Source organism: Zingiber officinale, chromosome 6A (genome assembly GCF_018446385.1).
Source record: "Zingiber officinale cultivar Zhangliang chromosome 6A, Zo_v1.1, whole genome shotgun sequence".
Lineage (NCBI taxonomy): Eukaryota > Viridiplantae > Streptophyta > Magnoliopsida > Zingiberales > Zingiberaceae > Zingiber > Zingiber officinale.
Window position 1 is genome coordinate 9381287 of NC_055997.1, and position 72089 is coordinate 9453375.

At 35.0% G+C, this 72089-nt stretch overlaps 2 protein-coding genes across 2 annotated transcripts; both read right to left on the minus strand.

The window, feature by feature from the left end:
* Positions 1-24888: 24888 nt before the first annotated feature.
* LOC121993704 (aquaporin NIP1-3-like) lies at positions 24889-26217 on the minus strand. Its single transcript, XM_042548050.1, has 5 exons — positions 26034-26217; positions 25722-25946; positions 25436-25636; positions 25302-25363; positions 24889-25220 (listed from the first exon to the last, which is right to left on the minus strand). Exons 1-5 carry the CDS (start codon positions 26184-26186, stop codon positions 25043-25045), a joined length of 819 nt encoding a protein of 272 aa, XP_042403984.1. The 5' UTR covers positions 26187-26217; the 3' UTR covers positions 24889-25042.
* A 585-nt stretch (positions 26218-26802) lies between these two features.
* On the minus strand, positions 26803-50249 carry LOC121995748. The gene is made up of 9 exons (XM_042549514.1): positions 49928-50249; positions 48272-49693; positions 47816-48182; positions 46078-46162; positions 36475-36531; positions 29593-29652; positions 29283-29501; positions 27654-29174; positions 26803-27357 (listed from the first exon to the last, which is right to left on the minus strand). The coding sequence occupies exons 2-9, from the start codon at positions 49659-49661 to the stop codon at positions 27010-27012; spliced, it is 4047 nt and encodes a 1348-aa protein (XP_042405448.1). The 5' UTR covers positions 49662-49693; positions 49928-50249; the 3' UTR covers positions 26803-27009.
* Between the last annotated feature and the right edge of the window lie 21840 nt (positions 50250-72089).

Sequence of the window (72089 nt, forward strand, 5' to 3'; positions counted from 1 at the left end):
CCTATGCTTATCACTCTTCCATAGTTATGACTTTACCTCCTAAAGTAAACACAAAACCCCGTGGTTGACTTATTATTGTCCCTATCCGATTGGAAGTCAAAATCCTTGCAACCCACAAGGACTAAATTAACTGCCTTGTAAGCTAGCATATAATCTCTAGTGCCTCTAAGGTACTACAATATATGCTTTACTGCAGTCCACTGTCCTTGTCCAGGGTTACTTTGATATCTGCTAACTATGCCCTTGGCAAAATAGATTTCTGATCTCGTGCATAGCATACATTAGGCTTCCAACAGCCGTAGCATAAAGAACTGCCTTTATTTCCTTTATCTCCTTTGATGTCTACAGAGTCATATCTTTAGATAAAGTTACTCCATCCTGAAAAAGTAAGAAACCTTTCTTGGAGTTTTGTATGCTTAAAACGAGCAAGGATTTTTCCGATGTATGAAGCTTGGGATAAGTAAAATATTCTTTTCTTGCGATCCCTTATTACTTTGATCTCAAGAATATATACATTCTCCCAAGTCCTTTATATCGAATTGTTTGGACAACCATACCCTTACTTCTGACAACATTTTGATATTGTTTCCAACTACCAAAAATGTTATCTAAGTATAGTACAAGAAATACCACCACGTTTCCATCACATCTTTTGTATACACAAGACTTATCCGGTTACTAAATCCATAGATCTGGATTACTTTGATAAATCAGATGTTCCAAGACCTTGAAGCTTTGCTTCAGTCCATAGACTGATTGAGCTTACACACAAGATGCTCTTAGCCCTTTGCAATGAACCCTTCTGGTTGCTTTATATGGACGTTTTCTTCAAGACTTCCATTAAGGAATGCTGTCTTGACATCCACTTGCCAAATAGATAAAAGAATCCGGATAAACTTAAGCATGACTACCAGTGAAAAAGTTTCCTTTTTCATCAAGCCTTGCTTTGAAAGTTACTACCTTCCTGTCTATCCCTCTTTTCCTATTATAGACCTTTTATACCCAACGGCTTTTACACCATTTGGTGATTCTACAAGCTTCCAGATTTTATTAGAATACATATATTCTAATTCTTTTATTCATTACTCTTTGCCAAGATGCTGCATCTTTATCTTGGAGTGCTTCATCATATGACCGGAGATCAGGTTCATGCCCTCCAGAGATCGAGTCCAAAAACTCTCCCAAAACATGAACCTATTTAGGTTGCATAACAACCCTCCCACTACAATAAGACACTTTCGGTAATTGTGTATCAATTTGTGATACGAGTTGCAGTTTTCTTGTGGTATCTCATCTTGTACAGTTGGTACTAGGTTAGACATGTCCTTTATTATTTCCTTAAGAACAAATTTACTTATGAGCACGTGGTTCATTATATAGTCCTTTTCTAAAAATCAGTCATTTATGCTAACAATGACCTTCTGATTTTAAGACTATAAACCTACTTTTGTTTATCTAGGATATCTTACAAACAAGTGAACTCCTATCCAACTTATCATTATCTCTCTTTAACATATGTGCTGGATTACCCGAATCCGAATATGCTTCAAAATAGGCTTACACCTATTCAGCAATTCTATATGAGCAGAGAGTTATGACTTTGGAAAGTTCACTTCCGTTTCCAGAGCATATCCTTAAAACAAATTTGGTAATTTTCTGAATAACTCATCATCTATCTAATTATTCCATAAGAGTCCTATACCTTCTTTCTACTACACCATTCTGTTGGGGTGTTCCAGATGCAGTTAGTTGGGATTGAAATCCAACTTCTGATAAGTGACTCCTAAAATATCTCTCAAGAGGTACTTGCCACTACGATTTTTCATAGTGACTTTTTACTTTAACATTTCTCCGCATCAGCCTTATACTCTTTGAACTAATCAAAGCACTTAGTCTTGCGGTTCATTAAGTAAATGTATTTGTATCTTGAATAGTTGTCTATAAAATAGACGAAATATTCGATACTACCTCTTGTCTGGATTGTCATAGGATCACACAAATCAGAATGAACCAATTCCAATATATCTTTGACTCCATTCCCCTTAGACTTAAAAGCTTCTTGGTTATTTTTCCTTTCAAGTAAGACTTGTAGGTTGGAAAGATTTCCACTACTAATGAACACAAAAGTTCATCAGCTACCAATGAATCCTACTTAAGTTAATATAACCTAGCTTTAGATGCCAAAGATATAATTGGTTCATTTCCGAAGGTTGCTTTCTCTTAAATTAGAAGATGTGTGACTAATTTCCATTTGTTGCATCGTGGGAGTTATTGGATTATAAATTGTCAACCATCATACCAGAATAGATAACTTTCCTATTTTTCTTGATAACAACTTTGTTATCAAAATAGACACAATATCTGTAATAGTTTAGAAACTGAAATCAGGTTCTTTCTAAACTTGGTATGTAAAGACAATTACTTAAAATCCATATTTTATTCTTATCAAAGGATAAACATCTCCCACTGCAACAGCTACCACTTTTACAGTAGTGCCCATGTGGACGGTGATTTACCTTTCATTTAGTTGTTGGGTTTCCTGGAACCCTGCAATGAATTACAGACATGATTAATGGCATCTTGTATCTACACACCAGGTATCGGTAGATAACTCCACTAAACATGTATCAACTAATGAATACCTATATTGTTCTTAGTTCTAAGAGAACAGTCTACCTTAATGTCCAAATTCTATTTCCAATCAATTATAATTGGGACCACTAAGTCTATCCTAAAGTATATCAGCTAGGGTTTGACCATCTTCCTAAGAATCACAAAAATATTTGGTTAAGACCAACTCCTTAAAAAATCCCCATGAATTTTGTATGCCACGTTAGTGTGGACGTATACAAATTCAAAGAGGAAATTTTATCATTTAATTTTATTATCTCGTCAACCTTACTTTATGACGAATAAAATTAATAGTTGGTCTATCTTTAATCAAATATTTGGTCAAGACTCTAAATTTAAAATAATATTGATTCCTCTAACAATACTATTTAAATTTACCAACACCTCAAAACACCGTGAATTTTGAATGCCACGTTAGTGTGGACGTATACAAAATCAACATTTGTAAGAGGAGGGTTTTACCCATTAACTATCTTGTCAACGTAACTTTATGACAAATAAAATTATCTCAAACACCGTTAATTTTGTATGCCACGTTAGTGTGAACGTATACAAAATCAATCATTTGTAAGAGGGGTTTTAACCCTTTAATTTTATTATCTTGTCAACCTAGTTTTATGACAAATTAATAGTTGGTTTCATTTGGTCACACAAATAATAGCAGTGACTCCGATGGGGAGGATACTATTAGATGTGTCTAAGTGTATACCATTACTTGACACTAAGTCCATTAATAAGATTATGCCCCTTCCGTTGGGGAAGATCACACGCTCTTAATTAACTTCCTATAGTCATCCAAAAATGGAAGTCTGTTCTAGTGATCCGCAAATAAGCTCATCCGTTATGGAGGAAGGCACTCAGAGCCAACGCGCAAGCTTGTTTGCATCACTTACAAACCAGTAATGGAGACCATGGGATTTACTTAAAAATCCCTCTCCCACTTAGTTATTTATTAATGAGGAATTTTAACTATGCTAGCCTACTAAACTTGTAAACTAACATGCACACAAGACAATATAAAAGCAATAAATAGAAAATCTAATTTTCAACTATTATGGCTTTTATCTCTAGTTGTCCTCCGTGTGTTGTCATCCCAAGCTGCTGCCATATTTGGCCACCGCCACCGGGTCTAGCTGTCGCATCCATCTTGCTCCTTGTTCCGCTGCGCCTCTGGTCCTTAGAAGGTTCCACGCTTTGCAAGATTCGATCCACGACATAAATAGAATTTTACAATTTTGATCCTATATTCCATAAAAGGAATGTACATGTATCTAGATCAAAATAAAATCCTAATAAAACTAAATACAGCTCCAGCTGTATTTTATAATATAATCATGCACACATATAAATGCCCTTGACATGTCCAAGGGTCCAATCACACATAAAACTATAAGCCATAATAGTTGGATCCTGCATCCACAAAGTTAGCACATCCTACTATTATCCTGCCTAAATTATGTATGACATGTGCATAATTAAACTAATACCAAATACACAGAGGCAAAACCCTAGCTCTGATACCAATTGTTGGTTGCTACTCGGAAAACCTAGAGGTTCCACTGTATAAAAATTTTGTACAAAGGTCTGAACCTTTTCCTAGCTACCATGTGTTCTTTTAAATTAAATTTTGGATCGCCTGCGGAACTTAACACGTTTGATCCAAAACTTAATCTATTTATTCTTTAAGGTTTAGACTTGGATCTCCTGCGGAACTTAACACGTTTGATCCAAATCACCTAAGTTATTAATTCCATTAAATATTAATTTCCATAATTGGTTCCCAGTACTGACGTGGCGAGGCACATGGCCTTCTTGGATATGGGAACAACCACCACCGACTAGACAAAACCTTTTATGGAAAGTTAATATTTAATTTCCTAAAATAACTTTAGGTCAACCAAAAGGAACAATCAAATCACAAGGAAAAGAAAAATAAAAGAACACAACTTCGAAAAACGTATTCGAAATACTAGAATCGTAAGCCTCTTGTATTTGGTATTATTTCCATAAATAACTAGTATGATGCGGAAAGAAAAATTACTAGTTATACCTTATAGAAAAACCTCTTGATCTTCTACCGTATTCCTCTTCTAACCTCGGACGTTGTGTGGGCAACGATCTTCCGAGATGAGAAACCACCAAAGCACCTTCTTCTCCTTTCTTCAAGTTTCGGCCATGCACTATGCTTCCAAGAGATGAAGATCTTTTTCCATCAATCAAGCTCCAAGGGATGTAAGCTTTCTCTCCTTCTTCTCCAAGCTAAAATCCGGCCACCACTTGATCTTCAAGGAGGAAGAGAGGTCTGGCCACAAGATGGAGAGAAGAGAAAGGAAGGAGGCCGGCCACACCAAGGAAAGAAAAGAGGGAAAAAATAATAGAGGTTGTTCAACCTTGAAGGCTCCTCTACCTCCTCTTTTATAATCCTTGGTCTTGGCAAATAAGGAAATTTTAATAAAAACTTCCTTAATTCTTTTGCCATGAAAAGGAAAATTTTATTTTAATTAAAATAATTTTTCTTCTCACTAAAACATGGCCGGCCACTTACTTCCTCAAATCAAGGAGAGTTTTAATTAAACAAGAATTAAAACTTCCTAATTTGTTTCCGGAAATTTATAAAAATTTCTCCAATAATTTTATCCCTTCATGATTGGTTTATAAAAAGGAAATTTAATAAATTAAAATCTTTCTTTTAAACATGTGGATAAAAAGAAAGTTATCTCTAAAAATTAAAATCTCTTTCAATCTACAAATAAGGAAAGATATCAAATCTTTTCTTAATCTTTTGTAGAAACTTATAAAAGAGAATATTTAATTTTTAAACTCTCTTTTAAATCATGAACATGTTTAAAAAGGAAAGTTTTCTTAAAATTTAAAATCCTCCTTTAATCAACAAATAAGGAAAGATTTCAAATTTTAAACTCTCTTTTAATCATGTAGATGATTTACAAATAAGGAAAGTTTTTACCAAAAATTAAAACCATCCTTTCAAACTACAAATAAGGAAAGAGATTAATCTCTTCTCTTAATCTTTTGTAGAAAGTTATAAAAGGAAATTTTTAATTTTTAATTCTCTTTTAAAAACATGATATCCACATAAGAAATAATTTTAATAAAAATCCTTTTTAATATTCTAGTGGCCGGCCACCTAAGCTTGGGACCCAAGCTTTGGCCGGCCACCTTCATGGCTCATCCACTTGGTCTTGGCCGGCCCTAGCTTGGGTTCCAAGCTAGCTTGGCCGGCCCCATTGGATGGGTAAGAAGGTGGGTATGCGGTGGGTATAAATCTCTATATACTAGAGGCTACGATAGGGACCGAGAGGAGGAATTGGTTTTGGTCTCCCGATAAAATTAAGCATCCCATGTTCGCCCCGAACACACAACTTAATTTTATCAATAATAATTCATTCCACTAGAGAACTATTATTGAACTACCGCACCAATCCCAAATTACATTTTGGGCTCCTTATTATGAGTGCGTTAGTCTCCCTGTGTTTAAGATAACAAATGTCCACTAATTAAGTAAGTTACTGACAACTCACTTAATTAATATCTTAGTCCAAGAGTAGTACCACTCAACCTTATCATCATGTCGGACTAGGTCCACCTGCAGGGTTTAACATGACAATCCTTATGAGCTCCTCTTAAGGACATTATCAACCTAGTATCTCTAGGACACAGTTTCCTTCTATAATCAACAACACACACTATAAGTGATACCATTTCCCAACTTATCGGGCTTATTGATTCATCGAACTAAATCTCACCCATTGATAAATTAAAGAAATAAATATCAAATATATGTGCTTGTTATTATATTAGGATTAAGAGCACACACTTCCATAATAACCGAGGTCTTTGTTTCTTTATAAAATCAGTATAAAAGAAACGACCTCAAATGGTCCTACTCAATACACTCTAAGTGTACTAGTGTAATTATACAGTCAAGATAAACTGATACCTAATTACACTACAACCTTCTAATGGTTTGTTCCTTTCCATTTTGGTCGTGAGCTACTGTTTATAATTTATAAGGTACTGATAACATGATCCTCTGTGTGTGACACCACACACCATGTTATCTACAATATAAATTAATTGAACAACTACATTTATCACAAATGTAGACATTTGACCAATGTGATTCTTATTTCTAGATAAATGTTTATACCAAAAGCTAGGCTTTTAGTATACACTCTAACATATAATTGTGTGGTTGTGTATGTTCCAGCCGTGTAGGCTGTTGATTATAGCTTGTGAGTAACCTTATGGCATTGTATATATATTTTATTTGTCATTGTTACAAGAAAGATGTTGTCTGTTTGTCGGGTAGGAACTCTTTTGGGGCTTGACAAGGCACCTGGACCATGTCCAGGTGCCCAGAGTTCGGCCGCCTGGACCACTTTGGTACTAAACATGCCCTCAACGAAGCCCATTGCTGAGGATCAACTCTAGGCCCACATCAGCAGTACTTCGGGCACCCAGAGTTGGCCCAGGCGCCCAGACCATGATAAAACGTTATCTTCACACTGTTACATGTCTGTTGCGAGCAGATAAAGTGCACAGCTGGGGGCGCCAGGAGTGGGTCCAGGCACCCAAAGTCGCAACGTCAATAAACAGCTATTTTTGACCAATGAACTATAAATAGAACTTTGGTCTTCTTCATTTGAACACAATACTTGTACTCGAATTATTCTTTTCTGTCTTCATTATTCTATGCTTTCAATGCTTGTAAGAGGCTTCTCCGCCTACGACGAAAGAAGATTTTTAGTACACTTTATTTGTCTTGGATTAACAACCTCTGCAGATGTAACCAAGTAAAATTCAGTAGCCTCTTTTATTTCTATGCAATTTAGTTTTATTTTTCTAACAAGTGTTTCTAATTAAAGTCTAAAGAATCAAGAATGGTGCATTTGTAATTTCAAGCAATTCCCCCCCCCCCCCCTCTTGCCAGTCGCACGGGACCAACACGAGGGACCTAGGTTTTGGAGTAGGAGTCATCGAAGGCTCTAAAGCAAGTAATTCACATTTTATTTCAGTTTTAAGTTTTTCGATTCTATCTAAATTGGTATAATTACCTCCTCAAATAAATTTTTTGTTGCAATTTTTTTGAATTGCTAGAAGTTGGTGGAACATCACTCAAGCTTTATTATTTTCTCTCCTCCCACACCACTAATCCAAGACCTAGTCTTAGAACTTGTATTTTTTTTATATCAGCCTTGCAAGATCTTCTCATATAAATGGCTCAAAGTGAAGGATGAAACATTCACGAACCTCCACCATATGAGATGGATTACTTCAGAATATGGAAGCATCAAATGGAATGTTTTATTATGATGGGCGACTTCGATTGTGATATAGCATTGAAGAAATCTACCCTAAATTCGAAAGCAAACTAAAAGGTAATTAATTTAATTTTAAAATTATTACCTAATAAAATTATATGCAGAATTGGAGAGTTCAAATGTGCTCATAATTTTTGGACCCGGCTAAATGAACTTCATGAGGATCTATCACAACTGGAAGATCAAGTCATACTCAATCTCGAATCTGAGTTTGAATCCCCGGAGTCATCTTCAGAATCAGACTCAAAAGAACTAGACCAGACTAGATTCATGGCACTCATAGCCATGGAGGAGGTAGTCAAATCTGAATCTTAATCAGAGCAAAATTCAGAGTCCAAATTTAAGATGACAATGGACAAGGGGGGAAATCCTAATGAGGATTCAAAAGGTAAATTAGTAAATTCAAAAGTTAAAAATCATATAATATCTTTTAAATATAGTGAAAGAGGGCAATACAAAAGTAAATGTCCCACTTATATGACTCGAACCACACAATCGGAGGCAAAAAAGAAATTGATACCAAAAGTCCAGAAAGGGAAGGTGCACATCTAATGCTTCAAGTGTGAATAGATGGGTTACTACAAATATCAATGTCCAGGAAAAAGACCTAAGGATTCAAGAGAAACAATTAAGGTTAGTAAATTTATAGTACATGAAAATTCAATTTTTTTTTCTACACATGATAGTAACTTAACTAATCATTATTGCTCAAATTTAGACTTTCCCCAACAATTAGATATACATGCTCAACCAAATAAATTAACTAATAAAAACTGAAATAATAATTTAGAAAATAATTCTTTAATCTTTAAAAATTCATATTCAAGGTTTAGAAAATTAGAAAAATAAAATTTATAACTTAGTAAAAATTAATTAATAATCTTACCAACTCACTAAATCTAGACTTGGATTACAAGTCTAAGCCAAATCTAAATCAAAACCAAGATATAATCAGGTATCTTTTGATTATGAAATTAACAAATAGTAACAAACTTAATCACATAAATTAAAATTCATTAAATCTAGATTTAACTCATTTAAAATACTTAAAACTTAAACACTTAAATAAACCTAATTAAAACTTAAAACAAAACCCAAGATCAATAATTTAGGGGGAGATACTAAACTAGTTGACACCTCCAAAATAATCATCTATCCAGTTGGATAATTAGGACTAGATTAAATAGATAACTTGATTCTTGTCCAACCTAGTACTAGGGTGGGGCGAGATGATAGTACGTTAGGGAAGATAAGTCTAAGGAGTCAAGATAAGGTGTACCCTTCTTGGTCTACTTAACTAAGTGAGACTAACTGAAGCTACCTCGCCACATCCTAAACTAGTTACACCAAGATTTATCAATAGAAAAATTAAATATCTAATTTCTTAAAAAGACTTTGTCTAAAAGTGGTTGTTGTTCCAATACCCAAGAAAGCTCACGTGCCTAGCCACAGCATGGAATCTGATTTTTGAAATGTGCATTTAATTGACTGATGGTTAAATCAAAAACTAACATAAAGTCAAACTATCTTCTAGAATAATAAGTAAAACCTATCTTACAAGACTATAGGAATACCTTGATTGAATAACCAGACAGATGAGAAAAATAAAACCAAAACTAAAACTAAAATTTAAATTTAAATCAAAACTTAAATTAAATTTAAATTAAAATTAAAATCAAATTAAAACTAAAATTAAAATTAAAATTAAAATTAAAATTAAAATTAAAATTAAAATTAAAATTAAAATTAAATTAAATTAAATTAAATTAAATTAAATTAAAATTAAAATTAAAATTAAATTAAATTAAAAGTAAAACTAAAATTAAATTAAAACTAAATTAAAACAAAAGTAAATTAAAATCAAATTAATATTAAATTAAAATTAATTAAAAGGTTAACTAAACATTAAACATAATTAAAATTAATAATTTAATTATAACATTAAATAAAACTTACATTAAAACATAAATTAAATCCAAAATTTAATAATTATTAATCTTAATTATTTCAAAATGTACCTTAATTGATACCAATTAAATTAATTAATTCAATTCAAGTAATAATTCAAAATCAATTAACTTAAATTGTAATTTAATTTAGTAACTAATTAATTAATTTACTCATACGAATTTAATCATTCTGAAATTAATAATTATGTAATCAAATCAATACTAGAGTAAATTAATCAACTGAATAAAGTTAATATTAATTAATTAATTTCAATTCTTAATTCAATGATTATTTTACTCCAAAAATTAATTTAAGTTTAGTATTAATCCAAAAATAATTGTAACTTATTAATCCAAATTTAATTATATTCACTTAATTCAAATCTAAGTTTAAACCCTAATTAAATCAGAACTTAATACTTTACTTAAAAACACAAAACTTTAATTAGAAAGTTTAATTAAAACTCTAATTAAATCTTAAATTAGAAAGTTTAATTAAAACTCTAATTAAATCTTAAATTAGAAACTTTAATTAAAACACAAATTAAAGTTTAATTACTTTTCAATTAAACTTAAAATTGATTCAAATTAAAATTAAATTAAATTACAGTTAATCCTAATTAATAAATTAATTATAAATTCAATAATTAACTCAATCTTAACCTAATACATTAATAACTAATCAATTCTTTTAATCTAAAATTAATTTAACTAGATCAATTAATATGAAAATAATCTTAAACTAAACTCAAGATTAATTTGAAATTTTACTTCAAATTTCAGGAATAATTAATTAATGTTTATTTAAACAATATACGTATCAAACTTAATTAAAAACTTATGGTTAATTTTGGATTATTTAAATTAGAATTTCAACTAAAAAAATTATGACTACCTTAGATAATATATGTTAAGCATATCTCTAAACACATAAGATTATCATGTTTCAAAATCTAGAATAGTTGAGATGCTAGAAAAAGAGAATTAAATCATGACTGTAATTACTTGTATAGTTTTCAAAAGTATACACTTTTGAAAATGATCGTTGACCGTACTTATTGTCTAGAGCCTTTAGGTAAACCATAAACTGCTAGAACTCTAGACACATAGGTTTGTAATCCTTGTGGTTAATGAGGATTTCCTAAAGAAAGTGTTAAGTTAAGGAGAAGACTATTTGAAAGATAAATTTAATCATAAAAACTATAAAATATTCTGAAAATTCATCTTCAAACTTTTGATGAAATAGTTTCAACATAATTTTTCAAAATCCTTGTGAAAAATTATTTTTAAAAATTACTATCAAAATACATATATTATTTAACACAAATATTTTGAAAATTCTTTAACAACAATGTTTGAAAAATACTTTTGAAAAACTTTTGGAATTATTTTAAAATATTTTGAAAAATAGTTTAGGTATTCTTTTGATTGGGACCAACCCCTAAGATACATAGGAACCTTTCCTTGTGATTAACAAGAATTCCTGAGGTGTGTCAAGTTGAGGGGGAGTCCGGATTGAAAGATTAAACATAAGTTTTAAAATTCTTTTAAAATTAGTTTTGTAAATCTTTAAAACTGTATTTGAAAACTCTTTAAAAAATCTTGCAAAACATTTGAAAAATCACCTTGCCAAAATTTTGAAATACTTTTTTCAAAATCCCTTCATAAATGTTGGTAGAAAATTGCTAAAATACATATGTTTTGAAAAATCTTTGAAAATTCCTTGAAAACTTTTGAAAAAATATTTTAGAATTTTTTTTATTAAAACTATTTCATGTACTTAACAAATTTTTTTTCTTCTAAAATACTTAGCAAATTTTTCTCAAGTACTCAATATCTTTGTTAAATCCTTAAAGTACTTTAAAGATTTTCAAAAATAATACTTTATCTCAAATACTCTAAATGTTTTCAAAAATTAATATGTGTTATTGTTGCCGCAAAACGTAATAAAGAGTGACTTTAAGTTTATAATTTTTTGATGTGTGTTAAAGGGGGAGAGTGACCTTAAGTTAGAAATATTATTTCAAATCTTGAAATTTTTCGATAAATTTTTTGATTCTCCCAAACTTTGGTATAAAGCCTTTAGACCCAAACCTAACTTAAGGAATTGTCAAACATCAAAAAAGGGGAGACTGTTTGTCACGTCCCAGAGGAGTTCTTACCCAACAAACGGACATCATCTTCCCTGTAACAGTGACAAATGAAATCTGGATGCATAGTCACATGGCTGTACAATAATAATATCTATAGCCCACACAGCTTGAACATACACAACCATGTAAATATATACACAGCCCACACGGCTGAAACATACACAACCACGTAGTTATATACACGGCCCACATGGCTTGAATAAAAATAACATAACCACGTAGTTGTATAATAAATAACTCACACGACTGTACTAAAAACACAACGGAAGACAAACGAGTAGGTCACCAAACCAAAACAACAAACTGTGAGCCAGCTCGTCTTAAATATGACAAACACCATAAACAAAAGAAGTCGTCACAAGGCTAAATATAAGTCCAAGCCAAAATAATTACAACACCAAAAATATAAGGAAAACCAAGTAATGCGAGTAAAGCATAATAACAAAAGAAAACCACCCTCTGATATGATGTGGGACCGACATATAGGATACTACAAGCAACTCTACAATCATCTACCTACTACCTGAGGAAAAGACAATACACAAATGAGGTGGTGAGTGCGGGTGACTCAACGGGTAATAGACAATATGGTGAATGGTTTATATAAAATATGGAGATCAAAGTATATAATCTCTGTAGGGAAATAAGAACATGATCATATGTGATACAATAAATGCACATAATCATAACTGATATAATGAATACACATACTTAATCTGGAACTAACACATATGGTATAGTGACCAGTAAACTCACTTGGGATCAGCAACAGATTTTCTCGTAACACTTAAGCAATATAACCGACAGCATATATATGTATGATAAATAAACATGTATGAAGCATGTAAACCATATACAACAATCATATCTCAAACAAATACAATAATCACAAGCAAATGCAGATATATCTCCAAAAGATGCATTGCGTAGCATATAGATATGCACGTGCATGCAACATGATTACTCCCACCCACCCCTCAAGACACCATGACCCCTATGTGGCTGAGAGGTCGGGACAATAACAACTATACTACTTACCCTCCAAATACCACTATAGAGTGGTTGAGGCGAACAGTTCGCTAAGTAGCTACCTTACTACATCACAACGGGGTCCCTAACTGCTCATAACTCTAGCCCTCTGACAACTGTATTACCCTCTAGATACCACTAATATCAAGTGGTCAAGGCAGACAGTGTATATAACCAAGCGACCAAGTGAGAATGACAAGACAAGCTGCACCTAACTCCAGCTATCACTACCCCTGCATGGCCAAGGGGCTAACATAAAATGACTGAAAACTCTCTCACATCACAAGGGAGACAATGGTCGTCAGCATGCAATGCAATGATGAACATGATATGAATAATCATGATACAAATATAGTCATCATCAATGCAACAACCCAATCGACATAGGTACCTCCAGTACATGATCTATCAAACACCTATATCTATATGTATGGATAGATCCAATAGGTGTCTACTAAATAATAAATACAGTAAATAGCCACACCTATAGTGCAAACCAGACATTTATACATCCTACAACATAGGTATAATCATCATAATACGTCCAATAGTACACACTTGACACATATGCTTACCAAACATCGGTATAATCGATATGATTCCTTCAATAGTGCACACCAGATATGTGTGCTCACCCAACATCGGTATAATAGACATGATTCCTTCAATAGTGCACACTAGACACGTGTGCTCATCCAACATCGACATAATCAACATGATTCCTCAAATAGTACACATCAAACACTTGTGCACACATGGCATAGGTACAATCAACATGATTCCTCTAATAATAGATAACGAACATGTGTGCACACACCACATGCAAATGAACAGTCAACATGGTAAACTCCTATAGCACATACCAATCATATGAACACTCAACATCATGTGCCTGTATCACTTCCAAGCGCCCGGACCACTCCGGGCACCCGGATCCCTTCCGGACGTCTGGACCAACTTTTCCAGCAACCTTTATTTCCTACAAAATGAAGTTAGTCCGAGATAATAAAACTTATATTACCCTGCAAAACAAGTGTTAACACAATTATAGTCAAGAGTAGTAATTAGATTCTATCTCCTTGAGACCAGAATCTAGTAAAGATTTCAACTTAGATTTCTCAAATGGATATAAGTTGGATTGATGCCTACTATTCCCTCAAACGGGGAACGTGTCCTCACCAAGTCACTCTCCTCCAGTGACTTACCTTAACTTACCACTTTGCCAGATATTTGATCAGCTTATCGACCTATCTGAACTTTATGCCAACTATTCAGTCTGCACGTTGACCAAGGTAGACTTCGTGCCAGATATCCGGCCAGCCTGTCGACCTATCTGGACTTCGTACCAGCTATCCAGTCAGCCCTGTCGACGTAGCTAGATTTCTTGCCAGATATCCGATCAGCTCGTCGACCTATCTGGACTTCTCCTGCACACTTAGTTAAATCGTTAGATCACATTAAACCTAACTTAACTTACTTTGTCATTCATCAAAACTTGAGTTTAATCGTTAGTGCAACCTGCACCAATAATCTCGTCCTTTTTGATGTAATGACAACCTAGGTTAAGTTAGGAAAAAATAATATATAAAAATAAATGACATGGTTTTTAAGTTAGTCTTATTTTGATGTTGCTTGGTATTTTGCTAACTTAATCCACCTAACCCTCCCCCTTTGACATTCATCAAAAAATAGGAATAGACAATACATGGAAAAAAAAAATTGTTAAGTAAAGTAACCAAAAAAAAACTTTGACAATAGAAAATTTTCAGGATTACATGGGGGAGTTAAACACAGCTTAGAAAATAAGTTAATTAACTTGAAGAGAATCTTTAAAGACATCTTTGTTAAGTGATTTTCAAAAGTAAAAAATTTATGTCAGGATTTCTAAAAATAAGGTGATTTTGAAATTATTTTCGAAATCTACAAAGTTTTCAAAATATAAGATTTCCAAAAGATACAAAAATTTGATAATTCTTAGTTTTTGTAAAAACAACTTTAAAGATTAGAACATTTGAAATTGTTTTCAAAATCTAATAATTTTTCATAAGGTTTTCAAAATAAAAGTTTTTGCAAAAAATAACTTTAAGGTTAGAAAATTCAAAATTATTTTTCAAAATAAAAATAAGAAATATTTTGAAAATAGCTAGATTTTTTTAAGATAACTTTTGAAAATATTTGAAAAACTTGTTTCAAAAATGTCTTTAAAATAATATTTCAAAAACTTAAATAGTGGTCAAACTGATTTACAACTAAGGGTGATAAAGTTGAAGTGTTTACAAACTTTACAGTTTTGAAAATGCTAGTAGTAAAAAAATGAAGAAGTTTTCAAAATTTTTAAGTTATTAATCCTCCCCCTGAACCTGACATTATTTCAAAAGACAACTAAAAAATATCCTTAACTATCTAACCATTAGTTACTTACTGACTATCAGAAGATAACAGTCTTCACTTGATTAGTCAAGTTCAGTTAATTTATCTAGTTAGCATTTGACTAAGCTGAAAAACTTAACCTGATTACTGTTAGTTTGGTATTTAATGTCCAGACTTGTATTGATGCACTGATATAAGCATCTTAAGTCTATGCAATCTTCTTATGCATCTCACCCCTTTCTAAGTTTAGCAATATATAAACAAGGTAGTCCTAATGTGTTGGTGAGATGCTCAAGTCCTAGATCTATAGGAGCATGCTTTCTAAGGGTTTGATCTAGGCTAAGGCTAAAAGTAATTTTGAAAATTCTAAAAATAAGAGAAGTTTTAAATAAAGAGTTTTACCCTAGAATCTTAAAGAATAATTTTTTAAAGCAATTTTGAAATTAAGAGTCCTAGCCTATTAAGCACATTGCTAATTATCGACGCAAGTTAGTAAATTCACTTTCGAGGAGGGGTTTAGTGAATATGTCAGCTAGGTTTGACTTGGACTCAATGTATTTGAGTTTAATGTCACTTTTAGTGACATGATCCCTGATAAAGTGATGTCTAATTTCGATATGTTTAGTTCTTGAATGATGCACAGGATTTTTGGTTAAATTAATTAAACTGGCATATCAATTAATATTTTTATATTTGTAAAATTAAATTGAAGTCTTTTAAAGTGTCCATCATCCATAATAATTAGGCAACACATTCTCCTATAGCTATATATTCTGCCTCAGTAGTAGATAAGGCAACACAGTGTTGCTTCCTACTAAACCAACTAACAAGTGATGGGTCAAGTAGCTGACATCCACCACTTGTACTTTTACAGTCCAGTTTACAGCCAGCATAGTCTGAGTCAGAGTAGCCTATGAGTTCAAAATTAGGTGTTCTAGGATACCAGATTCCTACATTTGATGTTCCTTTGAGATATCTAAAAATTCTTTTGATGCTAGTCAAATGTGATTCTTTAGCACAAGTTTGGTATCTAGCACACATACTAACTACAAATAAAATATCAGGTCGACTTGCAGTTAAGTATAGAAGACTACCTATGGCACTCCTATAGTATTTTAGGTCAACTGGTTTTCCATTTGCGTCATCATCTAAGGTTGTGTTAATTGTCATAGGTGTCTTTATTTCTTTAGTATTTTCCATTCCAAATTTTTTAAGTAATTCCTTAATATATTTTTTTTGATAAATGTAATTGACTTCATTTGTTTGTTTAATTTGTAACCCTAAAAAGTAAGTTAGTTTACCTACTAAGCTCATTTTAAATTCTTGTTCCATTAGGGTTATAAATTCTTGTAAAAATTCTGAATTGGTTGATCCAAAGATTATATCATCTATATATACTTGAGCTATAAAAATATCTTGGTTGATTGATTTGACAAATAGAGTTGGGTCAACTTGTCCTTGGTTGAGCCCTTTAGAAATTAGGTAAGAGGTTAACCTTTCATACCATGCCCTAGGTGCTTGTTTAAGACCATATAAGGCTTTCTTAAGTTTAAATATATGGTCAGGATGATCTAAACTCTCAAACTCATGTGCCTGACCTACATACACTTCCTCTTTTATTAGCCTATTTTAAAAAGGCATATTTTATATCCATTTGATAAAGTTTAAATCCTTTATGGGTTGCATAGCTAAGTAGCATTCTAATGGACTCTAGTTTGGTTACTGGGGCATATGTTTCATCATAGTCAAGTCCCTCTACTTGACTAAACCCTTTAGCAACTAGTCTAGCCTTGTTTCTAATAATCTCTCCATTTTCACTTAATTTATTTCTGAATACCCATTTTATTTCTATTATCTTTTTATTTTTAGGTGGTGGTACTAAGTTCCAGACTTTGTTTCTCTCAAATTGGGCTAACTCTTCTTGTATAGCTATGATCCAGTCTGGGTCAAGTAAAGATTCAGCTATTATTTTGGATTCAATTTTTGAGATTAGGAATATCTGACTTAAGTTTTTAAAGGATGACCTAGTCTGAACTCTTAGATCTGGGTCACCAATTATTTGGTCAATTGGATGATTTGGGTTGACTCTTATGGTTCTAGTAGGTTTATTCATTTGAGGTTGATCTTCTTCTTCTTGATTTAGATTTTCACTGGCTCCCCCTTAACTAGTGTTACTTTAAACAAAATCAATTGGTTGAATCTGGATTTATTCTAAGTTTTCGTTGGACTCTTCAAATTTTACATTTGAGGTTTCTTCAATTCTTAGTGTAATTTTATTACATATTCTATAACCTCTACTATTTAATGAGTATCCTACAATAATGCCATTTTCTATTTTTGATGCAAATTTTCCTAATTGTTCTCTTATATTTAATATGTAGGTTGCATCCAAATACTTTAAAGTATTTAATATTAGGTTGTTTGTTATAGTATATTTCAAATAAAGTTTTATTATGAGTTTTATTTATTGTGGTTCGATTTTGTACATAGCAGGTTGTGCTAACAGCTTCTGCCCGAAAGTATTTGGTAGGTTACACTCATTTAGCATTGTCCTAGAGGCTTCAAGTAGGGTTTTGTTCTTTCTTTCTACTATTCCATTTTGTTGAGGTGTTTTAGGACATAAATATTCATGATAGTAACCGTTTTCAAGGTAAAATTGGTTAAATTTATGATTTTCAAATTCACCTCCGTTGTCACTTCTAATTCTTTTAATTTTTAGGCCTTTTTCATTTTCAACTTATTTGCAAAAATCAGTAAAGATTTCAAATGTTTCATCTTTATTTTTTTAAGAATTTTACCCAGATAAATCTAGAGTAGTCATCTATTATTACTAGGCAATATAGGCTTCCATTTATTGATTTGACCCCATAGGAATCAAATAGGTCTAAGTGCAATAGTTCTAGTATTGAATTTGTTTGAAGTTGATTAATTGATTTGTGAGTAGATTTTGTTTATTTTTCTTGTTGACAAGCATTACAGATTATTGAGTCTAAATTAGATAATTTTGGTAGGCCTCTAACTAATCCATTTAATTTACTTAGATTTCTAAAATTTATGTGTGACATTCTTCTATACCATAATCAGGTTTCTTCTTTTTGTGCTAAGTAACACTTAAGTGAGGAAGAGGTTAGGTTAATTGCATAGATATTGTCCTTTCTAAACCCTTTTAGGCTTATAGTAGAGTTATCTAAGTGCTTAATTAAACATTCAGAGGAAAGAAACCTAACTTTATATCCAGAATCACACAATTGACTTATACTAAGAAGGTTGTATTTGAGTTTTTCATCAAGTAATACTTTCTTAACAATGAAATTAGTTTTGAGTTCAATATTATCTATCCCAATTATCTTGAGTTTGTCGTTGTTTTCAAAGGCAACTGTTCCTAAACTTTTGTAGGTAAATTGAGTGAATTTGGTGTGATCCCCAGTCATGTGTTTGGAGTAACCACTATCTAATATCCATTTGATTTACTACAATAGGTAGTAGTTAAGATTAGTTTTATTTTAAGTTAATTTTAATTTTTAAATTTAAGTTAATTTTAAGTTTCAGTCAATTTAGGTTAATTTAATTTAGGTTTGATATAATTTGAATTTTAAACTAATTTTAAGTTAAATTTAAGTTAATTATAATTTTTATGTTAATTTAAGTCAATTTAAGTTAATTTAAATTTTAAGTTAAGTTTAATTTAAGTTTAATTTAAGTTGAATTTTAAGTTAATTTAGTTAAGTTAACATTTAATTTTAATTTAAGTTCTAGATTAAATTAAGTTTTAGCTAAGTTAATTTTTAATTAAGTTGATTTTAAGTTTATTTTAAGTTAAGTTTGAGTTTAATTTAATTTTAAGTTTTAAGTTTAATTTAATCTTTAACTTTAAGTTTAATTTAATTTTAAATTTAAGTTTAATTTAGTTTTTAAGTTAAAGTTCAAGTTTAATTTAATTTTTAAGATTAAGTTAAGTTTAATTTAATTTTTTTATTTTGAGTTTAATTTAATTTTTAATTTTAAGTATAATTTTATTTTTACTTTTACATTTAATTTTTATTTTTTAATTTTAAGTTTAATTTAATTTTTTTAATTTTAAGTTTAATTTAATTTTTAATTTTAAGTTTAATTTAATTTTTTAAATTTCAAGTTTAATCAAATTTTTTAAATTTTAAGTTTAATTTAATTTTAAGTTTTAAGTTAATTTTAATTTTAAGTTTAATTTAATTTTTAAGTTTGAGTTTAATTTATTTTTTAAATTTAAGTTAAGTTTAATTTAATTTTTTAATTTTTTAATTTTAATTTTAATTTTAATTTTAATTTTAATTTAATTTTTAAGTTTAAGTTTTAAATTTAATTTTTCAGTTTAAGTTAAATTTAATTTAATTTTTTAAGTTTAAATTTTTAATTTAATTTTTAAGTTTAAGTTAAGTTTAATTTAATTTTTAAAGTTTAAGTTTTTGATTTAATTTTTAAGTTTTAAATTTTTAACTTTAAGTTTTTAGTTTTCAAGTTTAAGTTTTTAATTTTTTATTTTAAGTTTAATTTAATTTTTAACTTTAAGTTTAATTTAATTTTAAGTTTAAGTTTAATTTAATTTAATTTAATTTTAAGTTCTTAGTCATCTCACTCGATCTATGTTTTTAATCAAGAAATCCTATAATTTTGTGAGATGAGTTAAGTTTAATTTCAGGGTTCGGTTTAACCTTGTATTAGATTCAGGTTTTGCTTTGGGTTCAACAAACGGGAATTCTGTGGATAAACTTCTGGGATATGATGAGTTACCTGGACATCATTAGAGTAATCATGCCTTCGAGGTTTTCCAAATAGTCACATCCACTGAACTTAGTACAAAACCTTAGTCTAACTGTTAGGATTCATAAGAGGTAGCTTTAGTTAGTTCCACTAAGCCAAATGCACCAGGTCAAAGTCATATCTTCCTAGTCATGTATAGATAGAGCTTCCCTAACCTACTATTATCTAAACCTTCACCAGTATCATAGGTCAAGTTAAACTTTTGTCCCTTTTTACTCTAATCCTAATTATCCTGCCGAGTAGGTTATTTTGGATGTATCAACTAGTTTGGAGCCTCACCCTAAATTATTGATCTGGATTTCTTAAGTTTTGGTTTTGGGTTTATGTCAGTTAGTTTTGTAATTATAATAGACTTGATGATAGTTTGGGTTTGAATTGGTTATGTAGTTCTTTCTATGATTTGTCTTTGGTTTAGTTGAGATGGAAGACTGTCAGTATGGTTGATCTTATTTTAGTAACATGCCTCATTATTCATATATTTGAGGTTCCTTCTTCCTATGCAGGTAAGCTCTCCCATCACTTATCATTGTCTTTGATCATTGTTCTTATATCACCATTGTGGAGCCTCCCCATTTGACTTGAGCATCAAAGTGACTGTGTTGGGGACCCCTCCCTGGCTTATCTAGTGATGTTTTCCTCTTCCTTTGTTCTCTTTGACGTGGCAGGCTCGCTCACGACTTCAAACTCCCTTCTAAGGTCTTCTATACAGCCTCCCTTATGCATCTGCCACTGTGTGCGATGATGAACAGCCAGGCGACAACAGCACTCCAAGTTTAAAGTCTCCATTCTCTAACACGACAACACCATTTAGATAAGGACCATAAGGTTAGATTTGTTGTGTTTAAAATTTTTTTTATTATTTGAATTTTTTGTAAATTTACAAAATTACATTTATAGTTTTAGTTTTCCATTAAATTTGTAGTTTATTAAAGTTTTAGTTCAAAATTTAAAGTTAATTGTGATTTGTGAATTGTGATTAAATTACACAATATACATGAATTTATTTTTAGTTATTTATTTGTGTAGGATATGAAGAGATTTTTTAAACTAATTCATAGTTCCAGCTCCTGCTCCTCTAATGAGCCTAATGTTATTGAACAAGTGGAAATCAATCCCGTATAGAATTAAATTTGGATGATATTATTAGTGATCCGGGATTACGAAAATCAATTAAAGAATTTGATAGTGCTATTCGAGATCAAGCTTGAAGAGAGTATGCGCTCTGAGGGTCTTGTTAGCCTAATGGTCATGTGTATCTGAAAACAACTCTTGGTAATCAAGAAAGGAGTTTTTAAGAAACTTGGTATAAAACATATACATGGCTAGAGTATAGTATATCAAAAGATGCAGTATTTTATTTTTAGTATTATCTTTTCAAACCGCTAAATAAAGAAAATGTAGATAATGTCTTTATAAAAGATGAATACAATAATTGAAAAAGGGCATTAGAAAGATTCAATCATCATATGGGGACTGTGAATAGTTGTCATAATGAAGCTAAAATACAATTTGAGTCTTTTCAAGATCAAAGGCATAGTGTGGAAAATATTTTACGAGTACATGGTCGTGATATAGAAATTGATTGTCATACCCGTTTAACGGTAATATTGGATGTGACACGCTTTCTATTGAAGCAAGGGTTGCCTTTTCGAGGACCCGATGAGTCAACTAGTTCTTCAAATAGAGGTAATTTTCCTGAGTTGCTTGAATGGTATAGTCAACGAAATGAAGATGTTTCCAAAGTTATAAAATAAAATGCTCCTGCAAACAATCAATTGACTTCTCCAAAAATTCAAAAAGATTTAACACGTGCTTGTGCCTCAGAGATAACACTTGCTATAATCAATGATATTAGAGATAAATTATTTTCTTTGATGGTTGATGAGGCTCAAGACAGTTCAGTGAAGGAGCACATGGGAGTTGTTTTGATGTATGTGAATAAAGAAAAATGTGTGATTGAACGATTTCTTGTAGTTGTGCATGTGACTAACACTAGTTCTTATTCTTTGAAAAGGGCTATTGATGCTTTATTTGTGCAACATGGTTTATCATTATCTAGATTGAGAGGCCAAGGATATGATGGGGCTTCAAATATTCATGGTGAGGTCAATGGGTTGAAATCTCTGATACCACAAGAACATCTATTGCAATGTATATTCATTATTTCTCTCACCAACTCCAATTAGTTCTTGTTGCTTTTGCCCATGATAATTTTACTGTGAGTAAATATTTTAGGAATGTCACCATGATTATGAATATATCTGGAGTATCTTGTAAGAGGAGAGATCATCTTAGAAAGATTCATCATGATAAGATAATTGTTGAATTGGAAAGTGGAGAAAGCACTAGTGGAAAAGGAAAAAAAATAAAGAAACTAGTTAGGGATACTTGTTGGGGATCACACTACTTAACATTATTTCATATATGCTCTATGTGGTCTTTAGTGATAGAAGTGTTAGGAAATGTACATGATGGCACCTCTTATTCTGCGAATAAAGGTGTTGTCGTGGGTTTAATTGAGAAGATGGAGAATTATCAATTTATTTTTGTGCTGCATTTGATGAAGTATATATCGGGGATTATACATGAGTTATCACTTTCCCTACAACAAGGGGATCAAAATATTGTTCAAGTCATGTCCTTGATTAGAAGTGTAAATGCCGACTACAAGACTTCAAGGGAGATGGATGGCAAATAATTTTGGAACAAGTTAACACATTTTGTTAATTGAATATGATCCCAATACTTGATGTGGAGGACAATATGCTAACTCGTAGTTATGGCAGGCATAGAGGGCAACTCATCACCAATTTTCATCATTATCATATAGAGATTTTTTTTCAAGTATTATTTCTAAAAATCTATTTTTTTGTTAAAGTGATTTCATTGATTATTAATGTTATCATGGTTACAAATTTGAATGCTAAGTTGTTGATTTAATTATACAAGAAATGAATAATCATTGTTTAGAAGTTAGTACGGAATTACTTGGTTGCATAGCATGTCTTCATCTAAGAAATTCTCTCTCAATTTGATGTTCACAAACTCATCCATCTTGCTGATTTTTATCCTGAGGACTTCTTTGGTACTGATTATTTATTTTTGAAACAACAACTTATGAGTTACTTTTATAATTTGCAAGATGATCCTCAATTTTTTTCAATTGATGACTTGGGAATTCTTGCTTAGAAATTGGTTGAAATTGAAAAATATTTGGTTTTCCCATTGGTTTATCGTATGGTATGGTAGAGTTGGCATTAGTTTTACCAGTTTACAACTGCTTCCGTTGAATGAGTTTTTCTGTAATGAAAACTGTGAATACTGATTTACGTAATAGAATAGGGAATGGATGGATGACAATCTAGTTGTATACATTGAGAAGGATATTTTTTCTAAATTAAAAATGAGGAAATATTACAATATTTTCATCAAATGCAGTCTCGTAGAATTCAATTGTCTCCTCTTGTACCGACTCATCTATCGTCGCAGACTTCTGTTCCAATCAGTCAAGGTGTTTCTACTTTCTTCCCATGATAGATGAGGTGACCTCCTCCCCCTCCTCGAGATATCAATTCACCTTGTATTCTACCAGAATTTGTGGAGTTCTGTTCCTTGCCGAAATTATAAATTTGCTCGCTTTTCTTACTAGCCGAAATGGAGTTTACTTGTTGACTTAGTGAAATTAGTGATCATGGACTACCCCGAACTGAAGTTCATCAAGTTTGATTAAATGTTCTCAATATTAAGTGAGATAAGGAAAAGACTCTCAAGTTCTTATTAGTCTCTTGATAAATTCTAACAATATCATTTCAATCACACACACATAAAACTTACTATCAGCAGAGTAAAAAGACTTCAATTTTTACTTTTCATGTATTTTTATTATTTTACCGTTGTAAAACTTTAATTGTTAAATATATTTATTTAGCCATATAAAAAAATATTTGTGCAATTTAGTCTCCTAAAAAAAAATTTCTGATTTCACCCCTATATATTTTTTTTGTTCTGATTCCACCCCTATATATATATATATATATATATATATATATATATATATATATATATATATATATATATATATTCACCTACCTTTCAAAGTAAATATGTAAGATTTTACCAATCGAGATTTTTAGGAATCAATTAAATAGTTTTTAATGTGCCATCAAAAGATTATTTAATCAATTTGTAAGGTGCCAGCCACGAAATGTTTTAGTTCTTTTTTATATTTATCATGGAAGATACTCAGATCTACACGTTCATTTGTTAAAAAAACAAAAATAATAGTAAGGGGGCGTTTGGTTTAGGGTAATAGGAGTGGGGAATGGGAATGGGAATCATTGATTCCCATTGTTAATGTTTGGATTATAGGAATAGGAATACGAATAAGGGAATGAATCCTTGAAATTGGGTAATGACTCATTCCCATGTACCTCCCCTTCAATGAGTCATTACCCTATTTTCATCAATCAAAGTATTCCCTTATTCCAAAAATACCAAACTTTGATAATACAAAATTGTATTTAATGTTGATTTTGTCGAGTGAAAGGGAAAAAAAAAAAAAAGTTAAGCAAGATCTGAAACTCTAGCATCAGAATCAAGTAAAATCCTAACACCATGAAAATGTGAATTCGAAAGGTTTATTATTATCAGTAAAATCTGCAATATTTTCTTTCAAGGAACGAGAAAGTTTAAGAAAAGTTTTTCCTTCTATCTATAATTTCACAGTTGAAATCATGGAACTTTGCATCATGGAAATCGACGTCTATATGTTTTACGTGTTGATCTCCCGGACGGGCTTGTCGCCGACGCGAAGGAGATTGTAAGCCGCCGCTCCTGCGACCGTGCCGGCGGTCGGCCCCAGAATGTACACCCAAATCCCCCTCCATTGGTCCAACACGATCGCCGGCCCGAGGGTCCTCGCCGGATTCATCGACGCCCCCGACGTCGGCCTGCGATCGATGTACACCATTTCATTCAAGAACTCTCTTTGATTTTGAATTTATGATGGTTAGAGATCGGATTATACTCACCCTGCGATGAGCACGTTCAACAAGACGGTTGCTCCGACCACGATCCCGGAAAAGCCTCCGATCTGCAGAGCAAAGATCAATTTTGAGAACTAGACATTAATTCTGCGGCGGAAGTGGTGGCGACGTGCGCTCACTGCTCTGTGATCCGTGGCGACGCCGGAGATGACGAACATGAGGGCGAATGAGATGATGAACTCGAGAACCAGAGACTGCAGGTCGGAGCCGGCCGGGACGGTGCCGTAGAAGAGCTCGCGCTTGTTCCCGCCGAACAGGAGCTTCAGCGTGCCGCTCGCCAAAGTCGACGCCAACACCTGAGCCGAGAGGTAAGCAGGCACCTACGATCGAGATTCGGATGCGTCAGTAAAATCTTCCAATTTTTCCGTGGATGGATACTTATAGCAGAGTAGGACGCCGGCAGACATGTTTCCAGGGGAAGCGGCCGGAGGCGGCGAAGGCGACGGTGACGGCGGGGTTGAAGTGGGCGCCGGATACGTGGCCGAGGGAGTAGACCAAGGCGGTGACGGCGAGGCCCCAAACGACGCAGATGCCCGGGAAGGTGACGACGCCTTTGGTGGTCAGGTTCACGACAACGGAGGCGCAGCCGGCGAAGATTAAGAAGTAGGTGCCAAAGATCTCGGCGAGGACCTAAATTAGAAGGAATACTCCACACTTTTTTCTCCAAAAATGGGAAGGAAGTCAGGAACGATTTCCAAAAATGCCAAAGATTTGCACCTTTTGGTAGAAAAGAACAGAGCAGGAGCGATCTTTGTCCGAAGAACTCGAAGGAGTTTCACGCTGTTCTTCGGCGTTGCTCTCCGCTCGAGCGGCTCCTTCTTCCATGGAGCTTGTTGCTTCGTCCACGGAATCAATCATCTGCGAGGTCATACACGAGAGGAATGGGAGGTGATCTGATCCAACAACCGACCAACAAAAATGTATTAAAAAACAAGTAGATTATTCTCGCTTACTTGTTTTAAGGATTAGGTGAAAAAACAGTGACGAACAGTTAATTTAACTGCGCCGCCTTGTGGTTTAGGGAAGAGAAGTAGAGAACCAACCGCCCGGCCAACAATAACTGCAAACCCTTTCTGCATATTCTTTTCTATCATGCACAAGATATTTTGATCTTAATTTAATCACGAAGTTAATTGTAACAGAAGAATGTGTATCATGTTCAATCCTAACTTGTACATCCTGGAAGTCATCTAAATAATATCTACTTGGACATTCAAATCATAGGTAAGATAGTTAGGACTAGAGTGATTGATGAAATAGAATTGACATATATGACCAAGTATTTTCATCTCTACAAGTCATTGAGTATAACTATTACTTAAATAAAGTCTATGATTTCTGATAAGTCTAGGCCATCTTTCGAGTTGCTGAATTACAAGGCCAGTTGATCATATACAATGAGTTCAAAGATGCACTGGTTGCCAGGAAAACAAAGGCGAAATCAGAGTAATTATTATGTATTTCAAGAGTCTTGATTCCCCTGATATGCTATGCAAGTGACTTTATTACTACTCATGAGAAGATCCTACAAAACAACTAACCAATTTTTCTCTGGTTACTACTACAGTGCAGTTTCAGGCTGCATGGCAGTTATCTAAAGGTAGACAGACAGGCAGCTATTGCACCATTGAGTACCATTTCACAGACTTGGCAGCAAAACACGTGACACCAGCAACTAGAGATTTATAAAGAATTATTTACAAGCTGAACGTTTTTTTGACGAAATAGTCTTGCAATCATTGTCTTGCATTGCTCCTACTAGTTGAACTTTAGAGCTCTTTGGATTTCGAGCTTTCTTTAATTGTCGAGGAGAATGAAGTACAGTTTGTAAGCTTCTGGACGTGTCTCTTTTCGGACTTTCTTGTTTGGATGATACCTGTGATGCTTCCGTATTGAGTAGATTTTGGCATGACCATCCTAAGCCAGGCTGTTTTATAGCCTGATCAACTGTTTCTTGTCTTACCGACAATGGTTGATATGAATGATCCAAGTTACAGTTGCCTTGGTCATTGTCCCACACTGGAGCAGAAGGTAGAAGTTCCTGCAAGAAGAAACACGCGTCATGATGGTAATTAAATTGCAGAGGATGCAAATAAGTTGTACGAGTTCATAATGGTAATTGCTTCAAGTCATTACTCATAACATGAGCAGTGGATAAAAGTCCAACTCATTTTATTCTTCAGTATGATCCATGATAAAGCAAGGTAAACATAAAACACAAGCATAAAGCTATCAAATAATAGAGAGAGAAATGAATTCAAAACAGGGAAATTATCAATCATATTCAACACAGAATTTGAATCTTAAAATTTCTCAGAAATGCACAGTAGATGATACCTTACTAGGGGTTTCTCTAGGTCGAACATATTCAGATTCATCCTCTTCTGAGTCATCGATTTCTTCGCATTCAAACTCAACATTTGCACTTTCATCATCTGAGTCACTTAATTCCTCATGCTCCATTATGATATCTAAATTAGATTCATCTAAATCATTTGTGCACTGGACTCGAGAAACATCAGATATCCGTGCGACTCGTAGTGACTTGACATCTTTTCCACAGCATCCTCTTGAACGGACTAAAGTATCAGGTGAAGCTGCAACTTCAGAACTTTTTTTGTTATAGAGGTGGATTGACATGTCCACATCTGAGCCTTTCTGCATTGCCGGAGACTGTGTCCTTGCACTTCCTAGCTCATCATATTGAAGCAAACTAGCATCTCTAGCCTTTCTTGTCTTTTCTGTTTCTGACACTGAATACAGGTGTATGTTCAAATCAAGGTTGTTTTCCTTTTCCTGATGGCCTGGAGATGCTCCACCAGCTGGAAGTTGTCCGTTACCAACCAAATGTTCTCTCAGTTCACAATGAGATTCATTGAGGAGCCTGCTAGACGAATGGCCAGCTGAAGATTCAATATCAAGACCAGCACTTGCATCACCAGCTTTCTGCAGAAGTGGATGGAAGTCCACTGAAAATAAATCTCCTGGTGCTTCTCTAGAAATTTGAATTTGACTGTTATTGTCTGTCGTTGCAACTAAATGTTCAGATTTTGAGAACATGGAGTCTTTCTGAATTTGACAGCCAAGGAGATAAGTACTAGAAGCAATAGGGTATCTGTTCATCGAGTAATATGATGGAAACCGATCTTCAGATGCATGAAATAGCAATGGATGCATATGAAGATCTGCTTGGGAGACATTTTCTTCAGTGACAGATTGATCTGAAGCAGATCCATCTCGCCGATGTCTAGCTTCTAAACAATCTCCCAGTATAATATTTGATTTTTCTCCTAGCAATGTTACATTACTTTCTCCTTTCACAGCTCCAGGAGACTTTGATGCCTTCATACTGCCATTCTTACTTATATGAGAATGCGAAGAACCATTAGGATGATTTTGGAGCGTTGACTGAGATATGACACGAACCGAAGGAGGAAGATTTATAGGAGGCAAGCCAGGTGCCAACTTGACCACCCGTGCACCTTTGAATTTCCGCCCTGGACCATGTAAGGATCCCAAGTGACTTTGCGGTGCCCCAAGGTTTGAAATAAGAGAATGGTTATTGAACTGTAGATTGTTTGATGAAGTGTATCTGAGATCACCACAATTAGATAATGGATTCATGATTCCTGTGGGCTTTTCTGAATTGGAAGCAGATTTCCCACTAGCATAGGCACCATCATAGAGCACCATGTTAGTAAACTGTATGCTACTCCTGCAAAAGCCTGAAGGAGAAATCTCATACGGCATGCTGTTAGAGCACCCAGTTTCCGAGTCCGCCAGAAATGCTTCATGTACATAAGCTTCATTTTCATTGTCCATGTCTTCTCCACTATTATCATCTTCATTATCATCAGACTGAAATGAAGAGGAAAAAAAAAAATTTAAAAAAAAGGTGTTTAGAAAGATAAAACAGTATTCAAGAACTTGAAACCATCTTAATTCTGCCCATTGTGCAAAACTAACCTCCTTTTCAGCTGCTGCATGCTTATCGTTCATTGAAGCCTTCAATTTTCTTCGTTTTGCTTCATACAATCTCCTTTTTTCTTTGATAGCTTCACTTTTTCTGTAAGACTTCTGAGTTCCAGTAGCAATTCTCCATTGCCGTGGTAGCAAAGAAGGATCCCTATGTGGAACAAAAAATTTCCAAACAGACAACCAGTCCTGTTTAAAAAGTTTGAGTCCCTGGTTTAAACAAACAATCAACAATATAAGAAAGCGCTGCAGTTGTTTTTTATAGTGACCAAAAAGTTATAATTGTTAATTGAATCATCACCTCATGGATGCGGGCTTTCTCATCTGCAGTCAATTCAGAGGTCTTCATCCGCCGCACAGCCTAAGTAAAATTAAGACGTGAGGCAACCAATAGAAAAACCTCAAGACAACTAACAAACCCAAATGATATGGCATTATGCATCCAACAAGTCTAAACCACATATCTGCACAACCACATATCTGCATAAGCCATCCCTAACCTAAATCCAATATCAAGAGGTATAAATAAAATTATTCAATAGCAAATATACAAAATAAATAAATAAATAAACTTCAAAAATTTTTTAATTATAATTACACTTTAAAATTTTTCAAAAAGTGTGATTAATTTTCAAAATTATTTAAAATTGATGAATCAGTCATATCCAGTCTCAAGCTCGGATAAAAGAGGAAGGTTGCATTAAGTTGTCAGCCAACGTGAAACTCTGACAAATGTTCAATTAATGGATCAATTAAACTATTATGCTAATACTAGGTTGCTCCCTAGAAGGAACACGTTGTAGAGTTCGACTGTAACGTCTCAACAATTACCGCTACATCTCCAGAACTCAGATGTAGTGTTAAATATGCAAGAGTTTGCGTTGTAAAGGCTAATTGTAACGTATTGGCAAGGACCGATATATTTCCATAAAAACTTGGATGTAGTGTTAAATAAGCAAGAGTTCTCGCATCATAAGTTGGATAAAAATAAATATTATAGGAAAACTAATAATTATTTGGAACATGGAAGAACCCTCACTGGTAAATTAATGAATGTAGTAGATGCGATGATTAAGAGAAGAATTAGTATTGTGTGTACAAGAGACAAAATGAGTAGGCAAGAAGGCAAAGATGATAGAGAACTCAAGTTTTAAATTATGCTTTGAGTAAAATAAGAAATGGAGTGGATATTATTGTAGATAGTTCGTTAAAGGATGTAATTATAGTAGTCAAAAAATGGAATAGAATTATAGCTCTTAAGATAATAGTGGTGAAAGAAACTAGGAACATAATTAGCATATATGCACCGCAAGTAGGATTAGATGAAGCTACCATACCAAATCAAGGTTTTGGGATGACCTAGATGAAGTATTATAAAATACTCTGTCAAATGGAATGATTTTAATAGGAGGTGATCTAAATAGGCATGTCAGAGAAAAAAAATGAGGAATATGAGAGGATACATAGGGGTTATGGGTTTGAAATGAGAAATGAAGAAGAGAAAACTATATTGGATTTTGTGATAGCATATGATCTTATATTAACTAATACGTTTTTTAAGAAAAGAGAACACTTGGTCACATTCAAAAGTGGGAATAATAAATCGCAAATTGACTTTCTTATAGTTAGAAAGAGAAATAGGAAGATTTGTAAAGATCATCCCTGGAGAAAGCTTAATTACCCAATATAAGTTAGTAGTGTTGGATATAAGCCTTAAGCATAGTATCAATAGAAAAAAATATATATATACAATATATACGACTTCTAAAATTAAGTGGTGGAAGTTAAAGAGTGAGAAGCAAAATACATTCAAGGAGAAGGTAGGAGTAAGCATTAGGTGAAATATACGGTGACTCTAATAGGATATGGGATAAGATGGTATAAGGGCAGCCCGGTGCACGAAGCTCCCACTATGTGGGGTCACGGGGAAGGATCCATTGTACGCAGCCTTACCTTACTTTTTTTTGCAAGAGACTATTTCCAGGATTCGAACCCGTGACCTTTTGGTCACAAAGCAACAACTTTGCTATTACGCGCTCCCCTTCATGAGATAAGATGGTATAGCTAAGAGTGTACTCGGTGAGTCAAATGGACATGCACCAAATAAGTAAGGAATCCTGGTGTTGGAATGAGAAATTACAAGAAAAAGTGAAGAAAAACGAACAGCTTATAAGAATTATATATTTGTAAAAATGAGAAAAACTTAAAAAAAATATAGAATAGCCAAGAAAGAGACTAATAAAATAGTGAATGAAGTAAAAATGGAACTTTTGAACGATTATATTAAAAATTAGATGCAAAAGAAGGGGAAAACGACATTTATAGAATATCTAACGTGAGAGAAAGGAAGACAGCAGGTCGTATCTAAATAAAATGTATTATAGATGAATGCAATAGGGTACCAATTTAAGCTTTTCAATGAAGGTTTAGGTGACCAATTTAAGTTAGGTAATTTAAATACGCCAAATGAGCATAGAAATTTAAATTTTTAGCGTACAATTCAAACTTCAAAAGTAAAACAAGCTTTAAATAAGTACAGATGATAGAGGTAAAGAAGTGCCTAGTGAAATAAAGTATTGAATGACTTATAAAATGATTTAACATGATATTGAAAATAAAAAAAATGTCTTATCAACGGAGGGTAAGTACTCTAGTTCCCTTATATAAGAACAAGAGAAACGTACAAAATTATGCAAACTATAGGAGTATTAACCTAATGAGTCATATCATGAAACTTTGAGAAAGAATAATAGAAAAAAGATTAAGGAGACCACGGAGATCGAAAATCAATTTGGGTTTATGTCTGGAAGGTCGAATATAAAAATTATACATCTTCTTAGACAACTAATTAAAAAATATTGGGAGCAAAAATAAGATCTACATATGGTATTCATTGACTTAGAAAAAACTTATGATAGAGTTTCTATAAAAAAGAGGTGTTAGCGTAACATATATTGAACTAATTAAGGATATGTACGAGGATGTAACGACCAGAGTAAAATCTTCAGTTGGAGTAACTGAAACGTTTTCAATAAAGATATGTTACATCAAGTATCAGTTCTAAGTTCCTATCTTTTTACACTACTTATGGACGAGCTCACGACACACGTTCAAAACACAGTACCGTGATGCATGTTGTTTACAGATGATATTGCTTTAGTAGATGAAACACATGAAGGAGTAAATACTAAACTAGAATTTTAGCGGAAAACATTAGAACAGAAAGGTTTTAGAATAAAGACAAAATATATGGAATTTAAGTTTAGCAATATTAGACATAATAAGACGATTATAAGATAGGAGATGATGAGTTGCAAGAGCTTTAAATATTTAAGAGGGATTGAGAGAAATGTCTTACATAGAATACAAGCAGGATGATTGAAATGGAGGAGAGCATCGAGTGTTTTATGCGTAAAGTACCTCTAAAACTTAAAAGAAAGTTCTACAAAATCGCAATTAGACCTACTATATTATATGGAGCTAAATATTAGACTATGACTCGAGCACATGAACAGAATATGAGAGTTGTAGAGATGAGGATGTTAAGGTAGATGTGTGGACATACGAGGATGGACAGAATAAGAAACAAGAGCATTAAAAAGAAAGTCAGAGTTGCATCTATTGAAAGAAAATCCGAGAGGCACGTTTAAGATGATACGGGCATGTATTTAGATGACCAATAAATGTTCCAGTTAGACAATGATAAATACATGCATCAAACGAGGAAGAGGAAGACAAGAAAAAACTTGGTTAGCAACAATAAAATAAAATAAAATTTATTTAAGTATAGATGAAGACATAATAGGAGATAGAACTCAATAGCGTAAAAGGATTCATATAGCCAACCCCACCTAGTGGGATCAGGCTTGGTTGTTGTGGTTGATTTCTAAAATTGATTATAAGTCCTAAATTAAATTTTCAAGATTATTTTGACAATCCTAAAAATAATTCTTAAGACCATTTGGAAAATTCAAAAATAATATTAGAAATTATTCATGCATATCTGAAATTATTTAAAATTTTAAAATTTATTTAAAAATTCCCCAATATATATTTGAAATTTTAAAATTATTCCTTGAAAATAGTTTATTTATTTTGAAAATTATTTTAAAATTTAAAATAAATTTGAGGAATTATTTGTCAAATTTCAAATAATCTTAAAAATTATAGATTAATTTAAAAATATTTAAATAATTTTCTGAAATAATAGGTGTGGTTAATATTTGAAATGGATTCAAAGTTGGCTCAATCACCGTACTAATCGAGCACAAGTTAAAAACAGCTCACTCAAACTCAAAGCATTCTAGATCACTAAATGGGTGCTCAAGTTAGACCTAATTGAAAGAGTATCCACATATTTCCTCCACCATTTTTTCTTACACATAAGGCATACAAAAGAAATATATAAATAAATTCTTTATCCACTACACCTACCCTCCCACTCCTTAACTTTCCATGTATGTCTAAACAAAGGGAGCCTAACTGCTAGTCCTCCAACCACACATCTATCCACCTTGTTGGATCATCCATCCTCAAGGTCTCCCTTGTGCCAAGCTCCTTCAATCAACACCTAAAATGTCGTCTTCACTTGCGACCATCACTAATCTCATCTTCCCCTCTTCTTTAGCCAAACCCACAAGCTATGTAGTCACCCATCTCTTCTTGCAGAGAAATAACACTTTCTCTGCTACCACTAAACCAAAACGTCATAGCAAGGACAACTCAATCTTTACCCCTCCTAAGCCATTAAATTTTTCAAAATACTCCTACTTGAGGGTTTTGATAAATCAAATTCCCTCAAAATCTAACTTCAAGTCACTATATAATTTCTAAAGATATCCATTAAATCTAAATCCTTAAAATCACCTAAATCAGCATGGAAAATGACGGATTTCCCAAAATACTTTAAAGTTTTCTCAATAAAAAAAAGGGCAACCGGTGCACGAAGCTCCCGCCATGCAGGGTCCCGGGGAAGGATCCATTGTATGCAGTCTTACCTTGCTTTTTGTGAGATGCTGTTTCCAAGATTCGAACTCATGACCTTTTGGTCACATGGCAACAACTTTACCGTTGCGCCAAGGCTCCCCTTCTTAAAGTTTTCTCAATATAAAATAAAAATTCCACAAGATCAAATTCTAAGTCCCTACGTGACTCAAAATTTCAAATTTGATAAATTTGAGCTTCAAGTCATATAGCTAGAATTATCACTAATCAACAGTATGTGAGGCTCAATGGTGGCTCCACTATCACATGAGCAACTCTTTCCAATACCTCATCATGTCTAAGATTAGGTCTACTCTAATACCAATTGTTTACGACCTGCTTAGATGAGAGAATTGAACCATAAACTTATAAGGCTCAACCACTAACCCAAAAATGCTTGTCCAAATTAATAGTAGCTCATTCATCTATGATTCTAGACCTCCTTTATTAACCCACAACTCACCATATGGGACTAAATTAAGGTGTTACACAAATTCTCAAATACAAATTCTGTATCCAATAGTTGACCCTTTTGAGTTTTGAGCACCTAGTTATTAAACTATTATCATTGATATACATATGATATCAATTCATCTTATTTCAAAGTCATCAGATTTGAAATGTCACTCTTCGAAATAGCATAAAATTCTCTAATTTCTGACAAGGACAACTTTAGAACACATCAACTTACTAAAATGCCCTCTAAATTACAACAAGCTCTGAACTAGCTAAACAACCTGTGCTTTGGTTGAAACAAATGCTATTGGTTTGTTATTCATTTCAAATGAATATCAAATCTATTGAGTTCTGCATTGACCAATTTTGCATAGTCAAAATAACTGGATGGTCCACAAATTAGGATGCTGTCAAAATCACTCGAATAAATTAGTTTTAGTTTAAATAAATTTCATTTCACTATCTCAAGTTATACTATACAAGATGAAAATTTTCAAATTCAACCAATTCAAATCAAATGGTACCGAAATTCCTTAGAGATTTCTCACAAGAGATTTCAAGTCCCCCCAAACAAAGTTAAAATTCCTAAAATACCCTACTTTAAGATTCTCTAGATATTAAAGTTAAATTCATTTAATCAAAAATCCAAATCACAACGTGAATTTAGTTCCACATCAAATCCTCACCCGACAAAATTCTCAAATCTGACCAAGGTCCAAGTCTAATCCTAAGAGGTTAAAATTACCAAATCATCCCTACTTCAGAATTCTTTCAAAATCATGTTCAAACTCCCTCAAAATTTAGTTCCAAGTCACTTTGAAACTTTCAAATTCAAGTTTTACTTGACCAAATTTCCAAAACCAAATCTACTTAGACAAGATCAACATTACCAAAATATCATTATCTTAGGGTCCCTTTTGATTGTTCATTTACATAAAATCAATCCCTTGAATTTAAAATTTTAAACCCTAAGTAAATAATTTAATTGTTTGGTGCCTCTTTTAACAATTATACGCATTAGGTCATCTATGCATCTAACTTATATTTTAATACATTTTTAAAAAATAGTTTTTTTACTTGCAGTCCAACGGTAGGTAAAGCTACAAAAGTTGAAAGTTCATTATTATTCATTCCAATTCATTATGTATTATAAGCGTATTATTATTCTTCATGTATTGCAAGTTTATTATTATTCTTCATATATTATAAGCTTCTAGAAACAGCCTCTTGCAAAAAGCAAGGTAAGGCTACGTACAATGGATCCTTCCCCAAGACCCTGCATGGCGAGAGCTTCGTGCACCGGACTGCCTTTTTTATATATTATAAGCTTATTATTATTTTCATGTGTTATAAGTTTATTGCTATTTAAAAGATACCGTAAATAAAATCAATTTTCATGAATAAAAATATTTGACATGTTTGGCACCATGTTTAACACTGTAATCTAAAAAAATGATGAACCAGGTAACTGGCCCGGCCCAACGGAAGTTTTCCACTGATCGCGTAGGTAAATCAGGAAACGCTCACGGCGGGCAAGCCAGCATCCCATGGTTGGACCACTTTAATCTAAGGCTATATTCCAGATTTCAAGGGAGTTATATTTGAGAAATTGCAAACTTTTTAATTCTCCGTAAAAGAGATAGGAGATGGATTTTTTTCTCTAGTAGAATTAAGAAAAATGAGTAAGAAACGCAACACAATAAGTAACTTGTAATGAGCTATGAAAAGTATTCTAAATGCATACCTTGATTGGATTATCAGGTGCCTTAGAAGAACTGCGATTTTTTTGCCTCACAAATATCTACAAGATCAAAGAGAAATTAAAATTTTTATTTAATGGAGGTTGCAAAGAACTAATAAGAAAAATTCAATGGTCCAATAAGAATTCACCTTAGCCTACATTTTCTTTAAAGGAAAGAAAAAGAAGAGAGGAAGGGGCATAGGTAAATAAAATTTGACTGTTTCTTTTGGAAGAAAGAAATGAAGAGAAAAAAAGTCGAGAAATTTGTTACTTTCTTCCCTAATGCTTCCACCTTATCAAGACAGAGAGCAAATCTCCCCTCGCGTATGAACTTAATGTGTCATTCATTTGTCTCCCATCCCTTTGTAGTCATTACATCTTCCTCTTTATAATCGCAGAAACCCCCACACCACCTTCACTACGCCTCCATCTCTTCCTTTCCTTCAAAGAAGTTATTTTTTACCTCTTCTTTCTCTCGTTTCCATATTTAAAATAAATAAATTGGAGTATAAGTTCCAATGAGGTGCATCAATCTAATCCCCAAAAAAGCACTAATGATATCTCAATTTCATTTTCATAAAATACTCAAACGTTGACACTCCAATCACAAATGTATAGTATTGTTATCCCTATATATTCATTCATTTACACAACAAAATATTTAAAATAAAGCTGGTCCAAGATTGTCAACTCAATGTTCTCTTTCTGAGAAGAGATTGAGATATTACTCTTGCATAGCAGTGTCAATCATAATTGTTAGATATTTGGACTGCTTCCATTAAATAAGCATTGGCATTAATTATTTGAATTTTCCAGTGAATGGTTTTAGTTGAAGCATTCAGATTTCTAGCAGTATAAATGTTGCATAAGGACTTCAAAGCGATAGTAGCAAGAACTTGGTCTGAGGTCTGACTGACAGAGAATCTGAAGAAGCTTTAGTCCTTTCTAGCTGGAACATACAAGATTTTGGAAACATCCATACAAGATCACTTCAATACCAAGCTGAGCCCATATTTGGAAGACCTGGAGATCGGACTAGAAGGAGGAGTTGGATAGAGTACTAACTGAAAAGGAATTATTAGGGTTTCAGAAGGCAAGATCAGATTGGATTCAATGGGATGACAGAAATACAAGCTATTTCCATTCAAGGGCACTGATGAGAAGTAATAGACACAGAATACTTGGACTGAAGAACACCAAGGAGTGTGGGAAAGTGATCAAGGGACTAAAAGATATGACAGTACAGTTTCAGAGTAACCTTTACAAGTTTGGAGATTAGACGTCCTGGTAAGCGGCTGGTGGGGGCCTTTCCCTCATGGAACAGAAGAAATTACCTAGGGCTTGAAGATCCAACCCAGTAGGAAGGGGTGATGCAGCTTTCTTAGAACAAAACTGGAATATTGTAGGGGAAAGTATCCAGATTCATTAGAAAGGCATTTGAGCACAAAGGAGAACTAAGAAATGTGAGCTATACCTTTCTATTTCTGATTCCCTAGGTGAAGCATCCAAACTAGGTCAGTCAATTCAGACTGATAAGTCTATGTAATGTTTCTTACAAGTTAGCAACAAAGACAGTGGACGACAGAATCAGTCTGATCCTAAAGTAATTAATCCCTCCTTTCCGAACAAGATGTGTACCTAGACAAAACATTCAAGATAATATAATACTGGCCCAAGAAGCCATGCACAACTTTAGGAATTCTAGAGAGAACAAAGGATACATGATGGAAAAGGTTGATCTAAAAAGCGAATAAACTGGGAGTTCATTGATGACACTCTGAGGAAGGTAAGACTACCACCTACACTCCACAGTATATGGTGGACTATGTAACAACACACTGGTTTCAAGTTCCATTGAATGAGAAGTGACTGGAAGCTTTAAGAGCTCTACAGGACTCAGTTAAAGATGCCTGCTATCTCCTTATGAGATTATACTATAAATAGAGAGATCATAGCAGTTAACCCAGGCTGAAGCTGATCAGAGTAATTGGAAGGGCCTACGTTTTGGCAAAAGGGGCCCAACCATTACTCACCTATTCTCCGCAGACAAATTAGTGATATTCACTAAAATGTCAATTGTTAAGAATAAAACAATCTTCTCCAAGGACTGTCAGGTTTCAACTAGAAGCATAGTGAAATATCTGGGCACATACTTGCAGAGAGGCAGGCCCACCAAAGTCAAACAGTTGGAGGTGGTAGAGACAATGAGAAGGAGATTATCAGGGTGGTCAGCCTAAAAGCTTTCAGTGGAATGGTGGGTAACACTGACTCAATCAGTCTTAATAGCCATCCCTAAGTACAAAATGAAAGCCTGAAAACTCCCTAGCTTGGTGTGCGAATAAATGAAGGAGATGTGCATGAGAATCATCTAAAGAGACACGCTAGAAAAGACAAGTTGTCACACAGTCAATAGGCATCAGATCAAGAAACTCAAGGGAGAAGGGGACCTTGGCATAAGAAGCACAAATGAGCAAAACATAGCAAATATTGGGCAAGTTTTGTAATGTCAGATGACAGGGAGAAACTGTTTTCGGTAAATGCTCTGGAAGGAATATATGGTGGAGGGAGAAGATGCAGCAGATGGGACTTTGTAGTGAAAGGATTGGATTCAGCCTTATGGAGGAGTATTTGTGGCCTATGGAGCTATAGCAAAGATGGTTATGCATGGTGTTAGAATAATTATAGGGGTATTTCTGTCTTTTGATGTATATCTTCTTTTCTATATAAAGGCCTAACTCGTGGTTCCCAATACACGAGAATTTAGGTTTTACTTTCTACATGGTATCAGAGCCAAGTTAAAACCCTAATTTCTTTCCTCTACCCGCGCCGTCTTTCTGTCACGCCGTCTGTCTTTCTGTTCTCGCTTCCAGATCCCGCATCGCGACTGCGCCCCCGACCAACTCCTCTAACACCGAGTTGAGTACTCGATCAAACTCCCTCTCCGCTGAACTCTGCGTCGGCGCCGACAGAGACAACGCTGCTCCTTCTTCTGCAGAAGCCCCGGCGAACGATCGAAGCCTCTCCGCCTCGGCCGATTCCTTCCGAGGAACAGCCGCCTCCTCTCTGAGCCCCGGCGAACGGTCGAAGCCCCTCCGCCTCGGCAAACGGTCGAAGCCCCTCCGCCTTGGCCGATTCCTTCCGAGGAACAGCCGCCTCCTCTCTGAGCTCGCGCCTCCTCTTCTGCAAGTTCTCTGTAGCCATCCAGCGTGTAGGGGGGCGACGGCTGCTTCCTCTGAGGCTCGCGACCAAGGATTGAGCACAAACCAACCCCTGTGCACGAACCCCTGCGCCCAGGTCCTCCTTTCGTGACCCCCGTCTCGCGACCAAGGATTGCTTCTGCGTTCTGATCCCTCGCGGGAGAGGAGCACGAACCCAGGTCCTCCTTTCGTGCCTTCAGATCCACTCGTTAACCTTCACCTCTGCCCCTGCTCTGTCACCAGCAGCCAACAAGCAGAGGAGCACGAGCCCAGGTCCTCCTTTCGTGCCTTCAGATCCACTCGTTAACCTTCACCTCTGCCCCTGCTCTGTCACCAGCAGCCAACAAGCCCGCCGCCTGAAGAAGCAATCTCTTTCAGCAGAAGCAAGCTCAGTTTATCTATTCATGGCTACATCTGGCGCCCCAAAGCCAGATATTTCAATCTTTACCAACCATATTACTGCACCCCTTTCTTCCGAGCAGTTGGATGGTAAAAATTATATCTCCTGGGCATCTCACATTGAACTTTGGCTTGTTGGACAGGGGTATGAGACACATCTCACTCAAACTGAAGAAGATGTTCAAGACGCCGATCGTCCTCTGTGGAAGAAGGTTGACGCTCAGTTGTGTTGTATTATCCGAGCCACCATCCATCCATCTCTCAGGGATGTCTTCCGTACTCACAAAACCTGTAAAGCTGTTTGGACACAGGCTCAACAACTCTTTACAAACACCTCTCGACGACTCTATCAAGTTTGTGAAGATCTCATGACCATCCTCAGCGCTCATCAGATTAAAGATTCAATGTCAACTTATCTGGATTCAGTCTCTAGTCTTCTTTGTGATTTCAATGAACTGCTCCCACCTGCGGCCAATCCTGCTGAAGAGCTTGAAAATCGAAAGAAATTTTTTATGTCTCTGGCTTTATATGGTCTGCCCACAGATTATTCTCATGTTCGTGATCAGATCCTGGGTAGCCCCACAGAAGCTACCATGGACAATACCTGGGCAACTCTTCTCCGTGTCCCGGCCAAAGTCTTGACGATACCTGCCTCCTCGTCAGCGTTGGTCTCTCGACACAAAGGACCTCCACCTCGCAAGGGTGGCAAAGGACGCCCTTGGTGTGATCATTGCCACAAACCGGGACACACGATTGATAAGTGCTGGAGTCTACATGGTCGTCCTCCTTGTGCTGCTCAGATCGTTCAGAGTTCTGTTGCTTCTTCAGCTTCCACTTCCCAGTTACCACCTGATCCGACTCCAACACCTTCCTATACTGACTTTCTGAAATGGTTTGAGGATCGTCAGGCTTCTGGTTCCACTGCTACCATTGCACACGCTGGTGCTTCCTTTGCTGGTATATCTCGTTCTTCGAGTCCTTGGGTTCTTGATTCTGGGGCCACCGATCATATCACTGGTAATAAATCCTTATTTTCCTCTCTCACTACTTCTGGTACTCTACCAATGGTCACTATGGCCAATGGTTCTCAAACTCAATCCCAGGGTATTGGTATTGTTCATCCTTCTTCATCTCTTTCCATTCATAATGTTCTTTATGTTATCGGCGCTCCATTTAATTTATTGTCAATAAGTCAACTTACTCGATCTCTTGATTGTGTCATTTCTTTTACTAACACATCTGTTTCCTTACAGGACCAGAGTACGGGGAGGATGATTGGCTTCGGATGTAAATCCCATGACCTATATCGGCTTCAACAACCCTCTTTTGTTGGTTCGGCGGCGGCATCTCCACTACTTATTCATGCTCAGTTGGGACATCCAGGTCTTCATAAATTGAAACAGTTACATCCTAGTCTTTCTCACTTAGAGTCTTTATCTTGTGAGTCGTGTCAATTGGGTAAGCATATTTGTAGTTCTTTTTCTCCTCGCATTGAGAGTCGGGCTATGTCTCCCTTTGCTTTGGTTTATTCTGATGTTTGGGGTCCGAGTCGTGTTTCTTCTACAATGGGGTCAAGGTATTTTGTTACTTTTATAGACGATTTTTCCCGTTGTACATGGTTATATCTAATGAAGGATCGTTCAGAATTGTTTTCTATTTTTGAATCCTTCTTCCTTGAAATAAAAACTCAATTTGGTACTTCCCTTCGAACTTTGCAAAGTGATAATGCACGCGAGTATTTGTCTACTCAGTTTCGTAGTTTTTTGGCATCTCATGGTGTGTTGCATCGCACGTCTTGCCCTCATACCCCTCAACAGAATGGGGTTGCAGAACGCAAGAATCGTCATCTTCTTGAGACCATTCGGACTCTTCTTCTCCATTCTCATGTCCCTCTTCAGTTTTGGGATGATGTCGTACTTACTGCGTGTTATCTCATCAATCGCATGCCTTCAACCACTCTCCAGGGTAAAATACCTCATGAGGTACTTTATCCGCATCAGTCCCTTCATCCTCTACCACCTCGGGTCTTTGGTTCTATATGTTTTGCTCATACTCTTAATCCCGGCATTGACAAACTCTCTCCCCGGTCTCATAAGTGTGTGTTCCTTGGGTACCCTCGGTCTCAGAAAGGGTACAAATGTTATTCCCCTACTCTTCGTCGGTACTTCATATCTGCTGATGTCACATTCTTTGAGTCGGTTCCTTTTTTTGGTCCTTCCACTTCACAGGCTGAGGTTTCTCCCTCTCCACCTGCACCAGTAACTATCTTTTGTCCTCCGGAGGCGCCTCTATCATCTTCAGTCTCGTCTCCTCCTTTGCAGGTTTATCAGCGTCGTCCTCGTTCTGCTTTGCCGTCGACCAACACTGACACTACTGTGGGCACATCTTTGGAGCCAAGTCCTTCGCCGTTTCCTCCGGTCCCATCTCCTGACTCTGAGGTTCCTATTGCACTTCGAAAGGGTACACGTTCTACTCGTAATCCTTCACCTCACTATATTTCTTTAAGCTATCATCGTCTTTCACCATCCTATTATTATTGTCTGTCTTCCTTGTCGTCTATTTCTCTTCCAAAGACTGCAGGTGATGCCTTTGCCCATCCAGGTTGGAAACAGGCTATGTTTGATGAAATGAGTGCCTTACAGAGCAGTGGGACTTGGGACCTCGTTCCTCTACCTCCTGGAAAGTCAGTGGTTGGTTGTCGATGGGTGTTTACTGTAAAAGTTGGTGTAGACGGCACGGTTGATCGACTTAAGGCTCGTCTTGTCGCTAAAGGCTATACTTAGGTATTTGGATTGGATTATGGAGATACTTTTTCTCCTGTTGCCAAGATGTCCTCTGTGCGTCTTTTTCTATCTATTGCTGCAATTCGCCATTGGCCCCTTCATCAGTTGGACATCAAAAATGCATTCTTACATGGTGACCTACTCGAAGAAGTCAACATGGAGCAACCTCCGTGTTTTGTTGCTCAGGGGGAGTCTTCTGGTCTTGTATGTCGTTTGCGGAAATCTTTATATGGTCTCAAGCAGTCACCCAGAGTATGGTTCAGTAGATTTAGTACCGTAATTCAACAGTTTGGCATGACTCGAAGCGAAGCTGATCATTCTGTCTTTTATCGCCACTCATCTACTGGATGCATCTATGTAGTGGTTTATGTTGATGATATCGTCATCACTGGTAATGATCATCTTGGGATTTCACAAGTAAAACAATACCTTTTTAAACATTTCCAGACAAAGGATCTCGGCAAACTCAAATATTTTCTAGGGATAGAAGTGGCACAGTCTAAAGATGGGATCATTATATCCCAAAGGAAGTATGCAATGGATATTCTGGAAGAAACAGGAATGCTAAACTCAAAGACAGTCGACAATCCCATGGATCCTAATGTCAAGTTCCTACCAAATCAAGGGGAGCCTCTTTCAGATCCTGAACGGTACAGGCGATTGGTAGGGAAACTAAGTTACCTTACTGTCACTCGTCCGGATATCTCATTTGCAGTAAGTGTAGTAAGTCAGTTTCTTAGCTCTCTATGCAAAGAACATTGGGATGTCGTGACTCGCATTGTTCGATATATCAGGGGTGCACCAGGAAAGGGTCTTCTATATGAAAACAAAGGACATACTCAAGTCGAGGGATATTCTGATGCAGATTGGGCAGGATCTCCCTCTGATAGAAGAACCACTTCTGGATTTTGTATATTTGTCGGAGGTAACCTTGTTTCTTGGAAAAGTAAAAAACAGAATGTTGTGGCAAGATCCAGTGCAGAGGCAGAATATCGAGCTATGGCTATTGCTAGTCAAGAACTTATATGGTTAAAACAGTTGCTTCAGGAACTAAGGTTTGGAGAGGTTACACAAATGTCACTCATATGTGACAAATGTCACTCATATGGTTAAAACAGCCGCTATGCATATTGCCTCAAATCCAGTATTTCATGAGAGAACAAAGTATATTGAAGTTGACTGTCACTTTGTCAGAGAGAAAGTCATATCTGGAGAAATATCTACTAGTTTTGTCAATTCAAATGATCAGCTAGCAGATATATTCACTAAGTCACTTAGAGGTCCCCGGATCGATTACATATGTAACAAGCTTGGTGTATATGATCTATATTCTCAAGCTTGAGGGGGAGTGTTAGAATAATTATAGGGGTATTTCTGTCTTTTGATGTATATCTTCTATAAAGGCCTAACTCGTGGTTCCCAATACACGAGAATTTAGGTTTTACTTTCTACACATGGAAAGTGGGTAATCGCAGAACTATCAAATTTTAAATTCTGGGATGATATGTGGAATAACTCAATAAGCCTGCTGCAAGGGAAACTCTAACAGGAGAGCATAAAAGTTTTGTACTAGCAGACATAGCAGGTGGCAATTTGAAATGGAAATGGCATAGACAACCTGGATAGTCCAGAAACAAAACAAATTTATTTGGCAGAAAACAACAAATGGTGCTACAATCTGAAGTGTTGCTATAAGTTTCTTAGAGGGGATGGAGGCTAGAGCGCAGTTAGAATGGAGGATTGTCAGGAAGAAAATATATTACTGACAAGTACCACAGAGAATCAGGCTCTTCCTGTGGGAGACACTAAACAACAGCCTATTAATACTCAAGTGTTTCAGCAGATGGATGGAGATGACTCGGGGAAGATAGAGGTGGATGTTGCAATAGATCTAGGACTTGGCCCAGTGGGAATAGGTAGATCACTAACAAATCAGGAGGAGGAGGAGGAGGAGGAGGAGGGGGAGGGGGAGCATTCTTCATGACAGCCATCAAAACCACCTTTGCGTTTGTACCTCAAACTATATGAAGTCAAGAGGGAGTATGGATGTAGCATGAGACAGAGGAGCAATAAAGTTTATTATCCTCACTGATAGCTTAGAAGCTTGGGGACAACCATATACACTAGTATGCAATCATAGGATGAATGAAATTGGCAAAAAGAGAGAAGACTGGAAGACGACCATAAACCCCAGGCCTTGAGAGTTACATAGGGTTGAGGAGTGGTTGGCCAAGGAAGTGAAGAGAACCAGATGTGGGTGGATTGTTGTGGATTCCAGGCCTATTAGCAGGTGAGGAGACTGCAAACAGTGTAAATATGGAATATAATGGATAGTTGTAAGTGGGATTTAAAGCAATAAGTGTGAGTTGCACATCCTCTTTCCCAACAGGGAAAAGTAGAGAGAAAAGAAAAAAGGTAACCACAAAAGAATAACCTTAAAAAATATATAAAAAATGGCAAAAGCACATTTTGTTATAATTCACAAACTTATCATAAAGAAAAAAAAACAAACAAGGTTTGATCTCTTGGCCAATGCAGGAATATGGGATAATTATTTCCTTCATTCGACAAACTGTAGCCATCACAGGTCAACTTTATCAACACTCAGTAATGAGTCCAAGCATCCTCGACATAAAATAAAAAAGGCAATTAACTTAGATCTAATCTCTATTGGATCCATCAAAGAACAGAAGCAAGGACTAAAAGATAAGTTATTAGACACTATAAACTCGAGAAAGTAGAAACCATGCAATCCTGCACTCATTTACTTCAAGATTTTGATTCTCCTCTTATTACCATTTCATATCAAGGAGTTAGCATATGAATATACAAGTTGCGACATCTCATACATGTGCACAAAATATCACATATCATTATACAAGAAAACACAGATCATAAGACCTATGAGCACCGACAAAGAAAAAGGAAGTATGACAACCTACCAATTAAATGAATTCCTACGGCAAACACTGATTTATTCATCAATTTCTCTACAAACAATTATCATCAAATTTTGCTCATGAGTTACAATCCTACCAGACAGTCATTTTTGTCTAATTTAATAAGTTAGAACAGCCATAAAATGAGAAAACTGACAATGAACCCAACAAATTTTGGACAGCAGGAAAATCCATTTTCAAGGTAAATATCGCCAGAAAAATTGCCTGTCACTAATTATGTTGAAAACCAGTTCTGTAAACATCATTGAGACAACAAATAGGACTAACCTGATGCTTCGATTTACAAGGTAGAAAATGCTTTTGTATGGATTCCCAGTCACTGTTGTATTTCATCAGCCCCATTGCTAATAATCTGTGTGATATCTCCATATTAGAACATACAATACTAAAACAAATGAACTATATAGAAGAATTATAGAAGTACTATGCATAAAAGAACATGATGAATCATAATGTTCAAAGCATGGGTATCAGCAAGTGATATTCCTCAAACAAAAAGGCAACGAGCCCCAACATTTCAAATTATCTAGATTACGTGTTTCTTCGATAATTATTCTTGGTTAAGTATTCCTTGCAGTTCATTATTCATTTCCAAAAACATGCCAATATAACAAACTGACATTTCTAAAGTTCCTAAAGCATTCAGCAGCATGATCAGGTTCTAAGTTCACCTGTTAGTATATGAATATGCATGTTGGTGTGTTTTATATGTGTATGTATGAATCGTGTATCTAATTAGAGCACATTCTCCACAAAAATTGGAATCTTGAAATTGGTTAATCAATAAGTGTGACAATGCGCATCAAAAAGAAATGACATCTCTAAGCTGTCTTCAATTTTGAAGTAGAATATTTCTTGAATCAAACTGTGCAATGCAGTTATTTTTTTCATAAAATCTATGCTCAGGGATGAGTGCTTCCATTTGATAAAAAACTCAAATGTCAGGAAAGTAATACAGGGAAAATACTTGAGTGGCTCATTAAACTATTGAAAGCACTAAAAATAAGATGCTAAACATAATATGATCTTTTTACAATGATACAGAAATAAAAATATGGCCCTAGACACCAACCACTTTGCTTAACAAAATATCAAACAGAAAACCATTAAAAAAAACACAAGTTTACGAGGATTTTCAGAAATAAATGCAGTAGTAAATGATAGCTATTGGGCATGCCTCATCAAAATACTGCGAGACAGACAGATGCTAAACATAATATGATTATCTTTAACAAACACATAGAACAACAGTATGGTCCTAGACATTAACTATCTGCTCAAGTAAAATGTCAAAAAGAGAACCATACAACAAAATATACAGGTTTATCAAGATTCCTACAAAGACAAAGTAAACTATGATAAATGCAGTAAATAATCATCCTGGATTGAGTTTATGGGAACCATTCTGGACTTATTTTAGAATCTGGCCCGACTAAATGGTCTAATAGTACAACATCTTTGTGTTATAATAGATGTAACACCTAGATAAGCTCCCTATGCTTTCAACAGCTAACAAAAAGTTATTAGCATGCTGTAAACAGAAAACACATAAGAGATGTAAATTGGTGTAAATATCAGCCTTGCCTTCATCTCTACAATCCATTACTCGAAAAAGCAATCCCCATATAGCTTTATCCTGATAGCATAACTAGTTAATGAGCCTAAGATTTTCTTTTTCCTCACCACTGAGAATACTCTAATACACCAACATCACCCCATATTTTATGAACCAATAGATGGAAGTATCGAGAAATACAGCCATTCCCAGTCCCTTCAATTGCAATGCTTTATTGTTTGCAACATGCAAAATAAGTATTAGGTTGAGCACAATAATACCAATCAACAACTTGAAATGGATAGCAATGAAAAGTTATGATCAAATAGTCACTAAAGTTTCACAGAAGGGTTGCAGCACTAGCACATTTTTAAATTGTTTCCACTGAACGAGGGATCTTGTGGCAAACAAGAAAAAGTGATTAGAAAAAACCAAAAAAAAAACACTAACCCATCTTCTGCATCAGTGAAGAGCACGCGATTAGCAACAGCTGCAATGGGAGGCTTGTGAGGAAATAAAGATAAATTAAATAGAGGATAAAACCTCTGTGCTAATTTGGCAATGTCCGCAGGAACAAGAGCAACTGTTTGCTTCTTGGTATTTTCCACAAGTGTAGCTGCTAAAGACTTTCTGGGTGGTAATTGACCAGCTGAAAGTGTAGAAGTGCTCCTTGAGGACATAGCACTCGACTCACCAATAAAAGAGTCCTCTGTTCCCATCTGAGAGGTATGCACAGGAATTGGGAAAAGAGGTTCCCTTTTTAAGTGATTCTTATCAAGTGGGTCCTCCAAATGACTTTGTCTATACCTTGAAACAGCTGCAATTAGCAAGAGCCCGTGTTAAAGCATATAGAAAAGCAAAAAAAGATGAACGCACCACAAGATAAATGATATCCTGATCACTTACTAGATGAAACATCAGCCATATAACTCTTAACCATCCTAAGGGGAGCAACATCAAAAATGGAAAATATGGGATTATCTATGGAAGGAGTCCAGTGAGAAAATTCAGAACTCTCACAAGAATCAATCTGCACTGATGCGCGGAGATAAGTGGGCTGAAAACAGGATACATCATGTGGTATTTTTCTCCAAGCCAATGCTTCTTCATGTCTGGCAATCATCTCCATGATCAACTCTTGAATGTCCATCACTACCTTTTGGCGGGAAGGTTCAAGCACACTAACAGAGAATATCTGTATAAGGAGTTGAATATGCTCATGTATCTGACAGTATAGCTGTCCTAATTGTTGAAATGTAAAACCATGGGATGAGTCAACCCCAGAAGGGGAAAATGAACATGAGAAGGTTTCAGGAGAAGGGAAATGCAATGCAAGGGTAGGCACTGGAGCTATTTGTCCATTTGAGATATATGGTAAAATAGGGCGAAGTGGTATCTTCTCCAGCCCCATAAAGTATTTCTTCTTTTCAGCAGTCTCCCTCAACCGTTTCTTCTGCCGAGTTTCTGGTCGATGAGTGTTTTCCTCAATTTGGTCAACTGCCCTCTTGTCATCGTCAAAGCTTTCCTCAACATCACTTTCTAGTGCCTCCTCAATTTCTATTGCAAAGTCAACATCATCTTCATCATCATCATCCAAAATTTCATCATCATGTCCCATCTGTCTGTTATCATCTCCTTCTAGCAAAACAGCCGCAAGAAACTTACGGTACTCCTCTTCCTCATTGACATTTTGAAAGTCATCATTATCATCAGATTCCTGAAGAAAATCCTCCAATTCTTCTAGTGTATAATTTGCTAGAGAATGGCGGGCTCTAGTGCGCTTGCAAATTGCATCTTCATCATCTATCTCAATAGCTGGTCTCTTGGATATTAATGGATGTGAAGAACTCATACCGGTTTGTTGCAACTCTTCTCTGCTCGGTTCTTCAGCAACAGCCTTTTCTTTCTCAGGTGCGACGTTGTAATTACTTCCTTCAAGACAACCTGATTCATTTGCCTTACTCGTTGGCATATCTGATTGATTAGGCTTAGGCTTTTCTAGAACAGTATCATTCTTCTCAGTTAAGTATCGATCCACCAGTTGGTTGCACATGGCCCTCTTTTCATCTTCAGCACCAGACTGTAGATTGTAGCAGAGAGTGCTAGCTGATGCACCATCATCGTGATGCTTTAAAGAACTTGCGCAGTCTTCACTAACATCATCACCATGGCATTCATTGTTTGAACTTAAGCCAGATGAGGCTTCTGACAGAGTTTCACCTCTACGTGTGGGATTGAAGTCCACATCATCTTCATCCTCATCTTCTTCAACTTCCATATTCACATTGTCATCCATCAACAAATTGGCGATAGAAGATTGACTATCCACTGTGCAAATAATAACACCAGCAAAGTAAATCACTAGGCAAATTGTACCATTTCCACCTCGAAAGAATAATCAATATTAATAAGAAATAATAGAAATTGACCAATGCACCACAAGTTCAATTAGGGTTACCATTAAATGGAAACCACCACTTTTACAATAATCGCTAGATGAGCCAAAAAAGGAATAGGGTTGATGAAAAGTGATCCTCTACTTTCAATTTGATATGCACATACCCAGCAGTTTTCCTGTTCGGTTCTCTCGGGAAATCCGTGGGAACAGCTTTCGCCCGATTTCTGAGCGCCCGCACAGTTTAGTCGACCAGATTAACCACGACGTGTGACGATTTTCTCCTCCTCAGACAGGTGAGATTACGAGCGGAAGAGGAGGGAGAGTGCGAAGGGAGCAGGGGTGGTGGATCCAGAGGCGGTAAAAGGGGAGAAAGGGGGAAGAGATTGGGAGGTGCAGCAAGGAGCCGGCGGCGAAAAACAGCGGAGGGCTCGAGTTTTTCGTTGCTCGTCCGGAGGAGGAGGAGGAGGAGGCGGAGGCACATCCGCAAGGAGAAAAGTTATTTTCAGTTTAGCCCTAGATCTTTTTCAGTTTAACCCTAACTTTTTGTTTATATTATTTAATTCATAGGCTAATACAGGGACCACTAAATGGCAATTCATAAACATCTCGTGCCAATTAGTTAATCTAAAATTAAATATATTAAAAAAGATTAAAATCATAAAGGTTTTTTTTACAGAAATATTTTTACAGATATATGAAAAAACAATCATACTTCTTAGTAATCATGTAGGTTAAAATATTTTTATAATTTATTTATCTGTATCTAATTAATTAGGAGTTAGCGATATTAGATTATCATCTTTTACTTCATTATAATGGTTTTTTATATTTTTGAAAAAAAAAGTTTTTAATATTTTTCAAACAATAAATGTCCTTTTAATTTTTTTTTCCTCTTAAAATTTAAATCCTCTTAAATTAAACAGATTATAGACATATAAAGTTATCTATATTTTAAGTTTAATTTATTTTTAAAATAGTGTAATAAAGAAGTAGTGTGAAAAATAACCTCCCTTACATAATTAATATAGAAATAAGCATCGAAAATAAATAATGTTTTATAAAAGCTTATTATAGAAATTTGATGCATAAAATCCTAATAAAAAAAGTCTAATAAAATTTGAATATTATAATTTTTATTTTTATAAAATTAAAATTTATTTTTTGAAATACACGGATTTATTTTTATTCTTATTCATATATTTTTTTATTATTGAATAACAAAATTCAGATTACGTAGAATAGAAATAAATTATAATATGGAAAATAAAATAATCTCATAAGAGAAAATCATATGTCTTTTTGATATTTTTTTTCAAAAACGATTTGATAGTTTTGATAAACAAAGACATTCCAATGACTTTTGCTCATGTTAATTAATTTATTTCCTTTACACATGAAAAAACATTTATTTCTTCAAATATTCAAAATTTCCGAAGCGGTCAAATTTGACTTGCTCTTTAAATAATACCCTTTTTTTCTTTTAGGTGTCATAAATATATAATACTAAAATGAAATTGATTTACAATTACAATTCATCATAGGGATCTATCTCAAAATGAAATTTATTAATGCATAGGGTTGACTAATATGAATTTAGTTATCTCAAAATAAGATATTTGGTATAACATGGTTAGCTAAATGATAATGAAGCGATCAAATGGAAAGACTTCTTTTATTTTTATAATTCAATTATCTTCCCAGCAATTAGGGATGGACCAGGACTTGTCGTCCCCTCTTAATTTTTAAAAATAAAAAATATATAAGGTATAAGAATAGGTAGTGAAAGAGAGGTGAATGGGAGGTAACTACATGGTCACCTCCCCTCAACATAAACACATACATTTCGTCCTCTCGATATGAAATTTTTGGCTCCGCCCCTACCAACAACCAAAACTAATGTCCCAAATTCATTGTTTTTATAATTTAGGTGTCTAGGTAATGATATGTAATGTATCATAGTTGAGATTTGAATCCATATTTAGTATAATTGACTTACCAGTTGAAATGAAAACACAATAAACATAATTGACAATGGCTAGCACATGAGGTGTTGTCATCATGAGGTCTGGGGTTCGAATCTCAGTAAAACAGAGGTAAATGTCTCCCTTATGTGTTAGTCACTATTCCAAAGGCTAGTAGCCGCCCGTGATTTACCTCTTCCGTGTTAGCCTTGGGACGGATTGGCGGGGGCGCTAAAGAAAATTGCCACCATTGACTTGTACTGAGCAACATTCATTGACATAGTAGGGTAAGAGTTCAAATCTCGATAAAGTCGAGAAAAAAATCCTCTTCGTACTAGTCAATTATAGCTTCTTGATTTATCTTCTCACAGATGGTCATGAGATCGACCGTATAGAGCCATTAGGATGACGAATTTTATTTCTTACTAGTATTGATATTGTACTGAGCAAAGTATTCGTCACTACATCTAAATCACGCAAGGTATGACAATATTTTGAAGAAAATTCATAATCTCAACTATCACATAATGAAAATGACTTGATTACAGAAAGAAATAATGTTTACAACTTCTCTTGCAGGCTTTCTTCTTATCCAATTCGTCACACCTCGCATAGAAATGTTCAATGGCTATCTGCATATGAACAAGATGCATGGAAGCAAGCAAATGCTTTTCTTTGTAGTTTAAAATTTCATTCTTACTATTTTTTACGTGTAGATATGATCATACTTAATTTAAGGAAATATATATTTGATGTACCATTTCAGCATATAATAATTGACATAAACATAGCACGGAATAAATACTGTACAAACAATTGCATAAATGGAAGAAAAAAATTGAGATATTGAGTTGTTCACGGTAATTACAGAGCTAGTAACCAATTAAGTAGCAAAAAGGCGATATCGCTCGCCCCCAGCCCCCCCCCCCCCCCCCCCCCGGGCGCACCATGCCCAAGGTCTTTACGAGGGAGATAAATCACGGTAGCTGGAGAAGTTAGTGCGCAGTGGGAAGAGGTGCACAGAAAATACAAGAAAGAATGGTTTTTAGCATGAATATGCTATCCAAATCTATACCATCTTTGTTCCTGTTCTTGTTTATCACAAATATGTCTTGGAAAGCTTCTAACAAGATCAAAAAGAGAGGATTCATTTTATCATATGTAATATTATTACCTAAAGTTGTTCCCAAACCAAATACAGTAATACAATAAAAAAAATAGGCACTGCTATCATAAAATCCAGCATAATAGTTACCCCGAAGATAATTTTCACAAAATTTAACAAGACTATCACAAAACTCAGCAATGCTATCATAAAATTCAACATAACAACCATCCCCAAAGTAATTTTCACAAAATCCAACATCATTATCTACATATTTGAGGAGGGGATGAGCAGGCTAACCACGTAGTTCCTTCACAACTCTGAAAGAAGATTGAACAGCACATCAATCTTGTCCTTATCTACAATGAATATATTAGCTGCTTTGAATACATCACCACTAGGAAGGCTAAGATTCATTAGCTCGCTCAGCAATCACATCTTTTATTTTTTCTGAAATCATTTTTTCCCGTAAATTCTCTTCTGCCATGACGTTTGCAATATTGGTTGTAAAATTTACATTAAAATCATCCATAAAAGTATGAAATCCATTATTTATGTCTTGTAGTTGTGTCCCAATATCCAAGTGTACTACTGTTGGTTTTTTTCTTTGCAATTTTATCTCCCGTTGTTAATTGTTATTTTCATTATGTAGCTGACTTTGTCACAGCAGTGTTGTGTGAAGTCGTTGGGGTTGATTCTGATTTAAAATACACATTATTGTCTTCTTCATATTCATTTGAAGAATGGTAGAATGTGCCCAGATTTTCACCTCCACTTTCATCATTTTGATCAACTTCCAAATTGCGAATAACATCTATATACCCTTGGACAACAGCAGCATCAGTAGCTCTATCCCTTCCATAGACTAATTCAAGTTAATTCAAATATGGAAATTTGAAATTTCACATTCCTTTTGCCTCTTTGTGAGTTTGCAAAATAGAAAATATAAGTGATTGAAAAACTTAAGAAAATATGAAATGAAAAATTTGGGAGAGTAAAAAATTTTAGACACTAATATATAAAATTACCTGACAGTAGCTATCAAATTATTATTTTTCACATGCTATTTTTTTCTCCACATCTTTCCATTGGCATCCACTTTGCCTACACATGTCATTAATAATATGAAGTCTTGTCTTTAACCACTTGATCTTTGATTTAAGATGAGGTGTAACTTGTTTTGAAATAGTAGGGATCTTGCTTAGACATCTCTCTTATGCACCTCAGTCATGTAATTGCTTTTAAAACCACCATCTGTCTTCCACGAAGGATCATAAGTCATATCTTGAAGAGATACAATTAATACTTGGACCTCATTTTCTATCCAGAAGTATTTATTTCTCCCACATCCTCGAACTCTTTATCTTGTTCCATCCTAACATATAATAATGTGATACCAAATTTACAAGTCAAATCATTAAAGGTAATGAGTAAAAAGGACCATGGTTACAAGAAACTTAATATGTGATACCAAATTTATCAAGAAATAAAATTTATTTGATCATAAATAATATATAAAGGCAAAATAAAATAATTACTGAAATAAATGAATAACAGTTAAGTTCACACAACAGTCGTCTTCTTAAACATCACAAATATGTTGAAACATTTATAAAAATACAATAATAAAATCATTAATATACCCCTTGCCCATAAATGGTCAAGGATATGATTTTTCTCTCCAATAATTAAACATTTCAAGTGTCAATATATTTCTAAAGTTGGTCCATTCTTCTGTTAGGGTGATACTTGTCACATATTCATCATCTTCAAAATGTTCATCTTCCATGTTATCTTCTTCAAGTAGTTCCTGTTGGTGTTGCAAAGGTTGCAAACATAGTCCCACATTGAAAACATATGGAAAAGATCATGAGTTTATAAAGAGAAAGATATCTCCATTGGCATGAGGCCTTTTGGAGAGAGCCCAAGAGCTCCGTGGATTTTGGGGAGAGCCCAAGAGCTCCGTGGATCATGTTTTCTGTTAATGGATCAAGCAATAGCTTCTTGTGGTGGGAAATCTAAAAAAAAGAAAAAGATTCTTTAGTTTCATTTTCTTTTCTCTTTTTTTATTTATTTTTAAATTTCTAATAGATTAGTATACGCCCATATTATTCTTGCTCCATTGATTCTTTAGAATTAGACTGTGGCAACATGCTAAAATAATGCACGCTTAAGTTTCAATTTGGAAAAATGAGGGGGTGGTAATATTTTCTATCTCCCTTTTAGCAACCCAAAGCATCTCTTAATCACATTTTTGCCCTTAGAATGTTTCATATTAAAATACTCTTCAGCTATATGTGGTCGGTAATTGTGAAACTCATTTAGATGATACTGTTGCCCTCGAAAAGGAGCTAAAACTCTATCTGCATTACAATATCTAGAATCCACCAAATAATAACAACTTTCAAGAATAAAAAAAAATATTTCTCATTAATTATGAATTTGAATGAAAGTTTATATTAAAAATATAACTAGCTAGTGCATGACCAATTGTACCTTAAGGAACTTTAAGACGATCAGGCCTAATTATAGCATCTCTAAGCACACAACCATCATGTGCAGAACTCTTCCATGCAGGTAAAACATATATAAACTACATGTTTGGACAGCAAATACCCAATACATTTGAAGTTGTATTTATTTTTCTAGTGTGATATCGAGGTTTTTGATCAAAAGGAGGTGTGACTTTGATTAATATATTATCCAAAGCACCTAAACAACCCTGACATTTAAATATTTTGAAAACCCAATAAATAAGGTGGTTTATTTGTTTCCAATAAGTTATAATTTTAAGAAATACAAATGCAAAGTACCTTGAAACACCACCAACGATCGTCTTAACAATCTTCAGTAATAGGAACTGATTTTTAAACAAAATGGAATGCAATTTCAAGATTACTAGAAGATAACTATTAAAATGACGACTAATAGTTTCTCCACTTCGTAAAAATAATAGACTCATTGTCATATTTTTTTGTGGTGAGTCAAAACATACACAAAAATAGCAACTACTTCTCATAGAGACATATTTTTTTTGTCTTTTAAATCTCCAATATCTCTTATCATGTCATATAATATTCCAAAAGTGCATCTATCCATTCGAAGCTCACTAATACAAGCAATATCAGATTCTTGAATGAGTCTAAACACCTAATTCATTCTAAGTGTTTTCTCTTCTTTCGTTTTAAGTGGAGGCCTCATGATATGCAAATGTAGCAATAACAATCGGTACCATATAACATATACAACACTAAATACATTCACCATGATGCTATAATCCGAATATTTTGAATGATTTTATATCTTCTACTAGCGGTAGAAATACATAACATTATCTTCTACATAGCAATAAAGAGAAATTAACATAAGGGGTTACATACATAATAAGAAAACTCATTTAATTCAACCCCAATCTCACTCATCTTGAATCCATCCATTATGTATAAGATAAAAAACATGAAAAAAAATATATAATCTGTAATGACAGTATCATAATAGAAAGTCTTTTAACCTAAATAAGACAAGAAAAAAAAAATCATCTTGAGATTTTGCCGAAGATGGATCTTGATGCAAGATATGAAGGAGATGACCTGCAAATGGAAAAAAATGAAAACCTAAAGAAAAACAGTTCCAAGAACCAAGCAAGATCAAAACTCAAATATAAACCTTTAGAAATTACACAACAATCAATTAACACTGAGAATGCAAGAAGAGATAAAAAAAAATCCTACTTTTTTTAATGATTTTGGACAAGGACCTTCAGCATTATCACAAAAATTTGATCCCAAGCCAAATAAAATAGCAACTCAAGCATATCATCACATCTCAACACCACATTCCTATCATATTTCAATGACACAAGTTATTATAACTCAGGGCACAAAACTCTTGTTTGCTTAAGTCTATCAAATATAGGTAACAAGAAGCTCCAAGAAACCATTTCAAATTTTATTATCAACCAATATATTATTTTCTAAAGTTTTGATGATGGATAAATTCCAAATCTAAATGTCAACACCAATGATTCAATACTAACACACAATTGAAGGAAAAAACTACATGCCTCATGACACAACAAGGCATTTAAAAAGAAAGTAAATAATCCGTCCTGATAATCATCTTATCTAAAATTGCTTTGAACAAATAACTAAAGACCCTTTTTCTATAGTGAATCAATTCAACAAACAGAGAACAAGGCATTTAAAAAGAAAGTAAATAATCCGTCCTGATAATCATCTTATCTAAAACTGCTTTGAACAAATAACTAAAGACCCTTTTTCTATAGTGAATCAATTCAACAAACAGAGTAAAAGGCATCTGAGAGTTAACTGCCCATAGGAAAATGAAGAATCATCTAGAAATTCTCTGAAACAACATCTATTCACTAACTATGATCAATCAAGGAAACTCAATACAATCCATAAGGAACAAAACTTTCCTCAAGGCGACAAGATTCATGGGTAATGAATCAAGAATTCAAAAAAAAAAAAAATAGTGAAACAAACAGCAAGTGAATCATCAGAGGGTTTAGGGTGAGCTTCCTAGCTTATTGTGGAGTGTGGTGGCAAGGGAGGAAGATGATGTCGAAGAGGAGGAGACGACGAGCGCACTCGAAGAGCCTAAGATGACTTACATCGAAGAGGATGTTGTTGTCGCACGAAGTCGGGGATGCTATTGTTGCACAAAGTCGGGGACGCTATTGTTACACAAAGTCAGGGGCGCTGTTATCACACGAAGTCGAGCTTAGGGCAAACAAATGGAACGTAAAAAAAAAAAGAAAATCTTTTATCGAGAAAAAAAAGTCGCTCGAATGGAAATGAATTCTAAACCCACCTATTTCATTACATTTTGTCCATTCCAAATTATTTAGGAATTATTCCAAAATTTTTATTCTCAAACATATTAACTAAACACCATGTATTTCTATTATTTCATTCACTGATTCTCAAACCTCTAAACTAAACGCCACCTTAGAAACTAGTTGAACATCTTGTCGTTGCCCAAGAGCATGTAAAGACGTTTCGTGAGCAATAATGAAATTGTCTTTTTAAGAAAAAAATCTTGAAAGAAGAGAGTGTTGAGGATCGATGGTCGACTAGAAGCGGGTTGAATAGCTTGATCACCCCAAATCATTAGTTTCTCTACAAATCATTAGTTTCACAAGTGGAATAATAATGAATACAAAGTAAAAGAGAAAACAATCAAACTCTAACACGTTTCCTTTTACGTGGTTCTGAGATTACTTGCTCCTACTCTACGGCTTGTCCTTAAGGTGGATGAACACTCAATTCTTTGGTGGATTAGTCCCCGGTAATCTCCGGCTAAATGAGCTCCTTCTCTGTGGTGCAAAAACCTCCCAAAAGAAACTCTTCTTCTTTACAAGATTGGGAATTAGGTGTAGGAAGAAGAGTGTAGGCTTAGGAAGTTTGAATGCAAAGACTAGAAGTATATCAATTAAAACAGTAACCTCCTTCAATGCTCTAAGCTCCCTATATATAAAGAGAAAAGAAATTATTACACATCAACTCATTTCCTACGCACCAGTCGATTGGCAAACTCATCAGTTGACTGGTGTTGTCATTAAATGTAGCTAATGACTACTTCATAGAATCAGAGATTCTGCCAAAGGTCACCAACGGTCACTTACCAGTCGATTAGTAAAGATATCAATTGACTAGTCGCTGCTAGCTGAGCGAACAGAGCGCCTCTGTTCACCCCCAATTGATTGCTCAGTGGACTGGACCAGTCGATTGGCAAACCCATCAGTTGAATGGTCCTAGTTACATACTTAACTCTCATACTCTCTAGAGTCGCCCTTTAAAGCTTTCTTCCTCGGCCTTCATCCCTCATATGCACTCAAGCCTTTAGCTCCTCTCCATGCATCCTTCGTGTTGCTTTAAAGTTTGTTTCCCTCGGCTCCACTCCATTACTTCTCATCTAACGATCCCTTGGATGCACCATCCTTCATCGATCACAAGGACCCGAGCTATAGGATGAACTTTCCCCAAACTTGGCCACACCAAGTTAACCATCAAGTCCTGCATGACTCAAACACATAGGAAATCAATATGAAATATAACTTAAACTCTTTGACACACACATCAAAACCATGATCGTTCCTAATCAAACCTAGGTCGATTGCACCCGTAATCTCTTCCTTTTTTATGTGTGATAATATGTTTAAGTTAGGCATAAATAGAAACTTGAAAATTACAAGCATAATATAAAATATGAAGCATTAAACCAAGCTCCCCCTTAACGTATACTCTAATACTTTAATTTTCAATTTTTTAAAAAATATGGAGAAATAAGTTTCTAACTTAAACCTTCCCAATTCTCCCCCTTTGACACCATCAAAAAGATTCTACCCAAACAACCATGCACAGTATGGTATCAATTTTGACTTAATTTGAACCAAGTTTAATTTCTAAAAATATAAGCAAAATGATGAAAAATACAGTCACCAGTCAACTGCTATCTGATGCAATCGATTAGCACAAAGAAATCTAATTTTTTTTTATTTTTGAAGTCAACTTTAGAAATGCATAAAAAAATTTATAAAATTTAAAAAATTGTGAAATTTTGAAAATATATTTCTTTTAATGTCCTCTAACCAAGAAAGATATATTTTCATAAAAAGTTAATATATTTTTGAAGTTTTAACAAAAACTCAAAAACCTTGAAAACATTCAAATATGTATCAATTTGAAACCTAGTTTTGAATTCATATATTTTAAAATAACTATGCCACAATAAATAAGATATAGAATTTTTTTTTAAAATATTTAAAATTTTCAACTATGATCTATGGACAAGATGCCTATTAATTAAACATTTGCTTTCCTCATAGTTGGTCTATGATCACTATTTTGACACATTTCATTATTCAACAATATGTCATAAGCATAAGTAAATTATGAGTATCATCCTATTATCTCACATCCATGTTTAGAAATATAATATAAGTCATTGTGAGATGAAATAAAGGTAATCTGTACTTTGCCCTTCTTATCATAAATTTCTATCAAGGCTTCAACAATATGTCATAAGTATAAGTGAATTATGAGTATCATCCTATCATCTCACATCTATGTTTAGAAATATAATGTAAGTCATTGTGAGAAGAAATAAAGGTAATCTCTACTTAGCCCTTCTTATCATAAATTTCTATCTATCAAGACTAAGTGCTCCCTCTTAAGGTCTTAAGTTAACCATTTTTCAAAAATTTTAAATATGACTTCAATGGTTGACTAACCCAAAAATCCTCTAACCCTTGAGGATTGACTTTGGTACCCAATAGAAGTTCTTCCTAATTGGGTTAATGATAAGATCATTTTTGTCATGAAATGATATCAAAAGAATTTAAGTACTGAACCCCTCTAACTACACTAATGCAGTTTAGAAATGACTTAGGTCATCTCCCAACGAATGTAACGATGAAATGATAACCATAGGATTATTTGTTATTATGTTTTTGGATTTTTTTTATATGGAAATAGGGGATTGGGTTTTGATTCTAAGCCTAACAAAAGAGTTTAAGCTAAACAAACTATGAATTTGAATTAATTGATAGTTAAGAAATAACTAAACTACTTAACAAAAATTCAAACACAACTAAACAAACAAAATGCTAAGTCTATGGAATTAAACTCAACAACTAGCAAAGAAATTTGTTCTACAATTGAAGTGCAGGAAACTAAATAACAAATGCAAGAAATGAAGTGAACCAATCTCTCAATCGCAACCAAATTTTACAAGCAAACCCTCTTGCCATCACACAAGAGGCCGGAACGAAACCCTCAACTTTGGTCATCGGGGAAGAAGCACAAGTAAGCTCTGAACTCTGGAATCAATCTGAAACTTGCAATCTCCCTCGAAGAAACCCTCTCCAATGAAGCTTACAAGAACAAACCAAAACTGAAGATTCAGATATGGAATTTGAAATTCTAAACTGGCCGGATGAAATGGGATGTTGTGAATGAATGGAGAGCTATCAGGAATCACCAAAGAACCCCTTTGATGATCATTGATGAAGGAATGAAGAAGATGCTGAGATGTAGTGGAAAATGCAAGGACAATCTAGAATTCAGCAAACCCGTCATTAAAACCCTCTTCGGTGAGCTTCCAACTAATCGAAGATGATCCAGTAGCTACCTTTAGCCTCCACTCCAATGTTGTAGCTTGAGAAGAAGGAAGGAAGAAGAGATCGGGGGCTGCGGAGAAGAAAATCATGGATGAACAGCCACTGTTCATCCGTGAAAAATCTACATTTTATACCTAAATTTTGAACAGGATTGAAATCTAGTTTAGCACTTGGTCAGTGGAGATTTTAGGGTTTTGTTGAGGAGGATTTGACTTGGGTTAAGCTTGACAGGTAAACTCCTTGAGATGGGTTGAATCAATTTAGTTGAGCTTCGTCATCAAGTTGGTTAAACCAAACTTGTTTGTGCCTTGGTCATGTACCAATTTGGATCCACTTAAATGTCCTACAAGACCAAATGCAAATCATGAGAAATAATATCATGAATTAAGAGAAGAGATACAACTTAGCTCAAAACAATTCTCAATTTGTAAACAATCTATTTTGTGTCAATTAACAAATCCAATTAGCTCAAAATCATCCAATATAAATCAAAAAGATGTGTTAAATAAATGAATTATCAGTTAACCAAATACTCCTTAGGAATCCATTTTCTATCTATAATTTTTGTCTTTAATTACTCTTAGCAATTAGACAATGGTAAGATTTTTCATTGTTGGATTCCTTATACCGTAAACCCTTTTTGTTAAAATTTACCCTTTGGCTCCCAATGATTATGTTTAGGATTTTAGAGCCAATTTTAAAATTTTCAAGTACTTTGGTAAAGTATTCTACCTTTTCCCTTAAATCTTTATTTTCTTCTTCTAAGCAAGATACATTTAAACTAGAAGAAGAAGCATGCATATTATTATCCTTAAGAGTCATGGATTCTAATTTTTCTTCAAGTCCGCTAATCTCATTTTTCAAGGATTTTTCTTTTTAGCTTTAAATAAATCTTCATTTATACTTAGAATAATTTTAACTAAAGTATGAGTCGGTAGATTTATACCTCACTTATCGAGAAGTTCAAATCCGATGTTTGCCCTCCCCCTTCACTTGAGCTCCCTTCTTCTTCACTTGAGCTCCTTTCCTCTTCTCTTTCAGATAAAGTAGAGGCTAAATTATCAACTCCCATTAAGGCAAAATGAGATACATGGTGTTCTTCTTCTTCCGATGATGATGGATTATCCCATGTTGCCTTTAGATTTTTGACCTTCTTCCCTTTTTCTTTTGTTTTCTTCTTTTCTTCCTTTTTCTTCAAAAGAGGACATTGATCTCTCATGTGTCCTTCTTCTTGGCAATTATAGCAAATAATCCTCCTAGTCCTACTCTTGTTTCTTGAATTTTTCCTAGCATGAGATTTATTAGTAGAAAACATTCTTAAATGTTTTTCTCATTTTTCTTACCATATACGCCTCTTGATCGCTATCCATTGAGGTGCTTGATCCTTCGGAGTCAGAAGATGGTGGGGATGAGGACTTTTCTTCTTACCCTTTTCTTTGTTTGCTATGAAAGCTACTCCCTTTGATCTGTGAGCTTCTCCTTTAAACCCTTCAACTCTAGTTTCACAAAGCACCATTATTGAGAAGAATTCATCTAGAGAAGATTTCTCTAGGTCTTTTGAAATGTAGAATGAATCTATAATTGAGCTCCAAGTTGTGGTTCTTAAGAAAGCATTAATGGCTTTCATCATAATATCACGGTTGAAGAGTTTCTTGCCTACACTTGTTAGTCTACTCAATATTTCTTTAATTTTAGCATGAAGTGAAAATACCTTTTCTCATTTTTCAAGTTTGGTGTTGTTGAGTTGAGTTCGGAGAAGGTCTTTTCTTGCTAATTTCACTTCCGATGTGCCTTCATGAAGCTCTACTAGCTTTTCCAACAAATCCTTGGTACTCGAGTAGTTTCCAATCTGGGTTACTTCTTGTTGGGGAAGAATACTTAGGAGGTAATGCATTGCTCTTGAGTTTACTACGTGCTCTTCCCTTTGCTTCTTAGTCCATCTTGTTTTGTGGATTATCTCATTATTTTCATTCCTAGGTATCTCAAAACCACTTTCCATGATTAGCATTGTATCGAAATTGGTTTCAAAAAATACCTCCATTCTCTTTTTCCAACAAGAGAATTCTTCTTCGTATTGGGTGGATGAATGCTTGAATCGACCATTTTGTTGAAAGTGCTCTTCTCGACAATTAGTCCATTGAAGGGCATCCTCACTCTGATACCACTCATTGAGGATCGGTAGTCGACTAGAAGGGGGTTGAATAGCTTGGTCACCCCAAATCATTAGTTTCTCTACAAATCGTTAGTTTCGTAAATGAAATAATAATGAACACAAAGTAAAAGCGAAAATAATCAAACTCTAACATGTTTCCTTTTATGTGGTTATGAGATTGTTTGCTCCTATTCCACAGCTTGTCCTTAAGATGGACGAACCCTCAATTCTTAGGTGGATTAGTCTCCGACAATCTCTGGCTAAATGATCTCATTCTCAGTGGAGAAAAATCTCCCATAAAGAAACTCTTCTTCTTTACAAGATTGGGAATTAGGTGTAGGAAGAAGTGTGTAGGCTTAGGAAGCTTAGAGGCAAAGACTAGGAGTATGTCAATTAAAACAGAAACCTCATTCAATACCCCAAGCTCCCTATATATAGAGAGGAAAGAGTTGATCACACATCAACTCATTTCCTGTGCACTAGTCAACTGGCAAACTCATCAGTCGACTGGTGCTACCGTTGAATGTAGCTAACGGCTACTTCACAGAATCAGGGATTCTGTCAATGGTCACCAACGACCACTTACCAGTTACCTAGTAAAGATACCAGTCAACTGGTCATTGCTGGTTGAGCGAACAGAACGCCTCTGTTTACCCCTAGTCGAATGGTCCCGATTGCACACTCAACTCTCATCCTCTCTGGAGTCGTCCTTTGAAGCCCTCTTCCTTGGCCTTCGTCCTTCAGATGCACTCGAGCCTGCAGCTCCTCTCCATGAATCCTTTGCGTTGCCTTGACAAAGTCTACTTCCCTCAGCTTCACTACATTGCTCCTCGTCTAACGGTTCCTCGAATGCACCATCCTTCACCAATTACAAGGACTCGAGCCATATGATGAACTTCCCCAAACATGGTCGCACCAAGTTAACCATCAAGTTAACCATCAGATGTGATATTTATACTTGAAAGGATGATCACGAAGATCACATGAACTTGGTTGAAAGTTTTTTCAAAATTATTTTACAAAATAGTTTATGAATAATTTGATCAAAAATGTTCTAGGTTAGCGGATTTGACTTGTCCTCAATAGAAAGTTAATTTTGACTGAACATTTTGATCAATTATTTTTTTTAAAAAAAAAATGAGTTTTATTCAAATAAAAGAGTTATAAAACTAGTCTAAACTCTAAAAGATTTGGGCAAAAATTACAAAGCATCTCTTTTTTAACAAATCATCCAAGGGCACCCTAGGTTAATTTATTATCAAAAAGATGCCCAACCCCTTATAAAATAACACAATTGTTCTCCATTATAAAGTAATAGCTTATTCTCATTATTGTCTCTCTCATATTTTTTTTCATCTAAATTAATGTGTTATAGCAGCTACGCATCCATAGATGTAGCATAGTTGTAATAGCTATGATATCGTAGCTACTATAACTTAGTTACCATAGAGTTGTAGCAGCTATGGTTTTATAGCTGTTATAACATAAAAAAAGAATTTAAGACTAAAATTGTTCGGAGCCTTTAAAAAGGATTTAAATGATATTTTTTAGTCAAAAACCTGATCGTTATAGATTTCACCCCATGATAAGTTGTAGATATTTGAATGAGTTTCGATTTGATATATTATGTGTCTTGTAGTTCAATCTGAGTCAAAAGGTATGATCTTTCAAATTTTAAAATTTAATATTCAAATTATAATAGCTATAAAACCGTAACTTAGATTGATATATTGTGCGTCCCATAGTTCAATCTGAATCAAAAGTTATGGATTCTTAAATTTAATTTGTAGGTGTAACTGTTGAATTTTGGGGCCTTAATGGACCAATACAGTTTTGTGGAAAAATCGGAATGTCATCAATAGATAAAAGTCGTAATTGACTTCAAAATTGAAATCTACGTTTCGCGTAGATAAATTTAGATTATTAATTTGCTCAAAACCGATTAAAGGTGAATGAGAAATTAATTGTTTAAAGTCGGCCCAAATAAATATTAATTATTCATTAATGATATATATAAGGAAATGCATGGGAGAATAGTCCTACATCAGAAATTTTCGATGTGCATTCTTTGCTTATTAATGATGCTGTGTTAATGGAGTTAACTCAGAAACAAAAGACCAGGTGCTCTCTTCTCAGGGGCGAGCAGGTGCTCGCACCTGTGAGCTCGCCACCCGCCATGTGCGCAATGGGCGCTTTGTAGGCGCACTTTGCACTTCAAAGAGGTGTGATGGATCGCTTGTGATGCGATCTAGAGCGTTGGATCACGAAGAGTCACGATCTGACCTCTTGGGATGAGACTTGATCTGAAGCGTCAGATCGAATGGATCAGTAGATCCAGATCAGATGGATGATGACAAAAGGCGAGATATGAGGGTCACAACTCTTCAGATCTGATGGATGAGATTAAAGTAGGATATGTGAAGGGTTATAACTCTTCAGAATGGACGATCTAGATCGATCCAGTCCAAAGAACACATCCTCTCACCCAAAAGGGCACTCAACCTCTTCATGCTGGAAAAATCAATCGAATCATCGAATTCATCTATTCTACTCTCTCTTGAGCATTCATCTCATCTTGTGCATTTAAGAGTCCAAAAAGCCTACGAGAAGGTTCGCTGGTCTCGGAATTCGATGTGCTACGATTCCGAGACATTCGTCGTTGTATCTTGGGAACGAATTGCTGCTATCCATTAGCACCATAGCGGAGTAATATCGTTTACGGAGATAGTGTTGAACACTAGCCTCGACGATCAGTATCAGTTTGCGCACTCCGGGAGATACCGGGCTTAACAGTCATAAACGATATTGTGCAAACTAATATGACTACTTCCAACGACGTTCCGACCGCCATTCCGCCAACATCAATTCCTCACGAAGAAAAGCCGGAGAAATTCAGCAGAGCCGACTTCAAAAGATGACAACAGAAAATGATGTTTTATCTAACGATGCTAAACCTTGTACGGTTTTTGCAGGAAAACCCGTCAGCCGCTACGGAAGGTAGTAAGGATGCTTGCGATGCATGGTCACACGGAGATTTCCTGTGCCGCAACTATATTCTCAACGCCTTGGACAACACGCTGTATAACGTTTATTGTTCATTGGAGACGGTGAAATCTTTGTGGGAATCACTTGAGAAGAAATACAAGACCGAAAATGCCGGATTGAAGAAATTCATCGTCGGCCATTGGAGACGACAAAATCTTTGTGGGAATCACTTGAGAAGAAATACAAGACCGAAAATGTCGGATTGAAGAAATTCATCGTCGGCCGATTTTTGGATTTCAAGATGGTGGACTCTAAGAGCGTCTTAGCTCAAGTCCAAGATATGCAATTAATACTGCATGATCTGGACGCCGAAGGCATGAAGCTGAACGAGTCATTCGCAGTAGCTGCGGTAATTGAGAAGCTCCCTCCGTCATGGAAGGACTTCAAGAATTACCTCAAGCACAAGCAAAAGGAGATGGGACTGGAAGACCTGATCCTGAGGCTACGAATAGAGGAGAATAATTGAAAACTATCCGACTCTAGAGGAACCAAGCGGACTATTGATGAAATGTCCAACCTGGTCGAGTCAAACTCCAAAAAGCCAAAGCAGTTCAAGAAGAAGGCTCAAGTAAAGAAGTTCAAGGGCTCTTGCTATAACTGTGGAAAGTCAGGACACATGTCAAAGGACTGCAGACACCCGAAGAAGCCAACCAAGGGGCCAAAAGATGCTGCAAACCACGTCGCAACCTCTCTTGAGGACTTGGATCTCACTGCGGTCGTGTTTAAATCCAATACAGTGGAGGATAACCCGAAGCAGTGGTGGATCGATACTGGAGCAACTCGTTATATCTGTTCAGATAAGGCGATGTTCTCCAAGTATACTCTGATAAATGGAAGGAAGCTCTATATGGGCAATTCCACGACATCTTCGATCGTCGGACTCGGAAAAGTTGTTCTGAAGATGACGTCTGGAAAGGAGCTAACTCTGATTGATGTGCTCCATGTTCCCGACATAAGAAAGAACCTAGTTTCTGGATCGGCACTTGTTAAGGCCGGGTTTAGACTAGTGTTCTAGTCCAACAACTTTGTCCTTACAAAGAATGGTGTCTTCGTAAGAAAGGGGTACTTAGAACAAAGTCTATTTAAAATGGTTGTAATGACTTTACTCCGAAAATTTGATGGTAATAAAATAATTGCTTCCAGCTATGTGGTTGAGTGTTTCAATTTGTGGCATGATCGACTCGGATATGTGCATAATAATACTCTGAAACGTCTCGTCAAACTAAATTTATTACCGAACGTCAATATTGACGAAACACACAAATGTGAAGTGTGTGTAGAAGCTAAAATGACGAAACTACCTTTTCATTCGGTGGAAAGGTCAACGACTCCTCTAGAGTTAATACATAGTGATCTATGTGACTTGAAATTTGTACAAACTAGAGGAGGTAAAAAGTATTTCATTACTTTTATCGATGACTACATGAGGTTCTGTTATGTCTTTCTTTTAAGAAGTAAAGACGAAGCCTTAAAGGTGTTCAGAACCTATAAAACAGAAGTTAAAAATCAACTTGACAAACGAATTAAAATAATTCGTAGCGATAGAGGTGGAGAATATGGTGCACCATTTGATGAATTTTGTTCAGATTCTGGCATTATCCATCAAATAACGACGCCTTACTCACCTCAATCGAATGGTGTTGCTGAACGTAAAAATTGAACACTAAAAGAGATGATGAATGCCTTGTTGATAAATTCAGGCTTACCTCAAAACTTATAGGGGGAAGCAATATTATCGGCAAATCACATTCTCAACAAAATCCCTCATAAGAAAAGTGATAAAACTCCATACGAACTATGGAAAGGCCGCAAGTCATCGTACAAATACCTGAAAGTGTGGGGGTGCTTGGCAAAGGTCGAAGTACCTAAACCAAAGCAAGTAAATATCAGACCTAAAACGTTCGATGCGGTATTTGTCGGATATGCCCATAATAGTAGTGCATATCGTTTCCTAGTTCATAAATCAGACATTCCTGATATTCATGTAGGAACAACCTTAGAATCTCGGAATGTGATATTCTTTGAAAACGAATTCCCAAATAAGAAGGAAAACGTTGAAAATGATAACAACGGAAGTTCAAACGAAAATGACATTACCGAACTTAGCTGTTATAAAAGGACTATTGACGATCAAAGCGAAGGGTCACGTCGTAGCAAAAGGGCTAGAGCTGAGAAATCGTTCGGGCCAGATTTCATGATTTTCATGTCGGAAATGGACCCAAGAACATTAAGTGAAGCTCTCTCTAGTCCCGATGCTCCAATGTGGAAAGAAGTTGTCAACAGTGAAATCGAATCCATCATGAATAATCATACTTGGGAATTAGTAGACCTTCCTTCTGGTAATAAACCATTAGGTTGTAAGTGGATACTAAAACGCAAGTATAAAGCTGATGGATCAATTGACAAGTATAAGGACAGACTTGTAGCCAAGGGGTACAAGCAAGAGGAAGGTCTTGATTACTTCGATACATACTCACCGGTGACAAGGATTACGCTCATACGAGTGCTAATAGTCTTTGTTGCATTGTATGACCTTGAAATACATCAAATTGATGTTAAGACTGCGTTCTTAAATGGTGAGTTGGAAGAATAAATTTATATGGAGCAACCCGAGGGGTTCGTGGCTCAAGGAAATAAGAAAAAGGTGTGTCGACTTGTTAAGTCATTATACGGACTTAAGCAAGCGCCTAAACAATGACACGAAAAATTTGACAAAGTAATGCGGTCAAAAAAATTCAGAATAAATGAATGTGACAAATGCATTTATGTCAAAGACACACCTAAAGGTTATGTAATCGTCTGTCTATACGTAGACGACATGCTAATAATGGGCAGTAATCATGATATAATCATGACTACAAAGAAAATGTTGACCAAAAATTTCGATATGAAAGATATGGGTCAAGCAGATGTTATATTGGGAATTAAAATTCTCAGGACATCAGAAGGGATAGTTCTGACACCATCCCATTATGTAGAGTCAGTATTGAAAAGATTCAATGCGTACGATTTCTCTACAGTAAAAACACCTATGGATCTAAGTCAACACTTAGCGAAAAACCATGGTGAGACCTTATCGCAGTTGGAATATTCTCGGATAATAGGTAGTTTGATGTATCTCACAAACTGCACACGTCCGGATATTGCCTGTGTGATCAACAATCTGAGTCATTTTACGAGTAATCCAAACGACACTCATTGGAAAGCATTGATGTGAGTTCTTAGATATTTGAAATATACTATGAACTATGGATTACATTATGGAAAATATCCCACTGTGCTGGAGGGATATTGTGATGCTAATTGGATATCATATACAAAAGACTCCAAATCCACTAGTGAATATATTTTCATGATCGGTGGGGGAGTAGTATCTTGGAAATCTACTAAGCAGACGTGCATTGCTCGGTCAACTATGGAATCCGAGTTTATAGAACTAGATAAAGTAGCTGAGGAAGCTGAATGGCTACGGAATTTCTTGGAAGATATTCCGAGCTGGATGAAACCTGTGTCTGCCGTACTGATCCACTGTGATAGTCAATCAGCAATTGGAAGGGCATAGAGTAATATGTACAATGGGAAGTCACGACATATACGTAGTAGACATAATACCATTAGGCAGTTGATCTCGAATGGAGTGGTTGCAATCGACTATGTTAAGTCCAAAGATAATTTGACAGATCCTCTTACGAAAGGGTTGAGTCGAGATCAAGTATACTGCTCGTCAAGAGGAATGAGATTAAAAATCTATAACTAAAAAACGTCTGTAGCGGTAACCCAACCTTGTTGACTGGAGATCCCAAGATCTTGGTTCAATGGGACAACGAAGGTTCAGAAGTTGTGTTACAGCACATGAGATATTTTATCTCTATCCCAATCCTAGGATGAATTTGTGTTGTCCTACATCATGTAGTGAGGTTAAGCTTATGCTTTTAGTGACTTCTATACCTTATAAGATGGAGTATGGTAGGATACTCCTGATAGAAGTGTCACCTATATGAGTGTGAAGACAGGTCGCTTCAATGAAACACTCATGAATCCAAGATGGTGTCCATGGCTGAAACGAAACCAACCATGAGAACCTAAAGTAAGTGAGATAGGTCTTTGTGTGGGTGTTATTGTCTTAGTATACACCAACAGCTGAGCAGTTCAAGACATCACGTTCACTGTGCAGCCTAGTATACTCGATAGCATTCCACTGTTGGAGTGTATACTGAGAGCCTAAGCTTTGTAAACATTCATTATGAATAAAGAATCACATTTGGTCTAATTATCTACATTTGTTTGTAGTTGTTCATTTAATTTATATTGTAGATAACATAGTATGTGGTGTCACATACAGAAGATGATGTTATCAGTACCTTATAAAATTATAAACAGTAGCTCACGACCAGAATGGAAAGGAACAAACCATTAGAAGGTCGTAGTGTAATTAGGTATTAGTTTATCTTGACTATATAATTACACTAGTACACTCAGAGTGTATTGAGTAGGACCATTTGAGGTCGTTTCTTTTATACTGACTTTGTAAAGGAACAAAGACCTCAGTTATTATGGAAGTGTGTGCTCTTAATCCTAATATAATAACAAGCACATATGTTTGATATTTATTTCTTTAATTTATCAATGGGTGAGATTTAGTTCGATGAATCAATAAACCCGATAAGTTGGGAAATGGTATCACTCATAGTGTGTGTTGTTGATTATAGAAGGAAACTGTGTCCTAGTGATGCTAGGTTGATAATGTCCTCAAGAGGAGCTCATAAAGATTGTCATGTTAAACCCTGCAGGTGGACTTAGTCCGACATGATAATAAGGTTGAGTGGTACTACTCTTGGACTTAGATATTAATTAAATGAGTTGTCAGTAACTCACTTAATTAGTGGACATTCGATATCTTAAACACAGGAGACTAACACACTCATAATAAGAAGGAGCCCAAAATGTAATTTGGGATTGGTGCGGTAGTTCAATGATAGTTCTCTAGTGGAATGAATTATCATTGATAAAATTAAGTTGTGTGTTCGGGGCGAACACGGGATGCTTAATTTTATCGGGAGACCAAAACCAATTCCTCCTCTCGGTCCCTATCGTAGCCTCTTATTTATAGAGTACTATACCCACATATACCCACCTTCTATACCCACCTAAAGGGGGCCGGCCAAGCTAGCTTGGGAACCAAGCTAGGGTCGGCCTAAGCTTGGGTTTAAGGTGGCCGGCCCTAGCTTGAACCCAAGCTAGTAGGGCCGGCCATAATTAAATAAAAAAAGAAATTTAATTTTAGATTTTATTATTATGAGGAAGATATATTTTAAAGAGAATTAAAATTAAAATATCTCTCTTGTAAAAGTTTTACAAAAGATTAAAGAAAGAGATTAGATCTCTTTCCTTATTTGTAGATTGGAGAGTTTTTTATTTTCTCTTTAAAATTATTCACATGTTAATAAAATTAAAATTATAGATATTTCCTTTTATTAACCATGAAGAGATTTTTAAAGAGAAATTTTATTTTTTAAAATTTCTAGAAACAAATAAGGAAAGTTTTAATTGTTGATTAAAACTTGTCCAATTTGTTTCCTTTTGATTGTGGCCGGCCATTACAAGTTGATTGGGAAATTTTATTTTATTTTTCTCAATTAATTCATGTCAAGGAAAATTAAGGAAATTTTATTGTAATTAAATTTCCTAATTTGTCTAGGCTAAGGAATATAAAAGAAGGGGTGAGGGTGCCTTCATGAGACACAACATCTATTATTCCTCTCCCTCTTTTGTTCCTTGGTGTGGCCGGTCATCATCATCTCCTTCTCTTCCTCTTGTGGTGGCCGAACCTCTCCCTCTCCCTTGGAGTTCTTGTGGTGGCCGGATACTACTCGGAGAAGAAGAAGAAGAAGGAGAGAAAGCTAGCATCTCTTGGAGCTTG

What these genes read in the sequence shown, in the direction of transcription:
- LOC121995748 (XM_042549514.1), bottom strand. Translation starts at nt 49,661, where the DNA reads ATGGATGACAATGTGAATATGGAAGTTGAAGAAGATGAGGATGAAGAT. An exon ending in AGAAAGCCCGCATCCATGAG is followed by an intron (nt 29,502 to 29,592) that starts GTGATGATTCAA and finishes TGTTTAAACCAG; the next exon opens with GGACTCAAACTTTTTAAACA. An exon ending in ATGCAGCAGCTGAAAAGGAG is followed by an intron (nt 29,175 to 29,282) that starts GTTAGTTTTGCA and finishes TCTTCATTTCAG; the next exon opens with TCTGATGATAATGAAGATGA.
- LOC121993704 (XM_042548050.1), bottom strand. Translation starts at nt 26,186, where the DNA reads ATGACCTCGCAGATGATTGATTCCGTGGACGAAGCAACAAGCTCCATG. An exon ending in GCCGCTTCCCCTGGAAACAT is followed by an intron (nt 25,637 to 25,721) that starts GTCTGCCGGCGT and finishes TCTCGATCGTAG; the next exon opens with GTGCCTGCTTACCTCTCGGC. An exon ending in TTGAACGTGCTCATCGCAGG is followed by an intron (nt 25,221 to 25,301) that starts GTGAGTATAATC and finishes CATCGATCGCAG; the next exon opens with GCCGACGTCGGGGGCGTCGA.